The sequence below is a fragment of the Clupea harengus genome, chromosome 8, assembly GCF_900700415.2.
Source record: "Clupea harengus chromosome 8, Ch_v2.0.2, whole genome shotgun sequence".
NCBI lineage: Eukaryota > Metazoa > Chordata > Actinopteri > Clupeiformes > Clupeidae > Clupea > Clupea harengus.
Genome location: NC_045159.1, coordinates 6,021,999 through 6,094,087, shown reverse-complemented (window position 1 = coordinate 6,094,087; position 72,089 = coordinate 6,021,999). Strand labels below are relative to the sequence as shown.

Genomic DNA, 72,089 nt, shown 5'->3' with positions numbered 1-72,089 from the left:
GGCCTTCGAGCCCGCTCCCCCGCTAGAGTAGGGAATTGTGTAATTTAAGTTGTGGTTAGACTTTCCACTGGCTGCACGCAGTGTCACCATATGTATATTGATTATCTTCATACCTAGGGCTCTGTGTTGTAATACTATGTGGTGATCTTACCTGTTGGCTCATTTAGCCTCCAGCTGTTTGCATGTTGCACGTGCTATTGTAGTACCAGATTGTTTGCATCTTTGCACGTACGTTTGCAGTGTCAAATTGTTTACACGTTTGCACATACGGTCACAGTGTTGACTTTACTTGTAATTTGCACATACGGACTGCTGTGTTGTATGGTTTGCGTGTTTTGCACAGATTGATCTCAGTGGGGATCACTGCTTAAACTTTGCACATCTTGACGTTTACCACTATAGGGTTACCACATGGTCGGTTAGATTACTATAGCCCTCTTTACAGGTTTGCATATCATATCCATTTCCACTGTCGGTGCCTAGTCTAGCCACCCTGTTTAAAATGTGAATTGATGAGTTGTCTTTTTTGTGTTTCCTCTGCTAGTATTTTATAGGATGACAAGTTTCCTGTTTTAAACTTTATTAATACCAATAAAAAACGTTTTCTTAAATACATTGTTGGTATTGTTGTGTATTCAAGGGTCTAACGTTCAACCTGTCCGGTTACACGAACACCTGGTCTGGCGAATGACAACTTAAATTATCTTCCCATATATTTTCTACTGACATTGTAGTATTACCAGTTGGATGACAAAATACACTAGCCTAGCCTACTTGCTTAGGTACTTGTCGCAATCTCAGAGCAGAAACCGGGTAATCCAATTTGAATTGTGTTGATGCTTTGTTTCTTGACTTTATTACTTGATCTATTCCCGTTTTAGGTAGTTATTCTGATAAATGAGGCGACCAGAACAGGGTGACTGCTTTTATTGCCAGCTCCAAAAGTAAGGCTACTTTACTGTGTGTCCGAGAAAAGTTGACCCAGAAGACGTCTACAATCAGCTAGCAGCAACGTGGGCGGGTTTTAAATGCGATAAAAACAAAATCCGGGCTTGTCTCCTCGCCGATTTGAACAGCCAACCGAGCAACAACTGTCTAGCATTTTACTACCTAAGTCAGATAATGTTAAAGCGGAGATATTAAATGAAAGGTGATCGGTTCCTGTATAAACTCCAGTGTTAGACAGGTGTGGAATGCTTTTCTTGCCCGCCAGCTGGTCATTCTGACGTCACGTGAAAACTATGTATTGCATAGTAGGCCCCTTTTTCTTTATTTTTGGAACATTTGAGGCAACGATTGACACCATTGCACTTTTATTTTCTCTAATTCTGAACTGATGTTATTTGTTATTGATTTTATCTATTTTTGAACTGATGTTATTCGTTATTGATTTGTTATTGATTCAATAAATTTGACAATTTTAAGCTTGGCCTACCATTTTATTGGAGCGATGAGGGACAGGTGGGGCTTCAAAAAGGCCCCCTTGTTCAAAGTGGGCAATGACAGAAAAAGTTTGAGAACCACTGGGCTAACCTATCCTTAAAAAAGGGCCTTCCGCAATGATAAACACGACCCATACTGATAGAAGATTAAATGCATCTATTTTCAGATTATGGCAGTTAACATTACTAGTGTGAAAAATGCAGTTTCATTACGTTAACCACACTGCATTATGATCATTGTCCTATGCATCTTCAAAATTCTGTGATGGGGAAAATCGCTTGTCGCTAAACTAGGCTAAGGCTACTTGTGTTAGGTGAGCTTGGGGCTGTTCATGTTTGCAATCACATTTGCTAAACTGTCGTTCTTTGAACTCTTTGAAAAGTTCAGTGTCTGTCTGAGAGGTGCTTTGCCATATTAGACGTGTTGCCTCCCTTTGTCTGAGTCGCTTTGAATTTTTTTTTGCAGACAGGTCTCTGTGTGTCGGTGGGCTTTCCTTCACTATCTGCGATGTACCGAAATAATTCTAGATTTCACTTCTGGCATCTTTTTTTATCAACAAGCGGAGGACGGTCGGCAAGAGCTCCTGAACTTGAGACCATGTCTCCCCTGCGATCACTCGCTGTCTGTGAGTGAGGGCTGCCTGCTGCAGCTGGCAGCCACCCACGCATTCAATGCGTGCAGGCAGCCTGACAGGGAGCGGAACAGTGAGTGCCTTCTGATCGCGCACTATTTTAATGAAGAATCGATAGTGAAAATATGCAAAATCGTATCGCTTTTAACGTGAGGGTACCGTGGTACATTTCTAGTATCGATACACCGTGCAACATTAGTGTGGATGAAGGACCACCAGATCAGGACCCTGTCATGGCCAGCCCAATCCCTAGACCTGAATCCCATTGAAAACCTCTGGAATGTGATCAAGAGGAAGATGGATGGTCACAAGCCATCAAACAAAGCCGGGTTGCTTGAATTTTTGTGCCAGGAGTGGCATAAAGTCATGGTGGAGAGCATGCCAAGACACATGGAAGCTGTGATTGTAAATCAAGGTTATTCCACCAAATATTGATTTCTGAACTCTTCCTAAGTTAAAACATTAGTATTGTGTTTGTTAAAAAGGCTGCTTCACCAGTTGCGTCCAGCTGGGCACCCCACGGTGCAGGCCATTCACGGGACCTGGGGTCCATAGAGAGGTCATCCTATCATTTGATCCCAGAGTTCCGTGGGGCTCGTGCACAGTGGAATTTCACTGACCATTTGGTCAAACCCCAACAGTTTCTAAACTGTTTCAAGGTACCCTTTATTTCATGCCTGAATATGCCCCGCTCATCCCCCTCGCACTATATAAGTCCGACCCTCCGATGGCCAAGTTGTCGGGCACAAGAAACTGGAGTTGGAGAGGTCGTGGTCGAGGAGTGCGTTGGACAATTCAGGTTGCATGCATAGCCATTACACTTCATCATTGCAGTGCGTCACTGAGAATGTGAGTGTTTGTGTATATGTGTGTTAGTTATCTAGTCTGTTTCATATCAGTGAATATTATATATGTACTTGTATGTAGTGTGGTAATTATTCACTGTCTTGTCATGTTTCAATCTGTTACCGTTAACCAACAAGTTACGGTTGATATGGATAAATAGAATGTTCACCGTTACCGCACGGCGGCGAGGAACATGTCTTCATCTGATTCATAACATTCATCTTGTATATATTATATTCATTCATTTTGTATATAATGGTTCATCTTTATTGTATTTAATTGTATATATTTGTCATTTGTATTGTTTAATAGAAACCACGGATAACTCAATCACCGTTCAAACACGGATCATTGTTCATTTCACGTCTAGTCAAACACGGATTCATATGTGACAAGAATTCTTTACAAGGATTACTTTCACTTCACCGTCATTCATGTTCGTCAGGCCATTCAAGGCTTGAGTGTGTGTGCAAATAAATACAGTGTTTTCATCATCATTGGGACTTGACATCCATTCATGTTCTGACCGGACAAACCTGTGGCGATTGTCACTTATTCATTATACCAGCATACAGTCCTTTTTGGGTTTCATTCCATTCAAATATCACCCTATTTTATAGTGTTGTTTAAAAATGAATATGAAGTTGTTTTCTTTGCATTATTTGAGATCTGAAAACGCTGCATCTTTTTTGTTATTTTGACCAGTTGTCATTTTTCTGCAAATAAATGCTCTAAATGACAATATTTTTATTTGAAATTTGGTAGAAATGTTGTCAGTAGTTTATAGAATAAAACTAAAATGTTAATTTTACTCAAACACATACCAATAAATAGTAAAACCAGAGAAACTGATAATTTTGAAGAGGTGTCTTAATTTTTTCCGGAGCTGTATATGTGCTTTATCTAATATGTAAATATTTGCACTCAATAATATTAGTGCTTTATCTAATATGTAAATATTTGCACTTTATAATATTAGTGCTAATGTCAATTGCAACATAAATGTAACACAAAATCAAGTTGCAATAGTGAAAAAGTATACTGAATAAGTGTGTTTTGGACTGAGCCGCTTGCAATAAGAGAATGTTGGACGACCTCGTTGAGTGCCCTCAAACACTGATTTAGGCTTACATTATAAATATGCAGACAATGGACTGGTCTTTTCCTGCAGAGTAGGATTGCTGTAATATAAATTGTTCGAATGTCAACCATTTCCACTCGAATTTGAGTTAAAAGTGGTCACAATAAAAATTGCCTGGGGCAACTGAAAGGCTACACAAATCTCATTAAGTAATCTAGTCCAGTTTTTATTTAGTAAAATATCGTCTACACAAATAACTTTTCTACAGTAGGCTATATAGGCAAGTTCTGAAACATTCGTCACATTTTGTCTATGCCATAGCTTTCTGATTCAATGTAATGAAAAAGAAGGAAAACCTGACTGCCAGACTCACCTTGCAACATTCCCCCTCAGTATGAGGATAACGAGGGAGTGAGTGATAGGAAAATAGGGCGGGTACTGAAATCACGTGACATTATTGCCGATTTCACTCCATAGACAGTTAAAGAAGCTTCATATCTTTCCACTAGAAGGTGATGTAGGATTGAAGTATTTGTGAACGGTGAGACACTTGTTTGTTCTCTGTGTGTTCCTTTAATTTCAACACATAGGCATCAGTTAAAGGTGTGAAGCTACTTTTTGGAGTCACTAATTTCGTCCCCACCACATTTCCGGTCAACACGACACCAGCTGACTCATTCAGGCCTATGCAGCTGGTATGCAAAGTGACAGTAGCTAATATTAACAGATAATCTTTTACTTACCAGGTTGCATCCTTTGGAAAAGAAACGACAGACAAGTTCTTGTTATTGCAGCCTGTTGCTGCACAAAGTCTGGGCATTTGTAACAAGAAACAGCTGTGGTAGACATTTAATGCTTGTGCCTCATTTTGCCACTCGTTTTTATCAGCTAGCTTAATATTTAAACCATGCCTGGTTCAGCTCAGCACCAACGTCACCAACAGAGAGAAGAGATACGGTATCAGTGTTATCAGGGTGTTGCTCGTTCTCTTTTCCTACTGGAATGAATAGACACAGGACCTGACACTGGTCCCCTAAAGGGGGAATGGCGAAATCCACACGACAGAGGTACAGGAAGACGGGTGGGAAGGAAATAAGGCTTGCCGGACCCAACAGGACATGTCATCCATTTAGATAAAAGCGAAGCGACATACACACACACACGCACACACACTGCCATCTTTCCCCCTAAGCATCGTTGAGATGGCCTACGTTCTGTGTGAAGGGGGCCGTGGGCAGAGCACCTGGTATAAGGTATCACATATCGTAACGGTGTTAATTATCGGACGGCATGTGTTATCGGCAAACGTTCGCGTTGTCATGTGAATCCATTATTAAACTCTAGATATAGATTGTTAATCCATTATTAAACTCACCATTTTGATTGTTTAACAGAATGGCCGATGTTTGACACTGTCCGATAACCAGTGTTGTGCATGAACGCGTTCAAAAGAACGCGTTCATTGAACACGTTCATTTTTATGAGAACGTTGAACTGAACCCAACTTCATGACAAATAATGAATTTGAACGGTGAACACGTTCATATTATCTGAGGTCCAGCGCCACTGAGGTCTAGCTAAAACATTATGGAATGTTTTCCTTCTACTGAGGAAAGACACTGTCTAAATCGAGTGCTTGTACCATGTCGTTGCTCAGTACATGTTAAAAAGGCCATAGTAATTATTTGTTAAATTGCCCAGACAGACCATGTTTCGGTAAATGACCATATTTGGTAATTGCGTTGGTCATGTGACTCCACTTCTCACGGTGCAATGTTTTGATATCGCTTCACAGCATATTTAGATGGAGGGGCAGTTAACTTCGGGCATATTTTCACATAATTGAACGTTGCACTTGTCCATGTATACGTGAGTTTGACTTTGTAGCCTACCTTGTCATTATGTGTTTTTTATAGTTTAGCTTTCTCAAAATTTGTTACGAGCACTGTCACTTAATTGATCTAGCATGATACACTGTTCGTGAACTCGCTAAGCATAAACTGCTAATGTACAAATACGAGTGTTACAGGGTTTACCTATGCTAACTTTTGAGCGGTCTTTCATTTAGTGTACATGACCTTGTTGGATTTTTACACACTGTCTGATAAAGTTTCCGACAGTAAAAATCTCACCTTTCTGTGCAAATTCTCCTGAAAAATTTGCAATAATTAAAAAAAAAACATGAAAATGAACTGAACTATGAACTAGTTCAGAATTGAAATGGTGAACTATGAACGTGAACGATTCATGTTTACTTGTATGAACTGAACTTTGAACTAGTTCATGAGAGGTGTGAACGTGCACAACACTGCCGATAACTGACATAGGTACGCTACACTCACACACTTGAATTGATTATCTGAAAAAAGGGAAATATTTTACTTTTCTTCAGATAATCAATAATTCAAAACTACTCATGAAATTATATTTAAAAACATCACCAATTTTTCACAAGTGCCTAAAACCTCTAGTACAGTACTGTAATCACATTATTATTTAGGCACTTATCATTAGGGAAATATTCCACCAGACTTATAAGGTGCCAATAAGGTAATTCAATAATAGGTCATTAGTTAAGGTGCCAGTATGGTACTCAGATTCCGTTACGGATGGGCGTGCCGCCGGATAGGACGGATTAATTAGCATTTCTGTTGCCTTTATGGTTCTCCAAAGGCTGGGGGTGCTGAAAACAATTCACCGCCAGAACAGTAGGTGGAGAAGCGGTTTTTTGTCGAAAACACGTTGATTTGTTGCGTTTTTGTAAGTTAGAAATCGTCATTGTTTATCTCCCACCTCTCATCACACGTGTGCCCCCCCTACCAGCTGACAATAGTCAGTCGATAAGGGCAGCAGGTGTAGTCACATGATATTAGATTCAAAAGTGTGTCTAATGCTATATAAACACCTGAAAGGGCAAACTTATCTCTATCATGGTAGGTATTATTTGTGGGGAAAATAGTAGCACTCTATAACAAAATTATATGCTTTTCTTATATACAATATTAAAACTATTAAAAAACGATTCCCTGAAATGAATACGTTCGTATTTTCTTTGGTATTTTTGTCATATTCAGATTTGCAATGATGATTGCTGGGTAATATGTATGTTGTGGTCCAATGTCAAGTCTCTATTTTATCATGTGACGAGACGATGGTAGGCTATAGCTAGTTTAGGCACAGCATCTGAACGTCAAGACCGACAAGCTGACAGTGTTGTACAAGTTCACACCTCTCATGAACCAGTTCAAAGTTCAGTTCAAACAAGTAAACATGAATAGTTCACGTTCATAGTTCACCATTTAAATTATGAACCAGTTCATAGTTCAGTTCATAGTTTTAGAGTGGAAAGTGAGAATGAAAGACTTCACTTGTTTTTTATAGAAAACTTTATCCATCACTACCCTTTGCCTTAAACTAAACTTCATGTGTATCAATTACTAAAATAATAATATTTTTTTTATTATTATTGCAACCACCCTGTCAATTTCCCCCTACCACAGCGTTTCTCGAAGTGTGGGGAGAGCCCAACTGGTGGGTCGCAGAGACGTGACAGGTGGGGGCAAATGGAGATGAGCAGGAGATTTTCCTGTTGCAATGTCTTCCTTTATAGACAGTAACGATAATATACCCCCATCGCACTAAACAACCACACTCAAACAAAGAAATATTGTATTGTTAGAAACAATAGCAGGGCAGAGCACACGGATAATCCATAATCCGCATCTTGGCAAATTGAGAGACATAAAGCATTCCATATTTAAAACATCTTAATAAGTAGTAAAGTCAACTTGTCTGCTTCACATGATGGAGAAGTTCGTTTATTGACACATATTTTAAGGACGGCCACAGCGCTTTAAAACGAAGTGTTTATAAGTTACATTATTCAAAGGTGGAAGGTTGGTCAGTAATCAGTCTATAGAGATAACTGAACAAAACTCTACTCCTTTGCCTCATGGGTGCAATACCATATGCCGTTTAATCATATTTGATAGAATGAAGGACAAATGAGTTGTGAATAATATCACCGAGTTTGAAAGGTATTGGTCCGGTAATAGCGGCGTGACAGCTGTGTGTTTTAAGCAAGTACAATGTGTGTGCGCCGAGTTGCGTAGAGGCCGAGAGCGGTATTGCAGAAAAATTATAACTCGCAGCATACTGAAAAAAAGAACTCCATTTTTTGGAGCTGTGAACTTAGTTCTAAATTTTGAATTATAAACTATGACCTGAACTAGTTCATTCTAAAATTTGTGAACTATGAACTGAACTAGTTCATGTAGAAAGTGAACTTTCCCAACACTGGAACATGTTTGCTTCATATAATACAGAAGTTCGTTTTTGAGAGTAAATTAAATCACTTTGTGCACTTAACGTTTTTTTTTTTTTAAAGAAACTGTCATCTGGAGAGTTTAAAACGACACTTAATGAGGGGAAATGTACTGTATGGAGATATTTCTGTCGGAAGACTTCATAGTCGAAGTGGATTCTAATGAGGCTGTTTGATATGTCCAATGTGAAGCTTTAATGAAATATGATTGATGCCATCTTCTTTCTCCACAACAACATGGATTAAACCTCGATGGTTGGACTATGTAGATAGTTTTATAACGAATGTGGCCATGTACTTAGCCTACATTTTTCAAGAAAAAAACGAATCTTCAATGGTAAGACTTGTTTTATTCGTGCCTCTTCTGGTGTAGCATATAACGTGAGTTTTATTTAGGCATATACAGATGCCTAGCGTGTGTAATGTGTAGGCCATTTCATTCCGATCTTGCAATGTGAATAATTTTATTTCAATATGCTTATCTCCCTCTTGTGCGCGCTTGTGAGTTTAACGGGGCTTGTTTGTGTGAGCGACTAAATATTTTACTTGCTGTCGGGCGTTTTTTGAGAATAAAATAACTTCACATTTAGGAACAGCCTTCTTCCTGTTGCGGGAATTTGTTTGTATCCTAGCTGTCACAACGTGATTACAGGCGGCAAATGCATCATAAAGCAAGTTTAAAAGAAATGAACTGTATGGAGATAGGCTATTTCTGTCAGATGGCATCATTGTCGATGCAGATTCTAATGAGGCTGTTGGATATGTCTCATGATATGATATGAATGAATATGTCCAAAGGTTGTTTGGACAAAATATTTTAATTGCGCTCTGCTCCTGCCGGGCTCTGGCACCTACTCTGTCAGATGCTGGCGCTCATGTGGGTTTTAAATATGGCGGTATTGTGATATATAGGGAATGAAACAGGAAACAGTCGCAGTCTTTAGTGTCCAGCTCTACCGCTGCAGAATTGGCAGTCATTCGCGCATCTTTGTAATCTTTTAGCGATGTGTTATAGAGGTGAGGATATTTCCGGACCTCTTCCGCAATGCGCTCTTCGATGTTCGTGATCATAGACATATATATGTCTATGTTCGTGATCTCCATCTTCTTAAGTTTTTTTGTGGATTTTAAACATGGCGGTATTGTGATATATAGGGAATGAAACAGGAAACGCGAGGTCCAGAAATTAGTTCCGTTCTGCTAGCAACGATAACCCACAATAACCCCAGGAAGTAAAACGAAACGAGGAAGTAAAATGAGTTTGTTGTATCAAATGAAAGGTTTTTACAACAAACAACCCTGTTAATCGACTGGGTAATATAAAAACCTTTTATATGCAACGAGTTTTATTGTTCCATTTGTCCTAATGATCGGGAAAATAGTTAAAAGCGTGTTTGAAAGTTATAGTAGCCTATTTGTCATTATAAAGTCCTAATCTGTCTACTCGCTAGATCAGACTTTATAATGGTATTTTGTTAACTGTGCATTATATTAACTTGCTTTAAAACAAGGTAAGATATAGTGAGTTAATTTTAAGCGTACAGGATACTTTGATAATGACTAAGATGTAGCTGAAAATTGACAATTAATATTACTTTCATAGTAACATCAAAATGGGTTAAAAACGATTCACTGATGTTACAAAAGTATGATTTTCTTGTTTAAATATAGGGAACACTGACTAAACAGGCATCATTGCAAATATTGTAGTAAGAAACAGTAAAACACACAACAATCTGCTGATAAAAGGATTATGTCTTCAATAAAGTTGGTTGAACATGTTCAGAACACTGTAAAGAAAGGGTAAAAAATGTTTAGCAGTAATTAATCTGGCCATTCACTGTGAAAAAACACTTGACACACAGATCACACAGGTGAAAAGGGATTATCTCCAATGCCAGGGTATTGCCATGTGACACGTATCAAACTTTGCTGATGAAACTAAAGATTGTGTCTCAATGAAAGGGGGGTGGAATATGTTCAGGACACTCCAAACATTAAATAAAATGTGTGAAGTAGTTGAGATTTACGTCCCTGAATGCTCCACAATACTCTAAACATAGGTGATCAGACAGGCGATAATGCATTGTCTTCAATGGTAGGGCCATGTGACATGTATCACTCTTTGCTGAAAAAACTAAAGATTGTGTCTCAATGAAAGGGGGGTAGAATATGTTCAGGACACTCCAAACATTAAATAAAATGTGTGAAGTAGTTGAGATTTACGTCCCTGAATGCTCCACAATACTTTAAACATAGGTGATCAGACAGGCGAAAATGCATTATCTTCAATGGCAGGGCCATGTGACATGTATCACTCTTTGCTGAAAAAACTAAAGATTGTGTCTCAATGAAAGGGGGGTGGAATATGTTCAGGACACTCCAAACATTAAATAAAATGTGTGAAGTAGTTGAGATTTACGTCCCTGAATGCTCCACAATACTTTAAACATAGGTTATCAGACAGGCGAAAATGCATTATCTTCAATGGCAGGGCCATGTGACATGTATCACTCTTTGCTGAAAAAACTAAAGATTGTGTCTCAATGAAAGGGGGGTGGAATATGTTCAGGACACTCCAAACATTAAATAAAATGTGTGAAGTAGTTGAGATTTACGTCCTTGAAGGCTCCACAATACTTTAAACATAGGTGATCAGACAGGCGAAAATGCATTATCTTCAATGGCAGGGCCATGTGACATGTATCACTCTTTGCTGAAAAAACTAAAGATTGTGTCTCAATGAAAGGGGGGTGGAATATGTTCAGGACACTCCAAACATTACATAAAATGTGTGAAGTAGTTGAGATTTACGTCCCTGAAGGCTCCACAATACTTTAAACATAGGTGATCAGACAGGCGAAAATGCATTATCTTCAATGGCAGGGCCATGTGACATGTATCGCTCTTTTCTGAAAAAACCAAAGATTGTGTCTCAATGAAAGCGGGGTGGAATATGTTCAGGACACTCCAAACATTAAATAAAATGTGTGAAGTAGTTGAGATTTACGTCCCTGAAGGCTCCACAATACTTTAAACATAGGTGATCAGACAGGCGAAAATGCATTATCTTCAATGGCAGGGCCATGTGACATGTATCACTCTTTGCTGAAAAAACTAAAGATTGTGTCTCAATGAAAGCGGGGTGGAATATGTTCAGGACACTCCAAACATTAAATAAAATGTGTGAAGTAGTTGAGATTTACGTCCCTGAGTGCTCCACAATACTTTAAACGTACGTGTCACATGGCCCTGCCATTGAACATAATGCATTTTCGCCTGTGTGTAGGCCTATGTTTAAAGTATTGTGGACCCTTCAGGGACGTAAATCTCAACTACTTCACACATTTTATTTAATGTTTGGAGTGTCCTGAACATATTCCACCCCGCTTTCATTGAGACACAATCTTTAGTTTTTTCAGCAAAGAGTGATACATGTCACATGGCCCTGCCATTGAAGATAATGCATTTTCGCCTGTGTGTAGGCCTATGTTTAAAGTATTGTGGAGCCTTCACGGACGTAAATCTCAACTACTTCACACATTTTATTTAATGTTTGGAGTGTCCTGAACATATTCCACCCCGCTTTCATTGAGACACAATCTTTAGTTTTTTTCAGAAAAGAGCGATACATGTCACATGGCCCTGCCATTGAAGATAATGCATTTTCGCCTGTGTGTAGGCCTATGTTTAAAGTATTGTGGAGCCTTCAGGGACGTAAATCTCAACTACTTCACACATTTTATTTAATGTTTGGAGTGTCCTGAACATATTCCACCCCGCTTTCATTGAGACACAATCTTTAGTTTTTTCAGCAAAGAGTGATACATGTCACATGGCCCTGCCATTGAAGATAATGCATTTTCGCCTGTCTGATCACCTATGTTTAAAGTATTGTGGAGCCTTCAGGGACGTAAATCTCAACTACTTCACACATTTTATTTAATGTTTGGAGTGTCCTGAACATATTCCACCCCGCTTTCATTGAGACACAATCTTTAGTTTTTTCAGCAAAGAGTGATACATGTCACATGGCCCTGCCATTGAAGATAATGCATTTTCGCCTGTCTGATCACCTATGTTTAAAGTATTGTGGAGCCTTCAGGGACGTAAATCTCAACTACTTCACACATTTTATTTAATGTTTGGAGTGTCCTGAACATATTCCACCCCGCTTTCATTGAGACACAATCTTTAGTTTTTTCAGAAAAGAGCGATACATGTCACATGGCCCTGCCATTGAACATAATGCATTTTCGCCTGTGTGTAGGCCTATGTTTAAAGTATTATGGAGCATCCAGGGACGTAAATCTCAACTACTTCACACATTTTATTTAATGTTTGGAGTGTCCTGAACATATTCCACCCCCCTTTCATTGAGACACAATCTTTAGTTTTTCAGCAAAGAGTGATACATGTCACATGGCCCTGCCATTGAAGATAATGCATTTTCGCCTGTCTGATCACCTATGTTTAAAGTATTGTGGAGCCTTCAGGGACGTAAATCTCAACTACTTCACACATTTTATTTAATGTTTGGAGTGTCCTGAACATATTCCACCCCACTTTTATTGAGACACAATCTTTAGTTTCATCAGCAAAGTGTGATACGTGTCACATGGCAATACCCTGGCATTGGAGATAATCCCTTTTTACCTCTGTGATCTGTGTGTCAAGTGTTTTTTCACAGTGAATGACCAGAATAATGACTGCTAAACATATTTTACCCTTTCTTTACAGTTCTGAACAAGTTCAACCAACTTTAATGAAGGCATAATCCTTTTATCAGCATATTGGGGTGTGTTTTACTTTTTCTTAATACAATATTGTCTGTTTAGTCATTGTTCATTATATTAAAACAAGAAAACCATACTTTTGTAACATCAGTGAATCGTTTTTAACCCATTTTGATGTTACTATGAAATTAATATCTCTGATAGTTTAAGAAAACACGGGGCTAATAAGGGACTTTTATTTTGAAAAATCGTAACCGGAAGTCGCTCAAGCTCATTTGCCTATTCATGAGTACCAAAGACGTCACTTCCGTGAAGCCTGCCGCCATCTTTGTGTCCAACTCTACCGTTATTCCCATTGTATTTGTACCCAATAGTAGCTAGTTAGTCATATATATTAATATATCGTAATAATATAATAATAATAATAATATAAATATAATAATGGTATTGTTTTCTATTGATAGGTTCTTAAAATTTAGACTTTTTAAAAGTAGTATTGTCTAATTCTAGTGGTTAGTTAGTTAGCTTTCATAGTTAGCCAACGAACAGTCATGACTACGAACACAGCACATCTGAATGAAGCAGAAAGACAACGATATTTAGAAAAAACATTGATTATTGGCTGCGATCCATATTTATTATCGGCAAACTTTATTTTGTCCCTTAAAGTCTGCGAAACGTCTGCCCCAACTGTCCTTTCCCGACATATATATTTATCTTGTACACAATCCATCCCCATACACCGGAGATAGCCTGAAGGCTTTCAAAAGTACATCAATATGCAGTTGCAGGATGGGTGAACGACACAAAGATATGGCATCTGGAGACAAAAAATATGTATGTCATCACATGACATCTTAGTAATTCAAACAGCGATTATCAACCGATTTATTTTAGTGGTGGTTAAGAGTGCCAATGTGGGCTAGCTAGGTGTAGCTAAAGCCTTTAATGAAGGGCTAAACAGCTCGCTAACTATTAGCACTCTAGCTTGCTAAGGAGAGTTTAGCTCTGATAAGACACAGCAATTATTCACGATTGTATCAACGTGCTGCATTTCACTTAACATGTCAGTCATTCCCAGGCTCTGAACACAAAATCAACATGTCCGTGGATAGTGGTGCAGGAAGATACAAAGTGTTGACTGCACAATCTGAAGTTAGATGTTGGCTGCCAGTTGTCTCTTCTAATTTGCAGCCAACCATTTATTCCGCCGATCTAAATCTTTTGGTATACAATTAAATTGTTTCTTTGGGTAATTTTCGCGACTATTGTCGCATCCATCAGCACAACATAAGCAGGGCATTTTAACTTTCTGCGGGTTGTGACCGACTATTGTCTGTGTTGTGACCGACGCTCAGCTAGACTTTCGGACACAAAGATGGCGGCGCTTAAACGCAGTGACGTCACGTGGTACTCATGAATAGTTGCTCACTGAACGCTGCTCCAGAAATGTGAGATTCCGGAAATGATGTTGTTTGGAAATCATGTCGTAGCGGACCAATCACGGCCAAGGGGTATCCATCGCTGTACAGCACGGCATGACGGACCGACAGGAATTTCAACGGTGCACGGGAGAGCTCTCCGAGGGCCCCGGAGACGACGGAGAGGGCGTTCCAGGGCGTTCCATCTATGTGTTGGCCCTTCCCATGTGTCCGAAATCGTGAAGTACGGAGTACCATATAACGGCCCTTAGTTAACTAGCTTTTGTAATTTTATCAAAGAAATGTAATTAGTAATTTAATCAATATGGTGCTTCACGAGCATGGAAGAGAGGGGTGTAATTTGATTGGCTGTTGAGGTCAAATATAACAATGGAAGCAAAACCAAATGATCTGCCTTTTAGTAAAAAAAAAAAAGCAGCTAGTTCTTCTCGATGTGAAGGAACCGGCATTTGAGATTTATAGTTAATTAGGATATGCCATAGTCAATCATTCAATATATCTTATACCTATTGTAATTGTTACTTTTATTTGGACTTAAGTTAGAAAGTAATCATTTCTGGTTAGAGAAGAGTTTATCCTGAGGGAGTGTATTGAAAGTGTCAGCAAATCCAATGGCTCAGAGACTTGTTTCTCCAAGACCTCATGAATACTGAGGGTGACGCCCCGAGTTCTCAGAGAGCATTTAACAAGCAAGCCTTCAATTGATAATCAGAGATGGCTTAGGTCAGTGGTTCCCAAACTTTTTACAGTCCCGTACCCCATTCAATCTCCAGCTACGTCCCCCCCCCCCCCCCCCCCCCCGGTTTTCCTTTTTACCTTTTAGGTGAATTCCGTTTTGGCTCATTTTGTTCACCCTGAGGTAGATTGATGGCTTAAAATGATTAAGAGACTGGAGATTTTAAATGAGTGAATTATACGTACCACAAGTGACCCAAACTTTCTAAGGTTGTTGTTTGCCAGCCATCAACACAACAGAAGACTAAAAAAACATTATTTGCAGGCGAGTGGGAAGATGAGCAAATTAATTTAATTTGCGGAGGTGTGCGTGTCAACCGTTGAACAGGGGGGCGTGGCCGGAGCGGAGTTCAGCACAGACGTGACATTTTCTCAGTGGTTTTAATTCATTTTTAATTAATGCTTGTTCATCGTTGCGATCGGTGGTGTGTTTATTAGAAAGAAATACAGCCTTGCAGGGCAAAATACAGGGGAATTTGGGCGATTTTGATGCACAAAATTATGTTTCCGTCTGAAAGTTGCAATTCTGTCCGTTTTCCGTTATCGCGGACATTTTCTCCCCGCGTACCCCCCTGAACCACGTACCCCAGTTTGGGAACCGAGGGCTTAGGTGAAGCGCTGTGAGTGAGTGTGGAACTTCAGGCTGTGTCTCACAATGGTGGCCGCCATTGTTTCAAGATTAAAACCTGTTTCATTTGACTGACCAAATCCAAGACTGGGTCTCATAATATATGGTATAAAATTAAATACTATTAGATGTCAACTGTGCTGTTGTCAGTTTTTGCAAGACTAGTCTGTAGACCATTGGCTACTTAGCTTAGTAGATTTAAGACAAAAACTCCTTACTGTTACTTTAAACACAAACACGCATGTGCTCACTTACCAAGCACAGAACACACACTTGCAGAACACAGACAGTTTGCTAAAGTTTCTGTGCCTCAAAAAACATCAAGCCTGAAAACACCATGCTTAATCTTTAATAGTTAGGCTGGTTAGTGATATAGAGGGTGTTAAACTCCACTTCCCAGCTGTTCCCGGATGCAAAGGAGTCAGACAAGGGGGCTTACACCTGTGTGTGTATCTGGCAGCATGGCAACCACACCTTCAACACCTCCGCATTTAGGAGACTGCAGGAGGTATGTGCACACACGCATACACACACTACCATACACATGCATGCTCACATACACTCAAACACAATCATATTCTGACATCTCTCTCTCTTTAACTCACACACACACACACACACACACACACACACACAGGTTTTGTGATTTTATTTTGTGTCTGATTTGTATTGTGGTTGTTGTATTGTTTGTTGTTGTTGTATTTGTTGTGGTGTGTTTTTCGCTGTTTTGTTGTATTTGTTTTGTTTTTAAATATTGTCATAGAGCCCTCTGCCCATCTTCCACCTACCGTCAGATTTCCCCTCAACGGATCCACAGGCACATGCCAACTGGGTAGGAAACACGAACATACATATACATACACAAACACATACATACTGTACATACATATACACACATTATTTCATAAGTTATAAATATATATAAGTTATACATATATATAAGTTTAGACAGTTGAGTATTTACCACAGTGTAACATCACCGTTTATTTTTATAGCACTAATTAATAATTTGTGCACTGGCCATCATGCACATGTAATCCAGGCAGAAGACTGTTGGCATTGATAGTAATTTTTTATACCATATATATTTGTTGGAGACTCAGTCTGAGATATGATCAGTCCAGGAAACAGGTTTAATCTTGTACAATGGTGCGCACCAAGGGAGACAGACAGAAGTTCACTCAACAGAGCTTCACCTAAGAAGCTTTCTAATCAACCATTGTAACATTTCAGTTATATGCCCTCTGAGTATAATGGGTGTCACCCTGTATTCATGAGGCCCAGGGCCATCAAGGACACCTTGACTTGACCAAGAGGAGGGGAGGATAAGAACTCTTTCACACCTCCCTCAGGTCAGGTCCTCTTAACAGAATACCCACTAGAACAGGGGTGGGCAATTGATTTCCTCAAGGGGCCACATGAGATAGTGGGACTGTTGTGGAGGGCCAGACCAATAGGCTGAACTCAATTCTGCTCAATATAAGTTGTATCATTAAATTGTATGGTTTTGATTAACTGCTACTGGTAAGAGTAGATGTTACATTTAGGCTATCAAAAAAAATTGGTGTAGGCATAGTAAAAACGGCAACATTATTTAATCAACATTCACCAAAACGATTTTGATAATGAGCATGTTTTTGCAGAATTAAAGGTGTTCCCAGACGATCAATACAGATGGCAAACACACACACGAGAGCAAGCTTGCAATAGTATAAGTATACAAATGAATAGTAATATCAATTTTTTCAGCGCAAATGGTCAAAGTTGCGCCCTTGGGCCGCACTTTGCCCAGGTCTGCCATTTAGCACTTACGTGTATGTAAGATCGGGTGTCGCTGCAGGCCCCTGCAAATAAAATGTAAAAAACATGTATTTTATCTTTCTATATTTATGTTACTATTCTTCATTCACAGCTCTCTTTTGTCTGTGGTATATATATTATCAGTATTCAGAAGCAAGTTGCGTCAAAACAATAGAAGACATTTCTCCAAAATACCTCTTTTTAATGATTTTGTTGCCGTTTAGTTCTTCACGCAAATGCGAAGCAACCCACCTTCTGACTTCAAGTTTCAATGACTTTCAGTTACGTTAAATGACCGAACTACAGCACAAAAGCCGTTGCCAATGACAGCAGTCATACATTTTTCGCAGCAGTGAATATAAAGACCTGCGAACATTGGGATGGCCCATTCAAATCAACGGAACTTTTTGAAACATTCTGAAGAGCCTTATAATAAGTACAGGTATTTACGTTTGATTCCTAATTTACAATTGACCTCCGTGGGCCGCATAGGGACAGCCAACGGGCCGTAAATGGCCCTTGGGCCGCACTTTGCCCAGGTCTGCCATTTAGCACGTACGTGTATGTAAGATCGGGTGTCGCTGCAGGCCCCTGCAAATAAAATGTAAAAAACATGTATTTTATCTTTCTATATTTATGTTACTATTCTTCATTCACAGCTCTCTTTTGTCTGTGGTATATATATTATCAGTATTCAGAAGCAAGTGTATAATTAAACTCATTAAAATAATTTGACATTTTAAAATTACATTTATACACTCTCCACATGTACAAACTCAAATAGCATACATTCACAGGCCATGAAAGGCAGCATAGTAGGGTCATGTCCTGCAACATCACATTACTGAACTCAAAATACAACCATCTGAGCTGAGGTGTGTTGGTCTGCCTGATGCCTGGTGAATGGAACATGACATAATTGTGTTTCTTACCAAGTAGTTATTGGAGTGCAACTGCAATGCAGACAGGCTGCAGTTTGGTAAAATGGACCTTTGTCAAATTTGTCACTGGATACTTTGTTATTGACGGTCAGTCTCAAAATATAGTCATTCATATAACCTTGTTAACATTTGACTGGCACAGTGAACATGACCAAAAGAGGATTAATAGTATGATACTTTCTAAAAGCCATGGATTTAAGAATTCCATTTACCTGACAATATGTTAAGAAGGATTGAAACTTTGTCAAGACCAGCCCTCCAGTAACTCCATCCTTTTCTGTGTGAAGCCTCAATTTGGCAAGTGATTCTCACATGGCAAGTGATTCCCAGCCACAGGGGCCCTCTAGTGGACAGAAGATAAACTGCACCAGATGCCAAATAATTCTACCAAAGTACTGACGGATATCATTTGGGCCGCCCTCCCCCTTTCCTTTCTGCCTTCTCTTTTGATGGAATCTCTATAAGCACGCTTAAGTTGAAGAAGGGACCGGAGAGTTGAAGTCAGGTTTCTGGAGTTTATTTTCGGCGTGGAGACCCCCTCTCAGCTTGGTGCTCAGAGCAAGGCCTACCTGATAGCAGAATGTGTAGGCATTTATACATTTCAGTCAGGTAGAATACAATAGAAGAGGGGATGACCACACCCTTCAGGTGAGAGGAAGGGGGAGACAGTGGGGGTGAGGGGTTCACCTATGGGGGGAGGGGGTGATACTATGGCACAAAGGGTCTTAGCAGGAAGGAGCCTATCTGGGGGGGGGAGGGTTCACAAGCCACTTGTTCAGGTCTCAGTGAAACAGACGGAGTACACATCCAAAATGAGTTGCAGATACAACATAAGGAGTTAATGTCTTACAACAACAGAATAGCAATATTTCCAGTTCCATCAGTCCCCTATATGAGCATTTATATGCTCACACAATAACCACCATGCAACAGCCAATCAGAGCAGGAAACATCAATATATGTTAAAGATACAAATGATACAGAACAACAGTAGAATAGCTATTTTGCAGTTCCATCAGTCCCCTATATGAGCATTTATATGCTCACACAAGAACCACCATGCAACAACAAATCAGGCCAGGAAAACATCAATATGCAGTTCCATCAGTCCCCTATATGAGCATTTCTATGCCCACACAAGAATTATCATGTAAACACCCAGAACCCATATGCAGAGTCCTTCTGCCATATATGTGAGTATTCTGGGTGGGTAGTCTCTACGATGACAAGTGCTGAATCAGGAACACCAAGCATGTGGATGGCCGGTTGAAGAGTACAGGTGTCCATTGTGGTCATAGGGTTGTCAATATTCCTTTAGTTTAGGGTGAGTGTGTGTATCTCTGGGGAAAGGTGGACAGTCCATCACCTCAGCCTGAGCCCACCGCTCCAGGAGGCCAAAAAGCCCCAGGACACACAGAGACAGGGAGGTGTTAGATGCGGTGTGTTGGTGGCAGCTGATGCTGTTTCCCCTTGCTCCTGTTGGGCAGGGGAGGGGTAATCTTCTCCTCTGAATAGACGGGAAGTGTTGGGTGATCTCAGGGTCCGAATTCTTGGCTGCGGGTACTTATCAAATCTCACATGAGAAACCAAACACAGTATGAGGGGGGGGGGGGGGGGGACATTCAAGCATTAAAGCATTTGACTGTGAGAGAGGGGGAGGGGGGTGTTTGGTAACAGGAATGTGCAAGAGTACTTGACAACAATCAAGGCACACGGCTTGGGCAAACTTACAGGGATAAGGGTGGAACAAACAAAGACAAAAGGCACAAACTTCGATAAAATAAAATAAAATTGTGTAAGCACTAAAGGCACAAACTTCAACAAAATAAAAGGTTAACATACAATAGTGTAAGCACTGTCAGTAGATAAGTCACAAAGAGCCTTCAACTCCCCCTATATGATAGCTTGGATTCTATCACCATTGAAAAGTATATACAGGGTAAAGCAAGGCATTGTCAGACTTAAATCATACCAGACAATAAACAAAACAAAGTCAGTGGTCAAAAGTATGTCCTGGTATATTCTCACTCAGTCAGTGAGTGGAATTGAGTCGTGTTAAGTCCATTCATACAACGGCTGCCCAGGCAATACACACATACACGCACTCGTTCGCTCAGGACACGCATTGACTGACTCGAGGGGAAACAAAGACAAGGTAAATTAATTTAGGTTACACACGTATGCAACACACAACACAAAGAGTTAGCAGATGTCTGCCTCCTCACTATTCAATGGTGTGATTTGACTATCAGACAGCGGCTGGTCACTTGAACAACGAGCATTGGGATGCTTTTTATTTAAAAGGGGCTTCCCAACCTATCGTGGGCCCAGCTAATGTGAATCATTTCTTTTACGTTTCTCCGAAAAGGCATCTTATTTCCATGTACCTTAAACATATACACCCAGGACGAAGACTTTGTTCCATTAATATGCTTACAATTACTCGTAATTGTAACACAACATACAATAATCTTATCTCGGAGTAATAAATCATGTAGGCCCATCTTATAAGTCTTCACTCCTGCTAACTGGCTAAAGTTTGATCATTTCAACCATGGGCCAGATAGTGCTGTTTGAGCATGCGCAGTCGCTACTGATAGTCAAAGTTGCCCATTTAAGAACACAGGACAACACAGATCGACGCACATAGGCTTACACAATGAACATAAAACACAGAACAGACAAACACATATCACGCCGAAACAAACCTCAGAAACTGACTCTTCCTGGTCCCTTTAATGAACAATAGAGTCAATTGTAGTGAACGGGACTATTCTATGTGCAGAAAGTTTTCAACTGAGCTCTCTAAACTGCGGCCAGCTTGAACTACGAGTTTAAATGCCTTTGACGGCAATTTTAAAAACCCCACGCTATAATCAAGATTACCCTTACCACGCACCTCAACCCAACCCATTGCATTTATTACAGTTTACTCGGATATCGAATCAAACCGCCTCGCTCTGAAAAGCAAATGCCTGCACCGGCACGATGGCTCGGTCAGCTAATATTGCGAATTTGAAAACGTCTTTCACCCTGTAAAAATTCAACACTGGAAGTATGTGCGCTGGACCTCAAGTAATTTATCCAACGTTTGTTCACAGCCTACACCCTTATGTACTTTGGTCAAAACAATTCTGCACATAGAATGAGCGTAAATAGCTTACCTGTCCCGTTCACAATGTATGAAGCGTCGGCTCGAATTCTCTGCTGTTTCGGGGAGATATAGATCTCCTCCGGCATTCGAAGGACCATGATGGAATCTCTATAAGCACGCTTAAGTTGAAGAAGGGACCGGAGAGTTGAAGTCAGGTTTCTGGAGTTTATTTTCGGCGTGGAGACCCCCTCTCAGCTTGGTGCTCAGAGCAAGGCCTACCTGATAGCAGAATGTGTAGGCATTTATACATTTCAGTCAGGTAGAATACAATAGAAGAGGGGATGACCACACCCTTCAGGTGAGAGGAAGGGGGAGACAGTGGGGGTGAGGGGTTCACCTATCGGGGGAGGGGGTGATACTATGGCACAAAGGGTCTTAGCAGGAAGGAGCCTATCTGGGGGGGGAAGGGTTCACAAGCCACTTGTTCAGGTCTCAGTGAAACAGACGGAGTACACATCCAAAATGAGTTGCAGATACAACATAAGGAGTTAATGTCTTACAACAGCAGAATAGCAATATTTCCAGTTCCATCACTTTCATTTCCTTTCTATACAGGGCTTCTGGTTAAGAGCACCATGACAAGCAGAACTCTGAGATAACTGGACAATAAGTAGAAGGACATTTGGATAAGAGTGTCTGAAAACCACTCATCACTTTCACGTCACCAACACAAGTTATTTACATAAGGAATTGTAAGATATGACATCACTCACAGACACAACACAAACACATCACATACAGACACAACACAAACCCGTCAGTCACACACACACAACACAATCACATCACTCACACAATCACACACACACACACAACACAAACACATCACCTACAGACATAACAAAAGGCATTCTCACAAGATTTCATGACTCAAACACACATAAGTATAAGCCATATAGATCAGAGAAGCTTGTGTTTAGGGAGAGCTAGCAGCCAGACAGCTCTGTATTGTGCTGTATTGTAATTCCTTATGTAAATAACTTGTGTTGGTGCATGTCTAGTGTGCCGCACACACACACCTGTGGCTCAGCACACATCTACCCATCCACACAGACACGTGGCTCAGCACACATCTACCCATCCACACACACATCTACCCATTCACACACACACACCTGTGGCTCAGCACACATCTACCCATCCACACACACATCTACCCATTCACACACACACCTGTGGCTCAGCACACATCTACCCATCCACACAGACACACACACACACACGTGGCTCAGCACACATCTACCCATCCACACACACATCTACCCATTCACACACACACCTGTGGCTCAGCACACATCTACCCATCCACACACACATCTACCCATTCACACACACACCTGTGGCTCAGCAGCCACTCAGCTCACCTTTATTCTTACAGAGTAGCAAAGCGGCAGCCAGGCCAGAGTTCATAATGGGCTCCTGTGAGGGACCGGGCGGTCACCCCACGTTGTTTTGGGAGGTTGCGACTGGACTGGGTGGTGTTGGGAAGAAGGGTGCAGGAGATGGTGGCTTGTATATAAAAATATATTCTTATTTATTTACCTGGGGATTCTTTCAGATCAACCCCGAAACAGGTCTATACAATAAAAAAACATACATTCATAAACACACAGATGGCCGCACTCAACGTGCTACAGACAATAGGGAGAACTAGGCATATCATAGAGGCTGCTAGGCACAGACCAACTGTTCACAGGTCACATGGACCATATTCAACGCACAGGTTCAGAAGGAACATATTGATACAATTACACTTCACCTCACAGCAGGTACGTGTTTTCCACGCAAACGCCTTTCACAGTCTCATGCCTGTTCGTTAAGTTCTCCCATGGCCATCTCAAGTGGTAAGAAAAGTCTATTCGCATGATCCTGAGGCGCCCTTTAAATAGGGCCGCCAGCTGAGTTCACTTGAGCCAATTTGGTGTTCCGGGTCCAGCCACTATGGTGGGGGAGCCCGGATCGAACCATTGTGGCGGGGGAGTCCACCCCACACCAGGGCCAAACTCATCCTGAGACAGTGAGAAGGGGAAGAAAAGTTCACCTTCTCACAGCTCCTCATCCAGGATAGTGGTGGAGGCTGTACCAAACTACAGGAGAGGAGGAGACAGGAAGAAAGGATGAGAAAAGAGAGAGAGAGGAGGGGAGGAGAGGAATCATGAGAAAGAGTTAGTTGGGGATTAGAGGGTAAGAGAGAGAATAAGAGTGGCGAGTGGGAGGAGAAAGGTACGAAGAGCCCAGATGAGAGAGAGACAGACAGGAGAAGAGTGAGTGAGGAGAGACAGACAGACAGACAGGAGAAGAGTGAGTGAGGTGAGACAGACAGGAGAAGAGTGAGTGAGGAGAGACAGAAAGGCAGACAGGAGAAAAGAGAGTGAGTGAGGAGAGACAGTCGGGAGAGAAGAGAGAAGTGGAAAAGGAGAGAGGACAGGAGACGAGTCAAAAATGTGTGAATGATTGCTTGTTTTATCAGTTTCAGTGTAGTGTATATCTGTTCATCTTCTCTATTCTACAAGCAAACGCGCCTTAAAACCTTTTTTTATCGGCAGGCCTTCTGTTAAGCCACCTATAGCGGCACTTCCTGGTACACACAGTGCGCACGTTATCTCTCATGACGCTACACCAGGAGAGGTCTTTCACTCACCAGCATCCCGTTATCTGAAACAAGACTCCATCCTCCCATTTGGCCGCCAACATGTAATTGACCATGGGACTGATGACTGCTCCATGTCCATCAATGAGGCTCTTTTTCATTGGAAGAGGGTAGCAGTCTAGGGGGACTTTTTATTAGCTGGATGTCCTAGTCAGTTTGTTCTCAGGGGAAAGGTTCTCTGGAAAAGATGCGTGAATACAACTCTGAATATTTTAACTGGATAATTGAGAACACTACTGAACTGGATCTGCATTTCCACAAGAACATGCAAAGTGTGGTTGCTAAGCAGCAGCAGAGGATTGCTAACTGTAACCACATGGATCAGACATGGGACTAGAAGCAGTGGGTGAAAACTGTGACAGAATTGTGTTGGGGGATGTAGGATGGCCGGCCTCGCGGCGAGGTAAACAGAAATGGAGGCAATGTCTCGGATGTTTTTGGTAGAAAAATGGCAAATGTTTAATATCCGTATGGTCGGCAAACACGCCCGAATGGAGAAAAACAAAAGAAACAAAACTCCAAACAATAACTCACAATAAATAACTTCGGCTCCAAACTGCACCAGAAACTCTCAGTCATAATAAGTCACCTTGACAATTCGTCGCTCTCCAATCTTAACCATTCGTCGTCAAAAGGGGTGGGAAGTTGTGCATTTTATGCAGCCGGCCTGAACCATCGCACATATCGCAATAAATCAATTAATAACAAATATTCACATTCCGACAAATTCTTACTCAACTCCCTACCCACAGACCATAATATTATATAATTACATAGCACTCTTTTTACCACACTGGTTAACACACACACACACCCCTCTTAACCCACTAACTTGGCGTTGGCAAGTTTGACGTTTCATGGCCCCAGAGTTCAAAGTTTCTTCCCGACTTTCTATCGGGTGGTCCCCTTATCCTGTATACGGAAGTAAACAATCCACCGCCCGGCCAGCAGCACTCCGCTATTGTCCAGTCCCGTACAACGCCTGCCACGCGCCGAAAGGGAAGGCTTTTCAGTCACCGTCTGTCTAAGGTGCGTGTCTTCACGGATGCAGCCCTGATCGCAGTGAACTCTGGTAGTGGTGTTTGTCTGTAAATAAACGGTGTGCTCGTACCCTGTGCAGTCCAGTGTGTTTATTTTCTCCTCCGAATATATTACCATTGCGGTAAAGGGCGGCCGCACCGTTACAGGGGAATAGAGTAATTGACATCAGCATACTGATAAAGTCCCTCAACATCGGTCAGCATCTCCTCTGCAGGGACAGCAGTACACATGTATCACGTAAATGTTCTCTGTGCCTCCAAAGCACAGTTACATGTTTTTGTGTTTACAGAGGTCACACTGGACTATTTCACATCTCTCTCAATTATGAATAACATTGCCCCACAAATTCAATTAAATTTTTCACTACATACACTTTTCAGCGGATCATTTGTCTGTTATGTTGATATATCAGTTCACGAGAAATTTGCCAATTCTAACATGGCAGCTCATATTAGCTAGCAATCTTGTTTGTCACAAATGTATCGAATGTATCTACGAATGGTTGTTTTAAACATATCTGTATTAGAATGTGGTAGGGTCACATGAAAAGTATGAGAGCAATGCCACTAATGAAAAGCATCTTTATAATAATCAGACATTATATTTTGGTGCTTTGGTGTTAATCTGCCAGAGTAAAATACCTGATGAATGGATGCATGAAGGGTGCAAAAGATTGTTCTCCCTTATTGTTGGTATTCCAAAGAAGAACTGTTCTAGGGCGACATGTAGGTTCCTGCATCTGTCTACATATGGACTACAAATGCACTCTGGAATTCAGTCAGTGAAATATGTCATTCAACTGTAATAGCAGTGTGTGGCATGTAGTCTAATGATCACATAGGTCAAATTTACATGAAAGGAAGAAATCCTAGGAAATACCTAGGACTTGTATCTGAAAAGGGGATCAATCACAACCCTGTGTCAACATCAGTTTTCCTTTTCCTAGAATAACAGAAATGGGAACTCGTTGCATGATAATGCTAGTGTTTATATATTTGGGTAGGAAAAAAGATGTCCAAAAGAAAGTGGTTTGGATAAAATTATGAGATTTGGTGAGTGACCCAAAAACATTCCACACAAGTGCCCTGTACTCCATTGAAAACATTACATTTAATATATATATATTTTTTAATATACCATTATTGCAAATCTGATTCATCTCAAATCAAAGTTTAGACAGTTGAGTATTTCCCACAGTGTAACATTACCATTTATTTTAAAAGCACTATTTAATCATTTGGGCACTGGCCGTCATGCACATCTACGCTTACTTGGATCAGGACCGCTCGGGTCTCGTCGGCCAATCCTCGTCTTTCAAATCCATTCTCAGTCCAATGTCCTAATCCAATCCAGCCGCGGAACGAGAATGAACCTGGCCAATTGCGGCTCTTCTCTCCATTGTCGAGAACTTTGCTTGAACTTGTGTGACGTTACGTTACCAAGTTACGCAGACGCAAGCTCCTCAAGATGGCTGAAGCTACGACAACTCGTCAAAGTAAGTAACCATGACATGTTTTTATTTTTCTCTTAGACGGACACACGTTTCATTTCCATATTGTATTGATTGACAAGCCTAACTAACGTTAACGCTTTCACTGAAGATACGTGCACCGATGTAACGGTTACATTATGAACTAAGTTATGCTACGTCTTATAACTACAACATTGCTATGAATGGAAACAGCCATGTGTAACTACTATAATGTTACTCTGAGCTGAAACAGCCAAACGGCCGAGTATTGGCAGTGATTAAAGTAGTTGTTGAAAGCTTGTATCAGTTAGCTAACCATCTAGTTAGCTTGCTATCTGTATATGATGCCTGTTAAGCGTCGTTTCTCGTATATCATACAACTACTGTAACTGATCATGCATAATATGATTGCTATTGATAACGGTACAGGAGTGTATGTTTATGTGCTGCAGTGTCTCAGTGTATTGTTCAAAGCATGCTCACGTTCAGTGTTTACTTGTTGACTACTGTACCTGTACTGTACACCAGCGGTGTTAAGCGTCGTTTCTCATATATCATACAACTACTGTAACTGATCATGCATAATATGACTGCTATTGATAACGATACAGGAGTGTATGTTTATGTGCTGCAGTGTCTCAATGTATTGTTCAAAGCATGCTCACATTCAGTGTTTACTTGTTGACTACTGTACCTATTTGCTTATTGTACCTGTTGTATGGTTCTAGTTAGTTAGCTAATAACATTGATTTAAATTATAAGCAGTTATTATAAATGTGTGCTGTGTATTTATACTCCATACACTTACTGCTGTAGGAAAAAAAAGTGTGTAATATTAAACATCACTCATCACAAAGGAGCTGACTGGCCGTGGCAGGGGGACCGCTCTTTGGGTGACCTCCATTGGCAACGAGGTTGGTTAGATCCTGACCAGTGTCGTGACAGTGCAGGAGGGGCTGGGACTGGACAGGATGGAGTGGTACCACCAAGCAGCTGTTCCACCCCCAGTCCTGCTATACGTGGACTGTGGCCGCTGTGTGAGTGAGGGGGCGAGTAAGCTGCAGACCAGGTACACCTGGCACTTCATGAGGATGCGGGCTGTCGGCGGCACCACCACCGATTCTCTACCACACCTTCATGGGCTGCCTGTCTGCATGCACCTTTGAGTGGGATGCAGGGGACCTCGCTCTGTTGCGGCAGATGACGAGGGAGCAGCTCAGGCAGGAAGGTGTGCTAGCCCTTACTGATTGATAGGTGAAAATTCACCCTAGTTACCTCAGGACTCCGGAGCTGCATATAAGTATATTTATTAAACAAACAATATTTGCAATCGGGCTCACTCCCAGCACAAGGCTGAAAGTGAAGCAATGATAAACACATCACACAAGGTTTATATAGACAGAAGTTGAGCATTCAGCAGGGATAATCACGTGGTGGATTTCTCACGTCCGAGGCAAGGATGGAAGTTTTGCAAGGTTGGAAGAAGCACAGTTCGACCCTTCTTATCTCTTCTGGTCTAAACATGCTCTTGTACATATGCAGACTAAGTGGCACCTAATATTCTAAGTTACACACGCACACAGAAACACAGAAAAGCCATGTTTCTGTTTTCATAAGCACATGATTCATACAAGGAATTAATAATACAAGGCACTTGATTATTATATTCTTAAGTCATTAACAGTGTTTGGAAATTATCTCCATCAGTCCCTCCTTTTATCCGTTTCAATGGATAATTCAAAATCACCATCAAAATCACAAATCATCTTTCTTAATTCGTCAATTATCAATTTCAATGGATAACCTCAAAATCATCACTCTGAGCTTCATCACATGGATTTTCGGAACAGAGATCATTACTGAGCATTATTTCATCTCATCATAAGTCAATCATCATTTTTCACATCACACATTTGTATACTTTGCATTTGTAGGCCAACATAGTGGGTGTCGAGTGTGAGTGTGAGTGTGTGTGTGTGTGTGTGTGTCATTAGCTCGCCTAGGCTTCAGATAACATTCAAACAAGGCCTCTTTGCTGTGTCCTTGAAGGCCCTGTTCCCCATCAGGCATTCTGCAGATCACATCGGCTGTTGAATATTACTGGGCAGGAAAATGTAAACAGTCTCTTTGTGGAAAGTGTGTTTGGGCAGTCTGGTTTTCCCATCACCACGGATGATCTTTAGGTAGGCCCCATCGCGGACATTTGACCAAGACCGGTGCCTGTTGTGATCAATATGTTAACAGTACCAAAATGTAGAGCAGTACGGTTATTATCAAATGTTTCACACATTGTTTCATTTTTCCCTTGTAACTCCCCATGACTTCACAGAGATAGGACCTCCCTGCCCTCCCAGTATCCACTAGGCTCTTTTACCCCACTGGACAGTGTAGTTTTCTTCACCAGGTTTGAGACGAAAAATTGCCTAACGCAAAGAATCCCCTTTGTAGCTGGACTTCTGTCACAGTGGCCCGGCCTTGGAAAACTGTAGAGGAAGACAGCTCCTATCCTCTGTCTCTTTCTAAAGAAGGCTTACTCGTTTACAATGTGTTAGATGTATCCAGGTGGCTCTCTTCGCTATTTTGACTGTGGTAGATGTTGACAGTAGCACTTTGTAGGGTCTGTCCCACTTGGGCAAGTGGCAGTGTTTTCTTTGGAGGCTGTTGATTAGGACCCAATCTCCTGGCCCAACCTTGGTTTCAGCTTCACAGGTTCCTGCGGAGCACAGAGAGTTCTGAGAGCATTTTGCTAATTCACATGTTTGCCATATATTCTGCAAATGTATATTCAATCTCTTAGTCTGTTTCAGCAAATGGTTTGAGTGCTGAGGCAGTGTAGATTCTTCCATACATCATTTCAAACAGTGATAACAACATTCATGCTTAATATCACTAATTTCACTCTAAGATTCTCAAATTGCTTTTAACAGTTCGGTTCATTCTTTTCTACCAGTCCTGCTGACTGGGGGTTGTATGAACAGTGATTGTCTATGGCTAGACAATATTTCTTTCTTTCGTTGGGATTTAACTCAATAAAATCAATAATGAATGATTAAACATCTTTCTCATGAAATATAAAGTACAAATATATGCTTACTATCCCCACTTATTGAGGCATGTTTTCACCATGGCTCAATATTGCAGCATATCTTTTAATATTGTGAGATCTAATTCTTCAATTGTGTATGTCAGATGGTTGTTGTAGTTTGGCCTGGTTAGTGGCCTTGTCTGCTTTGTGGTTTCCCAATGAAACCGGGTCTTTTGCATGTGTGTGCGCAATCAGTGCAATTAGTTCCGCTGCCTGTGCGGAATAGTGTGGAAGTAGTGGCTATGCGTTCAAGGTTTATTAGCTTGAACCATCAACAAACAATAGTTAAATCAGCTTCTGGAAAAGGCATATCTTGTAGGTCAGCTCTGGCTGCCATAGTTTTTATCTGTCCTCTGCCGTAAGTAAAAGTGTAACTGGGTTAAATGTCACGCAGCGCTCAATATTGATATGAGGCTGAGTGAGCAAAAAAAAAAAGTACGCATGTGGAACTTTCAGTGTAAGTGTCTCTTTAGTACAATAGGAGCAGAGGCCTGCACCGCCAAGGCTGCAGCCACTACTGCTTGTAAACATTCAGACATTGCTTGGGCTACTGGATCTAGCCAGGTTGACTAGTATGCCACTGATATCAACTTTTAAGTCCCCACTTATGCATTAACACAGATGTTATATAACCTTTTTTACAGTCTACAGTTTGTACGAATGGCTTTGTCATGTCATGGATGTGCTAGGACAGCAGAACTGACCAACAGTTGTTTTATCTGTTCAAATGCCTGCTTTCCATCTTCAGGCCTTTTAATAATATCTCCTGCTGACCTGGGCTGAGAATAAAGTAAACTCTGCAACATTTGTGTTTCTAACGCGTGGTTAGGAATCCATTATCTACAGAAGTTAGTCATTCTCAGAAAATACATCATTTATTTCTTTGTCTGTGGCTGAGGTGCTTTTTAAGATAGCTTTACTTTAGTGGACCACAGCTGCTAATGTTGTGGCCTTGTTTCTGCTAAAAATCTTAACAACGCCAGGGTATGTTGTTTACAGGTCTTCTTATCTGGAGGAACAGCACTAGATGTTCAACAACAATTGACTGTCCCTCGAACTGTAGCTAAGTTTGAGCTCATGGCTTGTGAGAATACAGTCTTTTGAGCCAGCACTCAGCCCCCACCCATCCTGTCTTAGTCCAATGTATCAGTCTAGGTTAATGTAGTTAGTGTGACAGGCTTACATTTCTCTTAAAATCTTTTTTTGGGCTTAACAGTGTATATTCTATACATAATAATATTTTGGGACATCATTGTTTCATTTATTCTAAAACCCATGTATTGTTGGAACAATTCTAATGTCCAACCCACATCACATCTCTTCCTAATAAGTTTGTAGGGCATGTTTTTGAAACATAATCTGTATTTTGAAATATCTCTCCTGTTTCAACTCTGCTTTTAGATGTCTCTTTCTTCTTACAACCTTACTGTTCTGGGCATCTAATTCTCTGATTACTGCTCAGCAGGCACCAAAGTCACATAAAACAAAACAAAACAAAAAATCATTGGCTTTCTTGCCACCATTAACGTTAGCTTTGCTCTGTTTGGTGCAACCAATAATGTAAAAACATTTTCAAATCAGTGTTACAATTTTCTTCTTGTTGTAGACATTTTAAACCACCTCTTATTGCTATTATCATGTGCGTCTTCTGCTTTTGACGCACTTTTTCCCATTTGTAAGTTATTTTATGTATTTCTCTTAATACCTCTAATAATAACTGCTCTTGAAACCTTTTAAACTACCTTTATCTTATTCTTCACACTAGGGTTAGTTATGTTTCTATTTTCAGACTCTCATAGTTTGTTCTTGAGATCGCAATGCTGAGTCAACCCGAGCCCAACCAGAGGTCCTCCGTCTCTCTCGTTTTGTGAGGAGGTTGAGGCCAGGGGATTTCCCTGGGGTGATCAGTCCCCTACTGGTTCTGGGTCAAGGCATCTCAGTAATGCGAAATCAGTCCTTTAATTACATAAATTATGACTATAATTATCTGTGTTTTACCCATTGTAAAAAGTTTGTCTCAATCCCACAGAAAAATAACACAGGAGTATCTCTGACTCTTGCAAAATTCTTTCAGGAATATATCTAAAAACAGTTAGTATCAACCCCACAGGTAAACACAAGGTAAGGGGGAATGGATAGACCTTTAAGAGACTTCTCCGGAGTCGTCTAGAAATAGGTCTAGAGAGTTTGTACCAGGCTTCCAGTGGCCAAGGGGATATATCTCTCATTTACCCCGAAGAGTTTGTACAGACTTCCAGTGGTCAGGGGATATATCTCTCATTTACCCCGAAGAGTTTGCGGAGGACCCCCTACCAACGCAGGTTTATCTCTCATTCACACCCCGAGAGTTTGCGGAGGACCCCCTACCACGCAGGTTTATCTCTCATTTACACCCCGAGAGTTTGCGGAGGACCCCCTACCACGCAGGTTTATCTCTCATTTACAACCTTTTTACACAGCTAGCAAATTCGTTCAACACACGAGGCAAGCAGGAATATCTCTAACAAGTTTGTAACCTTAAAGAATTCCTTCTCTACCCCGCGGAGAACAGGCAACACAGCCCCACTCGAAGACACGTGTACACAAAACCGAAACAAACAATACACCAACAATATACTACCGTGCACTTACAACAAACAAACAATATACTCACAAACAGCTCGGAGTCCACACCCTACAGTCCAATTATTTTCCTTCACTCTCGGCTCTCCCCGCTGGCAGAACCTGGCCTCCTTCCAATTCAAGTTGGAGGTCTTTAGAAAAACAGAGTCTCATACTCCTCCGTATGGTTCAGGTCCTGATGATTAGCCCAGCGTGGAGAGCCGTTGAGGTTGTTGGAATCCCGGTCACGAGCCCCCAAATATGATAGGTGAAAATTCACCCTAGTTACCTCAGGACTCCGGAGCTGCATATAAGTATATTTATTAAACAAACAATATTTGCAATCGGGCTCACTCCCAGCACAAGGCTGAAAGTGAAGCAATGATAAACACATCACACAAGGTTTATATAGACAGAAGTTGAGCATTCAGCAGGGATAATCACGTGGTGGATTTCTCACGTCCGAGGCAAGGATGGAAGTTTTGCAAGGTTGGAAGAAGCACAGTTCGACCCTTCTTATCTCTTCTGGTCTAAACATGCTCTTGTACATATGCAGACTAAGTGGCACCTAATATTCTAAGTTACACACGCACACAGAAAAGCCATGTTTCTGTTTTCATAAGCACATGATTCATACAAGGAATTAATAATACAAGGCACTTGATTATTATATTCTTAAGTCATTAACAGTGTTTGGAAATTATCTCCATCACTGATCTTCTGGTGGACAGGAGAATAAGTAAGAGGGAGTTGAGCCAGTACTGCTGCAGGAGGACATGCGGCGTGGAGGCCGCCATCAGCCTTATTGAGCTGCTGCTGCAGGAACTGGTGGGTGGGGGAACCTGACTGCTGCTGCCTCCAAGCTCCTCCCTGACTGCTTCCACCATGCTGCAGCCAGGTGTCCCAGCCTCTCCTGATGAGTCTGGGTTATGTAAATTCATAATTGTGTGTAAAGAAGTAAAATCACTGTATCTGCATTTTGTCCCACATCTGTTTACAAAATGTGTCACTCGTCAGTTTTTATGTTTTTTTTCTTTCTCAGGCTGTGGATGACTCTGGGGTGCCAGGCATGGACCGAGTTGACAGCATGGTAGAGTATCTGGTGGAGCTGAGGCACCAGCTCTCTCTGGCCCTCACCAACCAGCAGGTCAGGAACATTTATTGTCTTACTACTTTCCCTCTGTGCCCTGTCATACATATTCACACTCATGTTTTTGTCTTTTCTTACAGGCTGCTGTGTTCTCTCTCTGTCCAGATGGGATCTCATCCTGAATGATTACAGGAGGATCAGGCGGCGCATTCTAGACAATAGGGCTGTTATGCAGCAGACCACCCTGCAGCTGGTAGACGTGAGCCACACCACCCACCCTGGTACAGTGGTACAACAAGAGGGTGTAGAGGCAGGGCAACGTGGTGGTGCAAGGACTGGACCTGCCCAGCCACTTGTCTGCGGCGACTGACCCTCTCCTCCCTGCTAATGTGTGCCCACCATCTGCACCCCCCCCCCCCCCCCCCCAACCAGGCCCAGTTCACCAGTACCCCCGGGCTGGCAGCACAGTGGGCCAGGCACAGGTGAAGAGGAAGGTATCGTCCGCCGTTGCTCTGGCGGCTGTGAACTCGTGCCCCCAGCGAGAACTCTTCCCTGCTCCACCCTCGGGCCCTCAGCTGTTCATGCTGGGTCCAGTGACCTCACAGGGGCCTGTAATGGGTGCTGCTCCATAGACTCTGGGTGCCAGCCTCTCCTCTGCCGCTCCTGCTCCAGTCCGAAAACGGACCTGCAGTGTTCTGCGCAACACGTGCAAGAAATGCGGGCAGTTCAGGACAGCGGAGACTGGACACAGCCAGTACAAGGGCATTATTTACTGCCCCTCTGTAGAGGCTGTTCCCAAGGAGCAGTGGTTGGAGGATATAAAAAAATGCATGAAAAATAAATGAATAAATTGTTCCCCCCCTCCCAGAGGCATGGACACGGGCTTTCCCTCCCAGTTTCACACTTTCTGTATATAGTTCTGTATATGTTTTCTGATATATATTATTATATTGTATATATATATATATATATTATGCTATAGTGGTTGTTGTTGAATTTGTTATTGCAAATAAAAGTTTGTTTACAACAAAGATTTATACATTGTTCTTTTGTGAATAGAAGGATGTATTAACTGGAACACAAATATTTAATAGTCATGGCTCATGGTGTGCGAGTGTGCCCCAGCTTTTACGCAGGCCTGACACTGCTTAGCTTCCGAGATCGGACGAGATCGGGTGTGCTCAGTGTGGTATGGCCGTAAGCAATTACTGCTTGACAAAGTCAGGCTCATATAGCTCAAGTGACTCGGGACGTGCAGACAGGCAGGCAGACAGACAGACAGACAGGCTGGCAGAAAAAAAAAAAACACACACACAAAAGAGTGTTCCAAGTTAAACTCGCAGAATTGTGCTGACTGCTGCGGCCAGCAGGGGCGCGCTGGGAGGCAGAGAGAGAAAAGCTTACAGCACCTGGTATTCCCAGGCGGTCTCCCATCCAAGTACTAACCAGGCCCGACACTGCTTAGCTTCCGAGATCGGGCGTGCTCAGTGTGGTATGGCCGTAAGCAATTACTGCTTGACAAAGTCAGCCTCATATAGCTCACGTGACTCGGGACGTGCAGACAGACAGACAGGCAGGCAGACAGACAGACACAGACAGAGAGAGAGGCTGGCAGAAAAAAAAAAACACACAAAAGAGTGTTCCAAGTTAAACTCGCAGATTTGTGCTGACTGCTGCGGCCAGCAGGGGCGCGCTGGGAGGCAGAGAGAGAAAAGCTTACAGCACCTGGTATTCCCAAGCAAATTCCCCTCCAAGTACCTAAGCGATCGTCAGCCATCCAATGGTTGAGCAGAGCTGAGCAGCAATCAGCCAATGGTTGAGCAATGCTGAGCAAAGCTCACGCTCAACAGACCAATCATTGAGCGAGGATCGGAATACGTCATCTAGCTGTGTGAGCTGTTATACAAAAATACTGGTGGCCATTGATGAACGATTGGACTGTTTTCTTTACTCTCAGGTACGTTTGGTATAATTATGTGCTAAGTAATGAATGAAACTCGATATATTTGTGGATAATTTGCCTGATATTCAAGGTTTTACATGATAATATATCTTGTTAGCGCCGTACTGACACTAATTTTCTAGCTCCGCTTGTTGACATTGAAATAGCTAACCGCTAGGGGTTGATCTCTCTGAAATGCGTTTAAAATGCGACCAGACTATTGATTTTACATGTTGAGACCTTGAAGAATGTACTACTACTGTGTGGACTCTAAATGTAAAGCTTAAATATGCTTTAGATGCGTTAGAATATCAACCGCGATTAGCATGCTAAATGCATTGAAAATGAATGAATGAGCTAGCAATCACTGGTGTTATGACCTGACGATCCCTGGAAAACGATCCCTCAAAAACGTGATCTGACACTCTAGCTAACTTCTTAAGACCATAGAGATGGTGTTACAACAGTGTGGAGTTGAAATTCGATGTGTAAATATGCTTTAAAAGTGTAAACATGTCAACCGCGATTTGCATGTTAAAAACAGTGATGAATGAATGGGCTGTTTTTGGTTACTACTTTTACGAGGGCTGCTGGGATTCTAAAAATGTATTTAAGCCCTCATCAGCTTTTAGTTTTACTCATTTATTCATGTTGTACTGTACCAGATGAAACATGGTGAAGACAATCCCTGGAAATTCTTCAAAAACGTGATCAGACACTTTAGCTCACTTCTTAAGACCATAGAGATAGTGTTACAACAGTGTGGAGTTGAAATTTGATGTGTAAATATGCTTTAGAAATTTAAATATGTCAACGCTATTTGCATGTTAAAAACAAAGTGATGAATGAATGGGCTGTTTTTGGTTACTACTTTTACGAGGGCTGCTGGGTCTCTAAAATTTATTTAAGCCCTCATCTGCTTTTCATTTATTCATGTTTTACTCTACCAGATGAGTCATGGAAAGTGCAATCGAAGCCCGACCTCTCTCAGCAGGACCCCAACTACGCCAGCGATGCCGAGTTGTTGACTGCTGCAGGTATAGTAGTATTATGCTGAAATGACTTTGTAGTATGCTGTGGAGCTGCTAGAACTGGTGTTTGTGCCACGTGAAATTCATCAGTATGTATCGAGCAATGCAGTTGATACATCTTTGTGCTGTTCTCCTCTTCAGAGAGTGTCCTGGACAGGTCCGAGGCATCGGTCAGCACGCAGCTGACCACCTGGGGAGACCTCGCCAGCTCTGTGTGCCAGGACGACAGGCCCGGACCCTTGTCCCTCCGAGAGACCTCGGAACCCAATGGCGTCGTGCTGGAGGGCTGGCAGAAGTTCTGGGAGCAGCCGCCTGAATCCGCCCAAGCCCTTGGTATAGCCCCTGCGAACATCAAGTGGCTGAAGACCAATGAGACCTACGGGCTGTTCGAGAGGGCGTCTAAGTATAAGAATGTTAGGGGAGAGATGGCCGAGAGGAAGCTCTTTAAGGAGAAGATGGAGTTCCACCCGCCCCCACCTCCTATGGCCGTCAAGGGAGCTGTGCCCAACACATGCTCTCCTTCTTCACCACCCCTGTCTTCTTCTGGCGCCCGGTCGGCGTGATGAAGGCATTGATCCGCTGCCCCAACACCAACTGCCCCGCACCGCCAGAGTACGGCAGCTACGCCAGGCAAGTGTACGGCTTGAACTTCCTTTACACCCTGCTGACCGAGAGGTTGATGTGCAAACACTGTCTCAAGCTGAGGGAGGAGCCGAGCCAGAAGCAGGCGGACGACGAGGAGGACGGCGCCCACCGTGCCCAGCTGCAGTACACCTGGCTGGCGTACAGTCCGAAAATTCTGATGAACCTTGCCCCGGCCGTCAGAAGCATGTTCCCTGCCATAGTCTGTGGCAAGCGTGCTGTGGACAGGAGTGTCGACATTCATGCCGAACAAGTCCTCGCGGCCATGTGGGGCTTGCCATGTGCCTAATTGTGGTGGACAGCGGAAGAGGTACACGCCTTCCAAGGACAAAGTGGCTGGAAGCACCCAGAAGATATTTTCCTACTGTCCATCCACTAGGAAATCCACCACCTCTGGGTTTGACAATGTGGTGTATGACAGCTTTGAACACTTTAAAAGTGTGGTGGATGTGGAGTTGGAAAAGAGTGTGTAAATAACTGTAAATAACTTATCTCTGTGATGCCACTTCTCCTGTGCCATCTGTAGGAGAGAGAAAGAGGCTTGTTTGTGTTTGTTTGTTTGTGTGTTTGTACTTGCTGAAGCACTTTAAAACACAAACAAAACTATCTATTTATTTATATAGTTCAGAAGTTCAAAAAAATGCACTTTACAGTTTTACTTAAGAATGTTCTTGTGTTTGTTTTTTATTATTATTTATGTTGCTGTTAAAATGCATTTTGTAGTATCTTTTTTTTATAAAAAACATGTTCTGGCCTATGTTTAATATCAAGGCCAATCTAACCTCAATCATTTTAACCTTAATCAGTTCCGATCTAACACAATCAGTTTACATACCCTTTAGTGGTTGTTCATGTCTGATAATGTGTTTTTGTCATGTATGTGTTTGTCTTTGTCAGCTTCATGTCTTTGTAATGTTTGTATGTCTTTGTCTGCTTCATGTTTAACAAAAGTTTGCCAAAGAAAACACACAAAAAAATCGAACAGGCTTGAGCCTTTATTTGTTGATTAGTGACCTGAGTCTTTGGATAATCCTGTTCTTTATTGGGCTTTGGCCTGTACAAACCAATTGTTAATTTTTATCACAAGTACAAGTTTGTGTTTTTAATTAAGTGTTTTTGATTATTATATGTTATTTATGTGCGCGTGTCCTTGTGATGTTTGTTTGTCTGTCAGCTCCATGTTTAACTAAATGTTCACAAATGGTAGTAAATGTTTGTCTCTCGTGTTCTCGCTCGTAGATCTGTACCTTGTCGTGGTGAGTGAGCTTTAAACCAAACAGATCTTGTTTACTTGTGTTTTCATGCATTGCCTTTTAAATGAAACACATTCTGGGTGAAAAATAAAAGTTGTAAAAGTATTTCAAGTATTTTGGAGTCTCTGTATGCTTGGGTTTCAGAAGGGGTGGGATAGTGTAAAAAAAACACATCAAAGCAATTAGAAGTCCTTGTTTCTTCTCCGCCGCTACCACAGGTGTGAATACACCCCACTGTGCGCTGGCTGTACCCCCTGGGTGGTCACGAGTTCTGTGAAAGGCTTTGATGTCTTCCAGACAAAGTGAGAGTGTACTGATACATGACACCTTTTCTTAATTCAGCCCAAAAATGTAACTATGAAAATAATAAACAAAACATTCAGCAGACTAGTATATTTCAATAAACCAGGCCTTGTACATGACAATTTCTGTAAATAACACTGACCACCAGATGGAACCATCCGTTTTGATCATTTTCGATCGATCCCAGGGTTGAGCGATATGTACTTGGGGGGGTCATGAGCGCCAGCTGCCGACTGCAAGGCCAGCTAAATGTTTCAGCTTCAGTCAATCACGTCCGCAGATTCTAAAACAATTGGAGCCAATCACGTTCGCACAGTCGAAAACATTTCACCAATCACGGCAGAAATCCTTGAGAGCGACGTCAGGCACACGGCAGAAATTCTGGAGGGCGACGTTACATTGCTTACGCTAGACCTGAGGGGGCGGGTAATTCAAAGAGTGAAGCTAGCCGGATGCTTAAGGAATCAACCGAGGCAGATTATCGACATGGTGAGTATTTACACATGTAATACACTGCTGTTAGATACTGAACTAATTTCACCTTTTGTGTTTACCCCTGCTCTCTCACCCCTGCACCCCCACCCTCACCCTGCTCTCTCACCCCTGCACCCCACCCTCACCCCTGCTCTCTCACCCCTGCACCCCACCCTCACCCCTGCTCCCCCACCCCTGCACCTCACCCTCCCTGTGGCATAGTCCACTTTCCTGTTGGCACCATGGTCCCAGAATGAACTGATGATAAAATGTGGCCAACAACTGTCCATTACCCCTGCTCTCTCACCCCTGCACCCCACCCTCACCCCTGCACCCCCACCCTCACCCCTGCTCTCTCACCCCTGCACCCCCACCCTCACCCCTGCACCCCCACCCTCACCCCTGCTCCTCAATCCTCACCTCTGCCATATCCATTGTGGAGGTCGTCATGAACATTTTAAAACACTCTGCCTCCGTGTCAAAGGTGATTTTGTTTTTTTAAGTGCACAGATATCACATACCAGTCTATTACAGTCAAAAAGTGTACAACTGTGTTAAGTCGGTCATTATTTTTCTAGAGCAAACTTTTTGATTCAAGAAACCAGTAACCATTTTAGTAAAAAGAGGCAAATTACATTTATGTGGGCATGCACAAACACATGAACAATGACAATTTTTGTCTTTTTCAGACACACTCCCTGTGGCAAAGTCCACTTTGCCAGTCCGCACCATGATCCAAGAATGCCACCCCACCCCTGCATCTCACCTCAAAGGGTGGACTTCATAAGCCCGCCTGGAGGGTCTTGGACAGGAAGGGCTGGTACTTCATGGACACCGAGTGCCTGAAGTGCAGCATCAGCTCACTTCAGCATTGACTCTGCTTCCCCACCCTCACCCCTGCAGCCCCACCCTGCTCCCCCTGCCTCCGTGCCAAAGGTGAACATTTCTTTAAGTACACAGATATCACATATCGGTCTATTACTTTGTGAAGCTACTATAATCAATCTCAAATAGAAGGAAGTTTAGTTTAGATTTTGGGAACATGGTAAATGTCGAACAGTAATTGTGATGTACATTTGTAAATACTGAATTTTGAGGGAAAGTTAGGCTAAATGACAAAAAGTGTGTACAACTGTGTAAAGTCAGTAATTATTTTCAAGAGCAAACTATTTGATTCAAGAAACCAGAAAGATTTATTGTTAGAACACAAACAAACACGCACGCACACAAACACACACTACACACACACACACAAACATGTACACGCACGCACACAAACACACACTACACACACACACAAACATGTACACACACACACACACAGACACACACATGAACATGAACAAATTTTTTTTTTCAAGTAATGTCAGTAATGCTTTAGGGTGTGATATTCTTCAAAGCATGGCGTGACACACAGTGGGATATCACACTGTACGCACATGTACTTGGTGGCCTTCCGCATCTGTTGACGCCTTGTTGTTGTTTGGCAGACCCTACAACGGCGCCTTGTTCGCCCACCCTGCTGATCTGTCTGGGTCACCAGCGTTGGGAAGTGGCGTGCAGAGAGACGGAGTGGGCCGTCCAGCGTGGGCCGTCCACCACATGAGGGCCTTCTGGGAGTGTGGAACTCCTCAATCAACTGGCTCGCCAAGTTTTCCCTGAACCTTTGGTAGGTCAGTTCCTGCCTTGTCAGCTGGCGGTGGACAACAAAGCTATTAAACACCGCCACGTCCAAAACATAGAAGAACAGCTTCCTGTACCACTTCAGGGTTTTCCGCGCACACTCCACAAATGTGTTGCGTCGGTCCAGATTGTCCACTGAGCCCATTTTATGGTTGTATTGGAGCACACAGCAGGGTTTGTTGACCACTCTCCCTGTGGCATAGTCCACTTTTCCTGTTGGCACCATGGTCCCAGAATGAACTGAAGATAAAATGTGGACGTCACGCTTATCGTGCCATTTTGTGGCCAACAACTGTCCATTATTGAAATGCTCCACGTCCCCCTTGGACATTTTTCCCTTGAACCTCGGCATCCCTTTTCTGTTTGGCCTGACTGTGCCACAGGCACCAGTTTGATTTCGAAACAAATAGCGAAAAAGGGTAGGGCTGGTATACCAGTTGTCGACATATAGTATATGACCCTTGCCAATGAAAGGCTTCATCAATGTGCTCACAACTGACCCCGACATCCCCAGTTCGGTGATCATTGAAATGTCAGTGGACTTTCCAGTGTAGACAATAATGTCCTGGACATACCCGGTCTGGACATCGCACAACACAAACAATTTGATGCCAAAACGGTGCCTCTTAGATGGAATGAACTGCTTGAAGGACAGCCTTCCTTTCCACTTAACCATTGACTCATCTATACAAAGGTCTTGGTAAGGGTAAAAAATTTCATTAAAAGATTGAACTATAGGGGTGATAATGGATCGAATTTTTCTGAGGGGGTCGTTTGAGGTGGAGTTAGAAAAATGTAGGCACCTCAAGAGCAGGAGGAAGCGGTCTTGGGAAAAAATTGTTCCAAAGAAAGGAGTGGAAAGGAGGGGATTTGTGGTCCAGTAGTCTCTAATATTGTTTTTTTTTATGAGACCCATGGAAAAAAAAACTGCCAAAAACACATACAGTTCCGCGACAGTTGTGTCTACCCATTTAGCTAGCTTCCCATTGCTAATTTTTTCTCTGAGTGACTGAGCATAGGTGTTGGTCTCAGCCACAATCATGTCCATTACTGAGGTTGTCATAAACATTTTAAAACATTCTGCCTCCTTGTTGTTATTCGGAAGCCTTTTTACACCAGAACAGCCCCTGGCAAAGTTTACTGGCCGTGGGATGAGATTACCCATTTTCCACTCAAATGACACCTCACTGTCTTCCAGGTCCAGCCTCTCGTCCACTTCGTCCAAGGCTGTCAAATTTTCTGGCAGCTCCTCGTCCGACGAGTCGTCCGATTCAGGCACATCTTCTTCGGCATCAACATACATATCTTCAGGATCGTTCGTGAAGATTTCCCTAATCTCCTCATCAGTAAACTGACGCCTCCTCCCTTCAAAATTACTTGCCATGTTTATTTCGTGTTTACGCTACTTGTTTTCGAGAATGAATGAATGAGATGCCGGTATCTGTCAGGCAACACTGTTTTTCAAAGTGTTGCATGTTGTGAATGCGCTGATAATGCGCAAGTAGGATTTGTGATTGTAATGTGAAAAGGTCGTCTGCGCAGTTTGTGTGCATCAATGATGAGACTACAATTCTGCGTATCCTGAGGAGAATATGCCTCTAAGCTAGTCAGCTCTCGTGAAGCATTTCATGTACGGTATATTCCCGCTGCGATGCTGGTTTTCATCTCGAGCTGTCGTTGGCCATGATATTTGACTGAACATCGTGTAATGTACCATACATTTTATTTTCCGTTATGTATATTTAATGTATGTACCATTATTTCCCTACGGGGATTAATAAAAGTTTCATGAAAAAAATCACTTGTTGTGCTTGTCTTGTTGTACCGGAGGTCATGTCTTCCCTATACTTGCCAAAGTTGTAACTTTGTCATGTATAATTGGACGTGGACCACACAAATATCATGAGACTACATATAGTAAACAAAATGATAGTGACAAGACGATTTTAAGAGGCATAATGGGAGAAGGTGGCTGAATGTACAATTTTAGCTCACGTTAGCGAAGTAAGTAGTAAGCCACACACAGGCTAATTGTTACGCTGCTATTGGAACGCTCGTTTTGCCTCATTCTAATCACACTGGTGTGACGGTACGCTTTTAAGGAAAGTTGGGGGCTGTCACACTGGTGTGACGCTACGTTCTGAAAGGTTAAACTAATGAAATACTCAAACTCAGGTTGTTCAATTATCAAATAAAAATATATAGTTTACTGATTTGAATATAAAAATAAATATGAAAATCATCAATGTAATAGATTCTTAATGAAAACAAAACAGAATACACAAATCAAACAATCACAGTTAACTATACAGTCCCTAACAGACATCCATATAAAAGTAGCTAGTAGGCTACTTTAACTAACACTCAGCTAACATTTAACATTACACAGCACATAGCATTAACACAAATCACATACGTGGGCCCACACACACACACGCGCACTCTCACTCTCTCAACAGTGAATCACCCACCCCAGTCCTAGCCGGCAAATTAGCTAGTAGGCTACCTAGCAGCTAACCGTTGCAGTACTGGAGCGTTGCTTGTGTTCGGTGTGGCCAAAAACAAACAGACCCCTTCAGTCCTTTTTGGAGCAAGAAAATAAAACTGACGATACCTTAATCCAACTGTTGTCAAATGTTCTCGAGCTGTCGTCGAATTGCCGTCGAGTTGTTGTCGAGCAACGACAGGGAAGTCTCTCACACGATGACCAGTGTTTTCTCCTCAGGATGGCGAGATGATGAACTTTTGCACAAACGTCCTATCTTACTGTTCAAACTTTGCGTGTTCACTCCGAATACGCTAATAAACATAGACAAAGTCCGGCTGGCAAATATATATATTGTTTATCACTCTATATGTCAAACATTCGCTTAAAATACACGGAGACAGTTCTTAATGTGGCTTCTTCTCTTCAACTCAATCTTCCTCTCCCTTTCGCGGGGTTTGCCACCTTTCACCTAACGTTACTCGGTGCATACAACAGTAATAAAATAAAATACATTTTACATTTAAACATCAAACTATTGAATGTAACACAATACATTTCACTTTACCAATGAAATATTTGAAAACAAAACTCTTAGAACGAATTGAAACATGCATCAGCAAACACTGTTGCTCATCTAACTACAACTCCCATTATCCCTTGCATTCAACCCAAAATGAATAGAAAGAAAATGAGCACTTGTCTTTACCCTAATAGCGATCTCTAATATCTTAGGACTTTATGATTATTTCTTAGTTCTAATGGGTTATTATAACTTAACTGAATCTAAAGTTTCTTAGCACTAATAATATAATATAACTAATGTGTTTTTTAGCACTGCGCTACACACACAAAAGAGTGTTCCAAGTTAAACTCGCAGAATTGTGCTGACTGCTGCGGCCAGCAGGGGCGCGCTGGGAGGCAGAGAGAGAAAAGCTTACAGCACCTGGTATTCCCAGGCGGTCTCCCATCCAAGTACTAACCAGGCCCGACACTGCTTAGTTTCCGAGATCGGACGAGATCGGGCGTGCTCAGTGTGGTATGGCCGTAAGCAACTACTGCTTGACAAAGTCAGCGTCATATAGCTCACGTGACTCGGGACGTGCAGACAGACAGACAGGCAGGCAGGCAGACAGACAGACAGACAGAGAGAGAGAGAGGCTGGCAGAAAAAAAAAAAAAAAAAAACACACACAAAAGAGTGTTCCAAGTTAAACTCGCAGAATTGTGCTGACTGCTGCGGCCAGCAGGGGCGCGCTGGGAGGCAGAGAGAGAAAAGCTTACAGCACCTGGTATTCCCAGGCGGTCTCCCATCCAAGTACTAACCAGGCCCGACACTGCTTAGCTTCCGAGATCGGACGAGATCGGGCGTGCTCAGTGTGGTATGGCCGTAAGCAATTACTCTTTGACAAAGTCAGCCTCATATTGCTCACGTGACTCGGGACGTGCAGGCAGACAGACTGAATGATTCTCTGAAAACCGGCAAAAACGCTGTTTACATATGAACCGGCGAATCGAGCCACAAACATTTACTGCTCTCGTTTCTCTCAGGTAAGTTCAATCTTCTTCATTCTTGGCTCTTTTTGAAGGTAATTCGTCGGTGCATGTAACTAGCTAGGTGTTAGGAATGATTATCTGAAAACCGGCAAAAACGCCATTGTTTACACATGCGGATTTGACATGTTGCTGTGAATGGATCATCTTGCCATTAAATATAAGCTACTTTTTCACTTAGATCGATAATCTGGTCGATTTGCAGCAATATTTAGGTATGAGGTACGTGTTTTGGGGTGTGTGACTTGTCCGCTGTGCAGTTTGAAACGGATTTGTAGCGTGGATTTCGATGTTGTTTATCTACATGTAACTGCTGATTTTGGATAGGGAGAAGTATAACTGAAAACGTTCTATTCCTGTTTCCATGCTGTATAGTGAGGGAGCGGTGCCCAACATGCTGGCCTTTTTCACAACTCATTCCAGACGGCGTCATGCAAGCCAAGATCCGCTGCCCCAACACCGACTGCTGTGCACCGCCAGACGTGCAGGCAGACAGACAGAGCAATCATGGTCATGGTTTTGACAGGAGGTTTACTGATTGTCAGTTCATAGTTGATAGTTGTCAAGTGGACAATGGGGTCTTAACAAATTTAGAGTGGGAAAAAAACTAGCGACGTCGTTAGCCGCTAATGCCAACAGAGGCGAATGCTATTTCGAAATGGAAACATTTTTTTTGTGCAATGCAATACAGTATATAAATCTAGCAAATATGTTTTATCTTTGCACTGTCTGTTATTACTGTGCGCAGGTGTTTTTCTGTACTTCTCTGTCGTTGTCCTCACTTCTCTCGTTCTCCTCATGTCTCTGCTTCCCCTCTTGTCTCTCCCCCCAACCAATAAAAAGCCCTAATAACTGAATTTACTAATTTCTTAACCAATAACCCTAAGGGTTGCTGGCCAACCATAGACATGCACCAAAAACAGCCTGATGTAATGTAGATTACAGTATTTTCACACAATACATTTTCCAGTTATTTTCACAGTTGAAATTATGCACATCATGACAACATATTAATCTTGCATGAGTGGGCACTATTTGTAACACAGCACTTTGGTTTATTTTATACAGTTTATTTGGAAAATACTTATTCTAAATCATTATACTAAATATTATAGATTAAGGGCTAAACTTGGGTAGCACCGTGGTTACATTCATAATACCCAACCAATGGCAAAGTTACACCAATATGCATGGAAAAATGAGTTTAATTAAAATAGCCAGATTTGGGTTGAAAAAAACATAGTACAAAAGACCGAAGAGGATTCACAACACCCTTACAAGATGTTGAGGAGACTGAGCAGTTGTATTCTCAAGAAGAGGAAACAATCATTGGGGATCACCCAGGCAACATTGACCTTCGAATCCTGTCATTGTGTAGCTATGACAACTGGTTGTCATGACAACTAATTTATGCTGTCTTGACGACATGCCTGTTGCTAGCCTATTGTTATGACAACTGTGCAGATTGATATAAAATAGGAGTAGTTTACTGATTGCCAGAACTAATTAATAATGTCTAGACAAGAACATTGGCATAACAGCTGTATTTAAAGGGAACCCCCAGACAAGTTTTCAACAACCAAGGTATTTGGTCAACAACAATTTCGGCAGACACAGTTCTGTTCAGTCAACTTGTTTTCAAATTAATTTATGAGCTAGCACCACAAACTAAAGCCCCATGTCAATGGGACACAAAATAGCTCAATTAAATTACACACACAAAAATGCCAATCTTTTTTTTTCATAAAAATCTACCAACAGGAGATTTAAGCAGAGAGGGACATTTTGTCTCACTTTAACAACACGTTTAAGCCATAAATAGCCAACGTATCTCTAAAACTCTTAAGTCTAATGGTTTTGAAATCAAACTTTTACTTAGGCCTACCTCGTTTCCTTCTGACATTGTGAGGTTGGGAAGACCAGAGTCCGCAAATATGAAATAAAACCTTTAAAATACGAAGCCGGTAGCACTGATGAACTGTAATACTGTGTTGCTCAGTCAATTTTAAGTTCTGTGTGAGAATACTTGGAACATAACCGTGGTAACACTGTGGCTAATGATCTAACAATAACGTCTTGTATGCGTCACAATGCCCTGATCTGATGAGGCAGGAACACTAGCATTTCACGATTTCCAATTTAATAATGAAATAGGCCTAAATGACATGAGATTCGGTAAATAAGTGGGCTATGGGATAACTATCGGAAGTATGGGAACTTGGCTTCATTCCAACAGGACGAACCTTGCTATAAGAATGTGTATCTTGTACTGTACTTCGTCATATTTCGTTTTAAACGCATTGACACGCTGTGTATGAGAACCGTTTAGACTCAGCATACATGTTTCACAGTTTTAAAATCGATCTCAACTAATCTTCGCTGTTTTTCCCTTGCTGTCTCGTCCTGTTTCCATTTGCGTTTTCCAAACCCTCTCTGTGTCAGAAAGTAAATACCCGAAATCCACATTTAAAATGGTGTCTAACTAGTTTGCACGTGATATCTTTAGCCTATATAATTAGGCTACTTAATTAATTAATTGATCACCCGCAGTCCAAAGCAACTGCTCTGGCAATTTTGTATCATGCGAAAACTATTCCTTAATTTACATCTACTGTACGTAGGCCTCGATCAAGGCCTCAGTACGCGTATGCAAGGCAAACTCTAGATAAGCCAGTCATTTTGGAAAGTGCTGTGAACAGACGATGTAATCACTAGAAGCAGGGACGGACCTAGCAAATTTGGTGCCCTAGGCAAGCTTCACCCCACCCCCACAAAACAAAAAAAATCCAAATGAATATTCTGAACAGTTCTACAGTAAAGTACTGCACCTTTATTTATTACAAGAACAAGAGTGCAAAGTGCACACTAAAGAATCAAAACAAATAAACAACTTAGCTAACAAACAATAATAATAACAAACAATACAAGAATATATGCAAATTTACACGTGTTAAATAATCAAAATATAATGTGAAAAAATAAATAAATAAATAAAGAGTACAAATTGCAGTACAGCTGAACTTGCGCTATGTTTTGCTAAAGATAGCCTGATGACAGTTTCGACTGAATGGCAATATCGAACGTCACACCCCTTCACTGTCTAGCTTACGTTAGCTAACTAGCAAGATTACATTATGATCCATTCGCTAAAGTTGACATTACAATCAAAATTGAATACCTTTCTCCTTGGCACGTTTCTCTTTTTCTTCCTTTCTTTTCTTTTTGCCCTGCGCCCCGGATGGCTTTTGCCTCTTCATAGTCTCTTTTTCTCGACGCTCGCTTTGACACACTCAACCAGGGCCGGAGTGGGGCCACTTTTCAGCCCGGGAATTTCAGGCCCAAGACCGGCCCACTTTTTCCATGGTAGTGGAAATTGGATAAATGAAGCAACAGTTCAGCTCTTACTATCCTGTAGTTTTTTTTATTAATACCATGGTTCAACAAATAATGTAAAGGTTAAATAATAATCCACTTAAGCTGAGAAGTTAACACAAAATATTCCACTATTCCACAAGGATAGGTTGATAAATTAACAAAAGCAGAAATAAATAAATAAAGCATTTGAAACTAATGTTTACAGTTCAACTCACAGTACAGTATACAGTTACATTGCGAGTAGCACCAACAGCATCTACAGCATCAGTAACCGCCTAAGCAGTGCACCGGTTTCAGCCACTTTATCTATACACAGATCAAGTTTGAGTTTTGTTATCAATATTTGCATAATATTTGCAGTCTATGGATCGCCATATATTGGGTGATTATAAAAAGGCTAATATTTTAATTAAATTTTATATTTTGCTTGCGAATAGGTTGACAACGCTACAACGATATTAACCAACGCTACAACGTTAGCCGAATAGTTACGTTGCTAATCATTAGGCCTATGTCTCTCTTTACCAGTTGCCACTTGTGTTTTTCCTCTTGAAAATAAATCGGTATGCTTGGCACATTTGGCAGCATCCTCCTCCCATGCCTTTTTTCAACCTGGCTTTTTCAGCCCCTCCTGGCCTCTTCCTCCCATCCATCCTCCCTGAGGCGTATCTTTGCAGTAGGGCCGGCCTAGCTATCGGTAGCCTATCTGAGAAAACTTTTTGAAAAAGACGGGCTATGGACCCAACCAACTCTATTTGGGAGGGGAGAACTTCCTCGCATGGTACAACCTATGCAGAGGCTGCGGTGTCAGAATGCGGAAAGTGTGTAGCCTACTTTAAGAGAAGATGGACTAACGTGACAAATGTCAAAAAATAAAATTCTCGACCGGCCCAGAAGTGAAGCGGCCCACCGGGAACTCTCCCGATTCTCCCGATTACCCACCCCGGGCCTGCACTCAACCCATACCCATTAATGTGCTAGCATGTTCTGACAACACCAGGGTGCTACCCCTACCTCTTTCGATTTTTGGCAAATTTTTCCCTTATGTTAGATTTATTATTTTGATGTCAAAATATTGGTTGGAGATATAGAAGGGGCGCAAAAAACTCTGCCCAGCAAAAAAAATATATATATAATAATAAAAAAATTGTACTTATTATTTTTTTTGCTGGGCACATAGCCTATTTATATCTGCTCCCCGATCCCCGCAAATGCTAAGGGGTAAAACATTTTTTAGAGATATAGGTTGAAAGTTGCTTGGAAAAAAAGAGTATTTTTATCAGTTTTCTGAACAAGCCGAAACAGTCCATTTCCTTTTTAAAGACAGCCACGTCCAGAAAACTGATTTGATGTTTATTGAAAGAACATGTGGATCCGATCCAGTATTATCACAATACTTTTCATTCAATGTCAATAAATCACAACACAAGTATGTTGTATGCTGTTTGTAAGGGACACTCTACTCGCAGCCAGTAACTGTAAAAGGCCTACTGGAATGTCTCCTTCACTGCCAGTTGAAACTGTGTCTCGTGACCATTACCACGTTTGTTAACATCATCTGGCCCGCGGGCCGCCAGTTGAATAGGCTTGCTATAGTGGTTTGATACAGCATTCCACAATGAATTTATACATTCCTCCAAAAAGCCAAATATTTTCATTAGGTTCTTCACGACATGGAGGATTTCAGGGAAAAGGGATTCTTAACAATTGACTGAGAACTTTGTTACCTATTTTTGAGTCTTTTTTTTCGAGAACCTTTGTTAACCTGTTATTGGATACTTTTTGTTGGAACTGCCTAGACTGAGTTTTACTGTCTAGAGCAGGGGTCTTCAACCTTTTTCAGCCCAAGGACCCCTTGGCTGAGAGAGACACTGAGCAGGGACCCCCACCCCCGCTGCCCCAAATTTAGGCCTGATATTCATATCTTTTATTTGGAACTAAGTGTCAGACACACACACTCCCCATACACATGTTTGAACAGAATCACACATCATCTGTAACACACAACTAGTTTAAATTAGGGCTGCCCGCGTTAACGCGTTAATCTATGCGATTAATGCGGCCGCGATTAACGCGATACAATATTTTAACGCAATTAACGCAACTTAAAAAAAGTTTAATGCCTTTATTTGGATAGTTATGAAGTTATGACAGGAAGCGATGCGGAGAAGAGGTGGGGAGAGGATTGGGAAATTACATCAGGCCAGACTTGAACCTGTGTCCCCTCGGGCAAATTAAGTAGGGGGCTTGGCCTACCAAAAGCCCTGGTGACCACTGGACATCAGTCATCAGTCATCAATGACAATTACCTGGGTGTCACAGCTCATTTGATTGACAATGTATGGAAATTGAGATATTTTGGAAGTAAAAAAAAAAAACCAGACAAACAAACTTTTAATCGCGATTAATCTAGATTAATGAATTTCAAAATGTGAGATTAGTAATTTTGTTTTAATCTATTGACAGCCCTAGTTTAAATGTATTCTGTTTATTAATGCATTTTTTTCCTCCCTTACGCTACGGCTACACCAAGCGCGGAAATTCTCCCGTGCGGAAATAGAACGTTCACGGAGCGGATCTTTTATTTAAAGGCCCCGTCACACCATGACGTTCTGGCCAACGTTCTATGATGTTAGAGGAAACGTTGGTAATCGTCCATGGTCGCTGGTATTGCGCCAGAAGAGCTTTGTGTGAAAGCTGGTGAACGCTGTAATCGTCGGTAATCGTCGGTGATCGGAGGAGAACGCTGGTCCAAAAAAAAAGTTTTGAACATGCACAAAAGTTCTCATGGAGATCAGCGTTCATCAACGTTTAATTTAAACGCTGGAGAACTTTCGTGGGACGTTTTATTAACTTTGCACGCGTTTGGCTATCGTAGTCAGTCGTTGGGTAGGGTAGACTGAGTACCTACAGTTGATGCACCCAAAATAACTTATGTGCGCAGCAATCCTGAGACGTGATTTTTAGTTTGGACATGCCTACTAACGTCCTCTTTGATCGAGGGAAATTTGAGCACCTAACCTATCTCTCGTAGGAAGATATTGGCGAAAGTTTTTTCACCAAGGGAAGATCTTACATACAATTAATATGTTATTAACCATACGTGATCAACAAACGCAACTTACATCATTGCAAACGTTATTCTGTGCACTATACACCTACATATCCAATGCTATCATGTCATGCAAGGTCATTGCATAATCTAGCGAAAAGCGGAGTGGAGGGTATTTGCTTGCTTGAGCCAGCATGAAGTAGATGTACTGAACTTGAACATAGCTGAGCACTGTTATAGCTGGTGTTGTTCCATGGCAGATGGATATGATATGAAGACTCTTGTGACATGGACAATGTGTGTGGATGTGTTGATGTTTTCTAATAATAAACATTGAGAAACACAAATTCAGTGTCAAATTTAAATCATTTATTTTAATAACATAAAACCCCAGGAATAACGCCCGTTATTTCGTAAATCACAGTAATAATAACAGTAAATCTTCGTCCGAAGACATTGCTAGTGAAAGAGGCTTTGTATTCTTCTTACTTTCAGCAGCGCTAGTAGCAGAAGCCCCCCTCACACCTTTTCGTGGTCTTGGAGGCATGATGTTCACTGTTCAGATCAACTGAATCCACTATGATTTTCCAGCGTTTTATACCCGTTTGACCATAAAACGCTTTTCTGTCATTATTCACACGTTAATTACACCTTTAACACGCTCTTCTAATGTTGACTTATCGTTTGTCGCGCTGGAGTGACACGTCAGCACACGTTTGTCGCGGACCAGTGACACGTCACTTGGTCGGTGTTACACACTCCTCATGCGTCAGTCCCACGCTAGTCATGTGTCAGTCCTACTCTATTCTTTTGTAAGTAACACGCCAGATGTGTCCACATCGCCCTAGAACGCTCGAAATTGAACGATTAGAAAGTTCAGAGAACGTTGACCAGAACGTCATGGTGTGACGGGGCCTTAACCGGCTACACTGGACGCGTTAAAAATGAACCCCTTATCTTTTTTGATGTCTCTGTTTATATATTTTATAAACCAGAGTTCATCTGCACCCGTTCACCTGGATCACAGTAGCATGGGTAAGTATGAAGTCTACAGTTACCCGTAAATCAAAACAAGTTCTTTGCTTCCCATAAATGGAACACTATTCAAGTGGAGTTGAAATTAACCAAGTATTTGTCTGTCAACCAATTTAAGAGCCTTTTAGATAATAAGGATGTGCCTCAATGTTGTTGTTTTGAATGATTCTCTGATTTAATTTTTTTACTTTATGTTATTTTATTTATTTATTTTTTATGCTTAATTTCTGAGTTGTTTGGTGTGTGTTTTTTTTTTTTTTAAATGTATTTTGTCTGTTTCGTTTTGTTGTGGTTTGTTTATGTATTGTTCTTCTGTACTATGTGGCCTCAATCAGGGCATTGCTGCAAAAGAGCCCTGTGCTCAGTCAATTTCTCCCTGAATAAACAATGATGATGATGATGATGATGAAGATTCGTGTAACGTTACATTTGAGGCAGACATAGTTACCAAGCAACCATCAACGGACATAAACCATTTGATACAAACTTACGCTGGTGTGAGACGACAAACTAACTAATTTGATACAAACTAACTAGTTGCAAATGAAATAGTTAGGGGTTTCAGCTTCCACATCAAAGATCAAGATAATATAGTAGTCCAAGTAGGTCAAATTTTGTTTAATAAGTTTGGATTAAATGATGAACATTTGTAAATATATATTGACTATAGACTGAGCAATCTCTCTCTCTCTGTCTGTCGTGTCCCCCCCACCCCTCTCTTTCTCTCTCTCTCTCTCTCTCTGTCTGTTTCCCTGTCTCTCTCTAGACATTTTTTGATTTTGAATGTATTTTCATTAAAGCTTTTATGTTGACAACATGATTCATTTTAATATCTGTTTCCACTTAAAAAATACATTCTCAGAATAAGCACTAGACTAAGTAACACAATTTTAAAGTAATGCTACACATAATGATTTGATGAAAGTCCACTGTTGGCCAGTTCAATAGCTGCTTATAGTATAGAAGTTACTCACCAGTTATTAACTGCCTCCAAAACAGCCCTCCATCCGGCATCTCTTTGACGTTTGTCCTTATATTTTGGGTCACTGTGGTCGTAAAGCTGTCCTCGTTTTTCAATTTCATTAATTAATATAAAGTCATCCATTCTTGAACACTGTCAACTATCTTACCTGCTATCTATCTACATATACTATATATCTACTTATACTATCTATCTTATCTACACTGTCGTATCTTTAAACAGAAAAGTAACGTTTAAATCGTTAAAACCGTTAAATCTCCATAGTAACAGCTCTCGAGGGTTTGGGAAATAATCAGATGTATTGCTTCCCTCATTATTCACAGCAAAATATATACTAATTTTCATTACATTTCATAGATTTATTACCATACTCTATGTAAAAAGGCCCACGCAAACCTCGCGGAAAATAATAAAAATAGAAGCCAGTCTATTTCTCAATTTTCCGCGCGGAAATTTCGGCGCGTACATTCCGTTTCCGCGTCTGGTGTAGCCACTCTCGTTGCTTTCAACGGATTAGAACTCTGCTGCGTCCACACCGCGTCCGCAAAGCAGAATTTCCGCGCTTGGTGTAGCCACGGCGTTAAGGTTAGCCATCACTCTGTATTAAATTAGGGAGTGACAAATAATTGAGTAGCTTGAGAAGCCTAAGTATGGATGAAATATCTCATACCTAGTGAGAGGCCTGACTCAGTAAGCTTTTCATTTTTGAAACACGGTTGTAAAGGAGATTGCGACGGTGGTTAGACCATAGACATATATGTACATATGTATATATATGGGTTAGACAACGACACTTTCAAGAAACACATCCCTGGTTGCTTGTTTCTCTCGCGAGATCTGGCAACACTGGTGAACACAAAATGTGGTTGTATTGAACAATTCCACTTTGCTGATTTGCACCAAGTTCTCTTGAACATTTCTGTGTGGAAATGGAGCATTTGTCAAATAATTTGATTTCGTTCAACAATTCAAATTTAGCCACGACTTTGCATATCAGGTAAGTCGAGTTTTTTAACAAGACATGTTGATACACAGCTTCATGCATAGTAGGTCTACGACGATAACGTTACCCGGCTAGCTGACGTTACCAGCAATGGATGGAAATAATTTTGTAACTGGTGATTGCGGCTTGTCTTGTAAGATTCCGCCTCATAATGTCGACAATATCAGTTATGATGTAGTTATTGTTAGGCATGATGTAACGGTAACCTAACTAGGATAAAAATACCTCGGTGGTCAGCGTTATATGGCAACGATTGTTGTTACCTATATTACCTTTACTACATTGATCTTGATCATTTGTAAAGAGTTAAACATAGCCCAATGTCAATTAAACAAAAACCTGTGCTGTAAACAATGTGTCTTAAGTTACGTAAACAGAAATCGTTTACAGGCATGTTAGATAGGTCCACCTTCTCCGTTGTTTTCTAAGTATGTAGGATAAAGGCTCTTCTTTCCTCCACGCATGTACAAGGAGAGCTCTCAAATACATTATTGGAGAATTCGTGTTACACGAGAAGTAGCTAACCAGTTAGCTGACGGTACCACCAGTGTCTGTATCCCCTACAAACTTTTGGGATCCCTGATATCTAAGTTGAAGGTGATATAGGCACACCGTTTCGCAATACTGCTCCTTTCCAAAAGCTTGACAGACTTCCCTAACATAGAAACTGTTGCTAAGGATTGGACAAGAACCATTCTGGGGCGGGACTTTGCGAAAGGTCAATTGAACCCACATATATTTGGCACCTGTACACAGGTAATGTACCTATATTAATTGCTGCCCCCGTGAGATGACAAAGACAATGTACTTTCACAGGTATACGAGATGGATCCACCTTCTCTGTTTTCTGAGGGTCTGTTAAAGGCTCCTCTGTCGTCCACCCATGTAGAAATGGAATTGTATGTTGTTTAACCCAGCGTGCAGTTTTTCCATGAACCGTTCAACGTGTCCATTTCCCGTGCGATAGTTTATGAGTGATAGTCCCGCAGGGATAATTACAGTGTCTGTGTTTTTGAGCTTAACTTCAGAGATTTCTTCTCAAATGGTTTGTCACTTGGTCCATTTATCAGTACATTGCCACAATGCTGTTTCCTAAATATAGGCACAGAAGCACTGGAGTAGAGGACCTTGCCTCGCCAACTGTTAACACTGCCAAAATGGTAAGAACCGTAATAATGTTTATTATGTTTATTACATTAATTGGCACAACTGTGTAGAAGCATGTCTGGAATATGCAACACTATAGCTGAAGTGCAAAGGTATTATAGGTTTATCTTGTGTTGACAGTATTATTCCAACAGTATATGTTGCTTTATTTAGTATGGGGGAAATTAACCCTTCAGTATATTTCTTGGGTTAAAAATAGATGTAAGATAGAGATGCAGAGGGCTATGTATTCCATGGTGTCCTCATTTACACAGATTGCTGGCCGGTTTCCATTTTGAAAGGCAGTTTGGTGAGTTTTAAGTATTACTGGAGTATTTAATACTATAAGTGAAGTACAGAAATTCTAGATTTGTATGCTGTGTGGAATTGATAAATCCTGATGGATTAAGCATTCACTTACTGACTGATTAACTCTCCCACAGTATGGCCCATGCATATTTTTAATTTCGCATCAAATGATTCTTTATAAAAAATGTCACCATTGTATTCCTTTGTTTTATGGACGCTTACAATCCTCATGCAATTATTCTTTGGTGTTCTGATTCACAGAGTCCTGGCTGGTTAACACTGTGAGAAAAATATTGGTGAGTGCTAATCTGACTGCAAACTCATTTATTGCATTACCTACCTGTACACAGACTGTAGATTGCCTGTTAACACAGTAGACAGTTTCTGTCCATATTCAACTCTCTTTGAATCTTTTTTACAGATTGCAGTTTGTGTTTATGTTCTGACATCAATCTTTTTTTATCTAAAAGGATTTAACTACAACCCCAATGCCACGAAAGAGCCTGAAATCCCGTACAAAAAAGGAGCAATGGAGATTGCGAAAAGAAGGTGACAAATCTTTTGATACCAGTCAGACGGCTGTCAGTAGTGACTGTACATCCTATGAGAAAACAAACAACACTTCATTGAGAGTCTTACACAGTCAATCAGATCTCAGCTTTTCAGAGTACAGCAGAGAAAGCCAATGTCTTGCCCATTCACTGATGTTTCTTGCCCGCCTGCAAGAGACAGATGAAGTGGTTCGAGGAAATCTTGATGATGTTATCAGAAATGGAGACGTGTTGTACCATCGAATGAGACCCAGATTGGAGGAAAATGAGAGATTCACCAGTAGGCTTTTCAATTTTGATGACCTGCCTGATACAGTTGAGACTGACCAATGCCATTACACTGTGATGAGATCCATTCCATCGAGCGGATTCTTACTGCAAGATGCACCTGAGGGTTGGGAAGACTATGTAAACCTCTCACTTCGGCTTGAAGGTCTTGGAACTGCCTATTCACAGGCCTTGTTGATTGTTGGCAGTTTGTGCATAAGTGTTTTCCAAGACAGACATGGCCAATTTGGATTTTTTCATCCACATTCTCAAAATGCCAGTGGAGCATGCTGTGGGAGGAATGAGAAAGCTGTGGTGGTTACTTCCGACACGGTGACAGACCTGGCAAACCAATTGGTGCAGTTCTTCTACAGTTCATTGCACCTTGATGCAGATAAACAGTATAATCTTTTACCAGTCTTCTTTAACAAAGTAACATCTGAAGACCATATCAAGGCAGTAAGTGCAATAGAGAGTAAACGGAAAAGTGTGCCGCATCGTTCTTCTCAGCCTAAGGTGTCCCTGAAACTTGACAAATTTAGAAGAAAAAGAGTTGCTAGGAGACTGAGGAGGCTACAGATGCAACAGGCACTAAATGAAAAGAAGGAAAGAGGCGAGTTGGAGGGAGCACAGCACATTAGAGATGCTGAAGGAGAAGGATATCTGCTGCATCCATCTGAGAAGATGACTGCCTCCACAGCCCAATACTGGAATGACCCTGCTGGCAGGCAGAGAAAAAAGCGAAGCTGTAGAAATCAGTACAGGGATAATCCTACTTTCCAGGAGACAAAGAAACAGCGCATAAGAGAACGTTACTGGCTTGATCCTGTTTTCAAAGAGAGGCAAAAACAGCGCATGAGAGATCGTTACTGGAATGATCCCGTGTACCGGCAAAAACAAAAACAGCGTGTCAGAGAATGTTACCGGACTGACCCCGCTTTCCGGTTGAGACATAAGGAGTATGCGAGATTGAGAAACCAGTTTAAGGCCACTGAAAATGTTTCTGATCAGATCATCAATGGCCATAGTAACACAGAAGAATGCCACTGACAATGTTACTGGGTTGATCCGTGATGTGTTGGGTCAGTCTCAAAGACAGTGATTTAGTTAGGTTTCATTCAGTTTAAATTTGCCTTCACAGTGCTCTGTTTTAAACCTTTACACACCTACTCTATATAAATAAAGTCTTACTTACTGTTTTTTTATTGAGTCAGAGTTGTGGAGAGATCTGCTAAATGCAATAAAATTCTCCAATTGTTCAACAATGATAATTGTTTTTGTGTGTTGCGAGACTTATTTCACCAGTAGACACTGATATGGAGGATTTCAGAGCAAGTATTCTAAATCAGTGTCATTCTTTATAAACCTTAAAGTGTGGAGGATGGGTACAGTTTGTTAAAGGACCAATATGTCACACTGACAGCAAGTGTTTAAAATGGGTACCGCAGTCCAAATAAAAAATATTGGAGAGATTTTTCTCTCACCGCCCCGTTCCCAAAACTTGAAGCTCATGCAGGTTGCCAGGTTGAGGACACTGAACCTACTAGAACAAGCGCAAGACAAGCTCAACATTAAACTATTCCCAATGGCAAGTGACTAGTCCGAAACTGTAAGTTGACCAGATAATGTATATGTTTGCAATGTTTTTATTGTTTGCAAATTATAAATCAGACTGTGTCGATTTTTGTATAACTCTAAGCTTGTGTTAGCATGACACCGTTAACCAGCATTAGTCAGAATCACTTCACCCGCTGTCTCAAATACCACTGTGTTGAAAAGCCAGCGGCACACAGATACATTATATATCTATTACATATTGTTCCTTTAATGCTTGAATCTGACCTTGAACTTTATGAACAAAGGATGAAAATTCTACCTAGATCTTAGTAAGCAGCTTAAAGTATTGCACACAATGAATGAACTTACTCTGAACATTGACATAATGTTTTAATGTCTTAGTGTGTACTCTCTGCCTATGTGTTTTCCAGAATGTCAGTGGCTAGCACTGCCACATTTGATAGCTTGTAAATGTACCTAAACCAAATTCATAATGAGTGTAACATAGTGAAGGCCAAGTTCATCTCAAAGGTAATAAGAGTGAAGTCTATTTAATGTCCAGTATGTAATGTAGTGATTTGCTGGATGTGTGTTGGCAGTCCTCTACTGTATTACAATCAAGGTAAATATGATTTCTGAAAGCAGCAGCAGTCTGCACTTGTCATCTCTAAAACACAGCATAGGCGACTAAACCAAACAGGACAGGTCCAATCAGGGTTTGGTTTAGTACCTACAGACTGGTTGAAGAATAAAATCACACAGATGTTATGTTTGAGATGACCGCATAGAGAATCCACTTAGGCTGTTTTATTTGGGTGTGTACATGTATGTTGATGACAACGAACTGCAAATCCTTCAATATCTTGAAATTCAAATGAAATGTTGGACCACTGGAAACATAACATTTCTAGACATCTTAAATAATACATATAAAACAAATTACATAATGCCCATATTACCTTAATTTGAAGTTTTTTTTTTTTTTCCTCGGCAGAATCACTTCATTCATTCACACCGAGTGTGAAAGATTATGATCACAGATTCAAGACCACTGAGAATGGTTGGCCATAAAAACAGTCAGGTGACACATAAAACCAGTCACTATGAAAGTTCCTGTATGACATCACAAATGTGGTGTTTGTTTGTTCGAACAGCCCAATTGAATGAGACTGGTTTCAATGATTTTGAAGCCCTGTACTATAGAACATATGTGTGAAAAAAAAAACCCACAAACATTCATATTAAAATGCTCAAATATTCAAATGTTGCATCACCCAACATAAATTATTACAAATGCTGCACCATTCTGAATCAGGAATGTTCAAAGAAATGACAAATGAATTATTAAACACAGTATGTGATAGACACAATTACAACAAAAGTCAAAATGAAGAGGCAGGTGAAATAAAATGGCACAAACAGCAGTACTTCAACACACAGACAACACATTCATTACTAACAGCTACTGTTCGTTGGGGAGGCACAACTGTGAGTACTTCACTGACGGAACTATACTGGGGCTCCACGGAGGTCGGGATTCAGAGGGAATACTTCAACTACTGTGCGTATGCGCGGAACATGACAGCACAAGGGTCAAGAGTGCTGGAAATGCAGAGGAGACACGACAAAAGGCTACAATATCAGGCAGGGTGGAAAGCAGGGCGCTCAGAAACCAGAGGGAGTCAGGACGTTCATGTCGCGGTGCTTCAGCTTGTGAGGCCGGGTCGTCTGTCTCTTTCCGTCCATGGTGGGGATCTCCATCTTGGGAGCTTTGAGGTTGGCAGGGTCCTCTGCCAGCCGAGTGGCCTGAGCCTTCATCACCTCCATAGGGGTCGGCTTCTGGGCTCCCTTATAGGGCTGCAAAGCAAACCCCGCTGGCGGGAAAAAGACAAGGAAGCGGTCAGTCAAGCTATATAGAATATATACAAGAGAACATGTTCCAAAGTACTACCTGGGTACAATGTTTAAATAATGATCACTTTTATTGTTCTTCCAGCAGAAAGCTCTCAAACTCAGAGAAAGTCAGAAACAAACTAAAGGGACAGAATTTGTGTAGGGGATATTTACATTCTCTTACAAAAAATCTAGCTCTTTCCACAAAGCTTTAAGATAATCTACTACATCTACTATGACAACTGTGTAATTGTTTTTCTTTGTCAAAAGGGGCCCAGCAATGGAAAGTTTTGGAACCACTGTCATAGAACAAAGGAAAGGTCCACATCCTGCCATCACCATGACACCTGGTGGCAGGAACTCTGTCAGAGTAGGTCGGTGAGAACCATCCCAGGCAAATGGTCATAGAAACATAATTATCACACTGAGCTATAAAAAAAAAGTCACTAGACCTGTTATTTGCATTACAAGCCGGGATAATATACATTAAGTGTCAACTTAAGCCATATGGCTAGAGTTTTAAAAGGTCGTTGCTCAGACCATCACTGCTGAATCCATAGTAGGTTTCATGGGCTGTCACAGCCTTTTATGAGAATAAAGACTGCTGAGATGAAAGAATAAAGACTGCTGCATCAACCACAACAGCTATCCATTTTTCCCTTACAACTGTCACCAAATCAGCACTGTCCATAAATTATCTTTAATGTTAATATACTACTACTACTATTTGTAGTAGAACTACTGCTGCTACTACAACTACTACTACTACAATGACTTTAACCATACAACCACATAAACACTTTACAAGTCAACTGATCCAGCTCTTGTTTTAAAAGCGTACCACCTAACCAGACCCAATAACTTTCTTAAATTCTACAGTACATTTATCAAATGCTCAGACACACCATCTACTGCCAGTGAAGAGATTCACATGGTGAATCATGGGCATTGTAGTACGTATAATCAAACAACAGCCTTGAGCGTCAGTGTCTTAGGGGTGACAGAAACTACAGCCCACTTTAATATGGACATGTTTTTTTTTTTTGTGTGTTTGGAGTATTGTTTCAAAAATTAACTCTTAACAGTTGAAGAGTGTCATTGCAATGTCAAATTCTTAAAAGGAAGAAGAGAGCGAGAGAGATTGTAAGACAGGGTTGCTGGAGGAGTGAGCTGTAGCATTGATTACATAAAACTGTCCTTACCTGCAGTTGAAGGCTCTGCACCGGGGTCTATGGCTGTTTTCTGCACAGGAGGGCGAGGTCCAAAGAAACTCCAGCGTTCCACAGACCCTCCTTCGCCAGCTCCCAAATCAACACTAGAGCTGGAGCTAGTGCTGAACTCAGAGCTAGTGATGGAACCTGCAGAACTCTGACTGCTGAACCAGCTCCTGTGACACAAACACACACACACACACACACACACACACACACACACACACACACACACACACACACACACACACACAATGAATATATGGCAGTCCAGGCCAGTCATGCTTAGCTTTACAGTCTGTGTCAAATGGTCCGTGGAGCGTACCTGCGTTTCTCTTTGGGTGAGTGTTGTGGAGTAGTGCGAACCTGCGTTTCTCTTTGGGTGAGTGTTGTGGAGTAGTGCGTACCTGCGTTTCTGTTTGGGTGAGTGTTGTGGAGTAGTGCGTACCTGCGTTTCTGTTTGGGTGAGTGTTGTGGAGTAGTGAGCGTACCTGCGTTTCTGTTTGGGTGAGTGTTGTGGAGTAGTGAGCGTACCTGCGTTTCTGTTTGGGTGAGTGTTGTGGAGTAGTTGTTGGAGTAGACTGAGTAGATGAGGTTTGCTTCTCTTCTTTCAGGTCAGTATTATGCATGTGCAGTTTCTACAAGAAAAAATAATAGTATACAAATCTGATAAACAAAGAACAAAAATGCAACATAAATTAGGTTACGTAATCACATAAAGCACAAGAAAGAGTAGCAACAAATAGTAGCTTGCATTACTAAAATAATGACAAGACAATAACCGGTCATCATTAGAAGCACCTTGAGAGACCGTCAAAGTAATAGATGATGCAAAGACCTTTCTTTCAAAAACCATGACCATACGCTGTATAAATCATACTCTTACCTGGTGTGACATTGAAAAATATGAAACTATTTACACAATCACTAAACTTTAGAATACCTGTGTTTCATAATTCTGAGTTCAGTCTCAGATTGAAACCACTATATAAAAACCAATTCATAATGAGATGGATATAACTAATTTATTTAACCCTTACTAAAAACATTTGTCATTTGTGTCCTTCTCGTCTGTTGGTCCACTCACACTGAGCAACCAAAGTCATGAGCACAGGGTTGGTACAGAACTCACATGTATTGAGTCAGCCATACGGTGATAGTGGGTCTCGTCCACCAGGCCTTTATGAGGGCTGTAGCCTGTGTCAGTCAGACCTGCCTGCTTCTCAAACCTGTGTATGTTCTCCTGGGTCTGCTCTGAAAGATTAACAGCAAACACCCATATACGGATTTAGCCACACAGATTTGTATTACTTGAGATCAATTTTCATTGTTACTCGTCGTCCTAAAAATTTAATTTCTGTTTACTTTGGGCAAAAACTATTTAATAAAGACCACCAGCAAATATTCCATTAAAATGGCACAAATAAATGTCATGTTAAAGTCCACAGAGTTCATGGAGGAGTTTCTCTTCTCTTACTAGTAATCAGAGAGTTCATGAGGACTGAGGCTTTGGCCTTCACCACTGGAACCTGCGGTTTGGCAGCCTCAGCGTCAACAGCATGCGTCAGCTCACTTCCTGTTTCATCCTCCTGAATGGGGTCAAAAAGGGTAATTGTTATCACAAGCACACAAACCATTGCAAAGCCTAAAACAAAGGCCATGTTCAAACTATACTCAATCCTTGTTTATTTTTCCCAGCTCCAGAATTGACTATCCACACTGTTGTGTGTAAAGAATCTATTCAAATCTGTGTATTAGTGTGTATGGTATTAAAGTAGGTCAGCATAGTAATGTCAACATGTCCATTCTGTTCAGTTATAATAACTTGGTGAAGCGAATTGGCCGCATAGAAATAGCTGGCAGTATGACAATCTGTCTGTTTCATTTTGCCTCCAATAAAATAAATGTTCAGTGATACAAAGTGATGGTAGTGTTGTTTCAAGTTTCAGGTTGTCATCACCATAACCTGTGGTAAAGACCACGGTCTTATCAGCGACACTAGGGTCATAGCAGCTTCTGTCTTAGACCAAAAAGGGTCAGACTGAAATCTTGTGGAATGTTGGTTGGATCTACTTTAATAAAAAATCTGACTCCATGTGGCTTTTGCTAGTCAGGCATCATAAAAACTATCTGATATTAAACAGATTTGCAAATAAATCAAATCTGAGCTGCCAAAATGAACAACTGCCAAAGATTGCTAAATGTCACTAAGCATTAAATCCAGAATGAACTAAATGCAGGAAAAAATGCACTTCCTTAGTAAAGGAAATCATCAGCAGATTTGTTGTTTCAAGCAATGTAACTCCGATGAGCGGTATTTAGTTATTATAAGTATAGGAGGATGAAGAGGACAGACTTCAGTGAGTCGCTGGAATTTGCGGTCAGGAATGACAGGCCTCCTCCACAGGTTGCTGATGTTGATGTCCGAGGGGAGCGGTGCCATGGGCCCCTCCAGGCTGTCGTCGTAGCTCATGGCGCGACGGGTCATCCCTCTGGGGATGGACATCCCTCCCAACATGCCATCGGAGGGCGCCCCTTCCAGGGCTGGAGGGAGGTAACAAAAAAAACATACAAATGTAACCATCAACCTCTGAAGTGACAAATTATGCCATTCTCTCAGTTACTTTAAGTCAGTTATCAAAACCCTGTCCCTCTTGTGGAAAAGACACAAACAAAACCAACTCAAAACATTAACCACGGTAGTTAGTCACTGAAACACAGTTATCCAATGACAGCACCCTTTCATCAATGTATAACTGCTAAGACAGAAGTTCATACTACTTATAGTACTTATATCAAAGCTATATATAGTATATAGTGTATATAGTTTTGCGGATTGCCCCACATACATTATATTTGAAAATAAAATGATCAAGGAGGTGGGCATAAGTTTTGATCACCATCAAATATGTACAACTAGCGCTTCACACGATAACAAATGGCTTTGGAAAATGATGAACAAACTGGATTTCTCTGGTTTCAAACTTCTTCACACAAACATTCAGTCCACACAAAGACACTTGGGCTAATGTGCAACCATGGCAATGCCTACCTGGAATGTCATTTGACATTGTTCCAGTTGTGAAGTTATGTAATAGGTGGTTGAGACTGAAAAAGGTCGATCAGTGGGACCAGCAGCCCTTAACCTGGAGAAAGAAACGCAGAGTTAACATGACGCACTACAAAACCATCCTTAAACAGCATATTTGCAACAGAACATTAAACAGCTCACTAAATGTGATACAAATTTTATCTAACAGACCTCTAACAGACCACCACCACCACCACCACCACCACCACCACCACCACCACCACCACCACCACCACCACCACCACATTTCTGCGTGGGAACAATCACAAGACATTCAGACTATATAATGGTCATCCTTCCAGGACGTTCTATGATGTAAGCTGTGTGAATTAAAATGTCTAACCCCCTAAAATCGACAAAGGAGTCTTTTGAGATACCCAAATTCAAAATGAAACATAAAAACACATTTAATGATAAAGAACCTGACAGTCTGAGGGGGAGACCGCTGTATATTCCAAAAATGTAGATATTCTGTGTGAAACTGTAACCTGTGCCTGACATTAAGTGTTACTATGAAGCTATGCGAGTTGACAGGTTATGAAGAGAAAAAGGGACATTTTTCTTATGTAAACTGTAAACTGACCTAGTCAATCATGCTTAGCAAATCCCCAATACTCCACCTTTCAAGCCTACAGTGGAGATCTGCAAAACTATATCATCAACTTGCTCTTTCCTGAACTGTGAAAGATAGCTAGTTATTCTGCCCTAACCTTCTGCTGAATAATAATGATTACATTTAATTTGGTTTAATTAACACTTCAATCATAATCATAAGTATTTGAATGGTCATCATTATTATTTAAGTTAGGAAACTTAAGAAAATAAGAAACCCCAATTTCGACCTCTGTGTCTTCATCATGGTGGTAGAAATAATTGTTTTCAGTGGTAGAGTATATAAATCCATTTGGTCATAAACAAGTGTTGACACAGTGTCACTTTAAGCTTAATTACATTTAACATGTTTGTTCAACATGGGAGAATATAAGGAGGTTGACCGTGTTGGCTAAATACCTGATGCAATGCAATTTGAAATGCCAAACTTACTCCCATATGAAGGTAGCATTCTGTCCTGAACTCCCTATTCCAACCTGATGGACCCGATACAAACCTTACAAATATTCTGGCCTATTTCAATGTTAGGCATAGCTACAGTTAGTTAAATCCTTGCCAATGATTGTGAGGACAAGCTGGAGCCAAACCAAGCAGTCAAGAGGAACACATTGTTGTCATCTCAAGCACAAACTGGAAATATCCTGTTACCTTTGTAGAACATGTAAAATAGGAGGGTCTATAAAATGGGAAAAATAAACAGAAAAGTTCCATCCTTTGCGACCTTTGACAGCGAGCAAGTCCAAACTAATGGTGACTCAATACTAAATACACTGTCCACCATTTCATGGAGTATAATTGAATGGGTCCCCTGATATCAGCAAATGGGACTTAAAAAGGGATCAATAGTTTTAGTATGCTGTGAAAGAGGAGGTGAGTGAGCAGACAGTAAGGAGCAAATACACTCATTAGTATAATGTGTCGAATTGTACATACATGACATAACCTACTATTTAGTCGGAAGAATTAACTATGAAAACCAGAAGAGCACTGGGGAAACGCAGACCTCAGCCAAAGTCAATGGTGAAAATAAATGATTGCATCTGCCCCTTGATATGGATCTGCTCCAGAATGTAATGGGTTCTTCTTTGGCCCACGCTCTACCCCTTCACCAAGTTTCCTGACAATTGGCCCAGTAGTTTTTGCGTAACCCTCTGACAGACTGGCAAAATGACAAACTGACAGACTGAACCGAAAACGTAACCTCCTTGGTGGAGGTAATGAACCAAACTGAGATCCAAAGGTCTTACTGTTAACCTTTATAAGTCTGCTGGATGGTGATCCCTGCTCCCTGCCCTACAGTCCATGCTTCCATATCTTTAGCTGACAAAGTGTTAATGGAGTTTTGACTTTTGGAACCATTTTGCACCTTCGCAATGTAAAATAGCATACTATCCTGATTTGCATGCTGTGCAACAGAATTCACCCATCCTCTTCTCGGATTTCAGGCATACCACATGGCAGATAAAGTGAATGCATAATTATAGGTTCTACTTACTGAGAGGATGGCAAAGATGTAATTTCCTCTGCTAAAGTACAGGAATTTCTTGCTGACTCACAGAGAGTGGGGGCTGCAGATGGAGCATTGTGGGAGATCAGGAGGAGCGCTGGCTGGGGGTGAGCTGGAAAAGAACCAAAAAATACAGGGAAGATGAGCCTGAGACACATCCAGTCCCAGAAAACACGTGGTACAGACTAGGGTTGGGTTTCCCAAGGCCTTAACCCTTGGTCATTTGTGAGGTGTACCTCAAGCTGTCCCTTAAAGTTTCAAGGTGTTTCCCAGAACGTACTTGGCTAAGAATAGGTGCAGTCAACTTACTCTGATCCTCATTTTCCTTATTATTGTTACTGTCATTATTCCTTTCTTTCTTTCTTACGTCCTAGCCCCTCCCTCTAAAATAATGTAAAGGAAACAAGGAAGGATGCTCGCTCACTCACACATCACTATTATGAGACGTTAAACACTGAGGACAAAGCAGCGTTACCTCTAGCTAGACTTGACCTGTGACTGTGGTTATAGACAGCATATAGGAAATAATGGCATATGTGATGATAATTCCAGGTATATGAAGATCTTTTCTTGATTGGACTCCTAATGTATTTTCCTTCATAAACCGTTACATCTTATTTTAAATTGTAGGTTGACAGATGTCAAGAAAGTATTGAAAGAAAGGGGAGAGGAATTTTCATCTTGAGCTATACCTCACGCATTCCAAAATATATGCCTATGGGCTCCAAAAGGCCACGTCATGTCTTGTAATCAAACATAAGACTTCCACAAAAGATGCTCTTGTGTTTGCTCACTCGTGGGTCCTCTGTCCTCCCTCCTCTGGCAGTAATGAGACATCCTTCATGACGTCACACTTAGAATCATTTACGGGCACAAGCTGGAGGACTGAAAAACGAGAACCGAGGAAGCTTGCAAATAGCGTTTTGAGATGTTCTTATAGCGATGCACGCTGGACCTAACCCAATGCACATGACATTAAAACGTCACAGGAACAAGGCGTTAGCCGTTTCTGAAGTCAGATGGCAGTTGCTCTCCATCCACTGCACGAGTTAGAACACACCCTCATGAAGTCAGAACACCACCCTTATTGGCTGGAAACTCTGATGACAAACACTTTGTGTGTTCCCTGATGCTTGAATGCGTGAATAGCTTTGAAATATAAGAAATACCAGGTGTCAGTGTCACTGAAAACCTTTCATTATGCTATTATTTTATCCTATGGTATCCTACCGTCATTTCCCGATTATTAACTGTGGTTTATACATTGATTGTGTAACATCATTTGCTGCATAACCTGAAGCAAAGTTTAATTTCTCAAAACGAGCTCACTAATAAAAGGCAGCCTTGGCTTCACATAGACATTAAACAATCTTGAGAGAAATAATGGGACATCAGTGGACCAAGGGCTTACTCTGATACCAATGTAGTGAATGAAGGGGGTGAAGTCACCTCTCCCCCTTGCCCTCCTCACACATGTTAATTCAGTGGTTGCCAGGGGATCCATCAACGATTCAACTTAAACATTTAGCGTCCATTCCTACACAACACCATAACACTAAATAAACGCTTAACACAGGTCTGTTTTATAAAATTACATAAAATACTGTAATGCGGTTTAATACCGTGCGGTTTATATTTGGAGAAATACGGTACAACCCTTCCTAAGCAAAAAAAAGACTATCCCAATAGCAACACTGGTCTGTTTGAAGTAACCAGGCAAAACTGATTATTCTCATGTAACCTGCTGCTGAGTCCTGCTTTCTGGCACAACCCTATATTTACAATGTTTGACAGACAAGACGGCAAATGTCAGTTGAACAAAACATCCAGTTTTCTTATTTCTTGCATTTTGACCGTTTCTGCAAGGGCCACAGCTGTTCACTCAGCCTACTGCATATGAGGGCCTAGTATGATACTGGCTAAATGTGAAATTAGAGGCTTCACTAGTGTACAATTCACCTCGAGGTAACGATATAATTATTCGTGTGTGTGTCACTATTGTAAAAGCTAAGAAAAGGCATAACATCTATATGAATGTAGGCCTGCAATCCTAGCGTAGCTATGTCAGTTATCGGACAGTGTTGACCGATTTAGAACGGGATGTTGTGTTGACATCTCTTAGGATTAAAGTCAGAAGAACATAGATACTGTTACATAATACCTGCCGCTATGGCTGCGCAGTGTACAAACAATGTCTGTACCATTCGTGTACAATAAAAACAATGGTCAAAAACCGAGATCATAGGTATGGCGTTAGTGCACAGCATTCATATAGTTAGTGTAGTCTGATTTTAAATCGTTGACGTTAGCTGGCTATCGGGCAAACTATTCTCCTGTTGACAATGAACGATGCGTACAGCTGTTGCAGCTACCTAGCTAACAGTACATCTGCCAGGCTAGACAACACATAACTACCATAATAATACAAATGTGACCTAGAATTTGTAGACAACTAACACTGTGTGGACCCAACGTTTCTAAATCGACGAACTGAATAGAAGCATCTGATCAGACAGCGTACTGTTAACGGTGAACAGTTAGCTTTTCTGCTAGCGCTAGCTAACTGGCGAGCTATCTAACCTCACAAAAGACAAAAAGCAATGTACAAAAAACTGACTATCTGTATACCTGATATGGTCTTGTTGCTGCTCCACCTGTAAAGTTGCTAACAATCCAACATGCTTGTCAAAGACACTTGTAACAGTTTTCTTGAAAGGCCGAAAAAGATGACAGCATCGTCTTTGCCATGGCTTGAGAGGGAGTTCAATCTCTCAGTGGCCTGTGCCGGCAGGAAGTACAGGCCAATGGCAGGAGGCGGGACAAGGCAGTGGCTAAATTGTCTTTACCCAAGGTTATGGATAAGGAGAGGGCAGAGACTGATGAAATCAAAAGAGAAAGCCAGAAAAATAAATTGACTTATAGGACTATAAACCGCTGATTGCGAAAAAGTGTTGTAAGCTTCCCTGGCAATTACATAAAAATGACCTGTCTAGTTGTTTCCACAAGGTTGTGGTCATCGAATCTTAAAAAAAACCTCCCCTTCATATCTGTAACACAGGAGATCATTTTCAAGTCCAACTTTTCCAAGAAAAAAAAATGTATGAGCATATTGGTAACCTCGACCGGTTAAGCAAAACAGGCAGGAAAGTCATTGGCTAGCCTTGTTAGGTCCTGACTAAGACTGTTTTTTTTTGTTTATCAATATACATGCATAAATACTTTTTTTTTTTTTTTTTAACTGATTCAAGTGTTACAGGCCAAAATAGAAAGAAATAGTAAGAGCATATTGGTAACTTCGACCAGTTCAGCAAAAAAGGCAGGAAAGTCATTGGCTAGCTTTGTTAGGTCCTGACTAAGACTGTAGTTGAGCCATTCAGTGTTTGAAGTGTTAGAGGGCAAAATAGAAAAAAATTGTATGAGCATATTGGTAACTTCGACCGGTTAAGCAAAAAGGCAGGAAAGTCATTGGCTAGCCTTGTTAGGTCCTGACTAAGACTGTTTTTTTTTGTTTATCAATATACATGCATAAATACTTTTTTTTTTTTTTTAACTGATTCAAGTGTTACAGGCCAAAATAGAAAGAAATAGTAAGAGCATATTGGTAACTTTGACCGGTTAAACAAAAAGGCAGGAAAGTCATTGGCTAGCCTTGTTAGGTCCTGACTAAGACTGTAGATGAGCCATTAAGTGTTTGAAGTGTTACAGGCCAAAATAGAAAAAAATTGTATGAGCATATTGGTAACTTCGACCGGTTAAGCAAAAAAGGCAGGAAAGTCATTGGCTAGCCTTGTTAGGTCCTGACTTAGACTGTAGATGAGCCTTTAAGTGTTTGAAGTGTTACAGGCCAAAAGAAAAAAATTGTATGAGCATATTGGTAACTTCAACCGGTTAAGCAAAAAAGGCAGGAAAGTCATTGGCTAGCCTTGTTAGGTCCTGACTAAGACTGTAGTTGAGCCATTAAGTGTTTGAAGTGTTAGAGGGCAAAATAGAAAAAAATTGTATGAGCATATTGGTAACTTCGACCGGTTAAGCAAAAAAGGCAGGAAAGTCATTGGCTAGCCTTGTTAGGTCCTGACTTAGACTGTAGATGAGCCTTTAAGTGTTTGAAGAGTTACAGGCCAAAATAGAAAAAAATAGTATGAGCATATTGGTAACTTCGACAAGTTAAGCAAAAAAGGCAGAAAAGTCATTGGCTAGCCTTGTTAGGTCCTGACTAAGACTGTAGATGAGCCATTAAGTGTTTGAAGTGTTACAGGCCAAAATAGAAAAAAATTGTATGAGCATATTGGTAACTTCGACCAGTTCAGCAAAAAAGGCAGGAAAGTCATTGGCTAGCTTTGTTAGGTCCTGACTAAGACTGTAGTTGAGCCATTCAGTGTTTGAAGTGTTAGAGGGCAAAATAGAAAAAAATTGTATGAGCATATTGGTAACTTCGACCGGTTAAGCAAAAAAGGCTGGAAAGTCATTGGCTAGCCTTGTTAGGTCCTGACTTAGACTGTAGATGAGCCTTTAAGTGTTTGAAGTGTTACAGGCCAAAAGAAAAAAATTGTATGAGCATATTGGTAACCTCGACCGGTTAAGCAAAAAAGGCAGGAAAGTCATTGGCTAGCCTTGTTAGGTGCTGACTAAGACTGTAGATGAGCCATTAAGTGTTTGAAGTGTTACAGGCCAAATTCGAAAAAATAGTAAGAGCATATTGGTAACTTTGACCGGTTAAGCAAAAAAGGCAGGCAAGTCATTGGCTAGCCTTGTTAGGTCCTGACTAAGACTGCAGTTGAGCCATTAAGTGTTTGAAGTGTTACAAGCCAAAATAGGAAAAAAAAAGTATCAGCATATTGGTAAGTTTGACCGGTTAAGCAAAAAAGGCAGGAAAGTCATTGGCTAGCCTTGTTAGGTCCAGACTAAGACTGTAGTTGAGCCATTCAGTGTTTGAAGTGTTACAGGCCAAAATAGTATGACCATATTGGTAACTTCACACCTTTAAGCAAAAAAAGCGGGTAAGTCATTGGCTAGCCTTGTTAGGTGCTGACTAAGACTGTACATGAGCCATTAAGTGTTTGAAGTGTTACAGGCCAAATTCGAAAAAATAGTAAGAGCATATTGGTAACTTTGACCGGTTAAGCAAAAAAGGCAGGCAAGTCATTGGCTAGCCTTGTTAGGTCCTGACTAAGACTGCAGTTGAGCCATTAAGTGTTTGAAGTGTTACAAGCCAAAATAGGAAAAAAAAAGTGTGAGCATTTTGGTAAGTTTGACCGGTTAAGCAAAAAAGGCAGGAAAGTCATTGGCTAGCCTTGTTAGGTCCTGACTAAGACTGTAGTTGAGCCATTCAGTGTTTGAAGTGTTACAGGCCAAAATAGAAAAAAATAGTATGACCATATTGGTAACTTCACACCTTTAAGCAAAAAAAAGCGGGTAAGTCATTTGCTAGCCTTG

General features: G+C 41.2%; 2 protein-coding genes, 2 non-coding genes and 1 pseudogene across 6 annotated transcripts; 1 reads left to right on the top strand and 4 right to left on the bottom strand.

Annotated features, from left to right (window-relative positions):
- Positions 1-35,096: 35,096 nt before the first annotated feature.
- LOC116221611 lies at positions 35,097-35,205 on the bottom strand (annotated as a pseudogene).
- Positions 35,206-44,446: 9,241 nt separating this feature from the next.
- LOC116221610 lies at positions 44,447-44,565 on the bottom strand. Its single transcript, XR_004164214.1, has one exon. It is a non-coding gene; the product is annotated as a 5S ribosomal RNA (ribosomal RNA).
- Positions 44,566-44,788: 223 nt separating this feature from the next.
- On the bottom strand, positions 44,789-44,907 carry LOC116221605. Its single transcript, XR_004164209.1, has one exon. It is a non-coding gene; the product is annotated as a 5S ribosomal RNA (ribosomal RNA).
- Positions 44,908-53,860: 8,953 nt separating this feature from the next.
- Positions 53,861-58,628, top strand: LOC116221442. Of its 3 annotated transcripts, none has more exons than XM_031571620.2 (5): positions 53,861-54,506; positions 55,615-55,672; positions 55,934-55,968; positions 56,229-56,263; positions 56,438-58,628. In XM_031571620.2, the coding sequence occupies exon 5, from the start codon at positions 56,456-56,458 to the stop codon at positions 57,833-57,835; it is 1,380 nt and encodes a 459-aa protein (XP_031427480.1). In that variant the 5' UTR covers positions 53,861-54,506; positions 55,615-55,672; positions 55,934-55,968; positions 56,229-56,263; positions 56,438-56,455; the 3' UTR covers positions 57,836-58,628. The 3 variants fall into 3 exon arrangements, with proteins under 3 accessions (XP_031427480.1, XP_042564363.1, XP_031427481.1); XM_042708429.1 differs by having other exon boundaries at positions 55,879-55,968; XM_031571621.2 differs by lacking the exon at positions 55,934-55,968.
- A 479-nt stretch (positions 58,629-59,107) lies between these two features.
- LOC105895991 (putative monooxygenase p33MONOX) lies at positions 59,108-69,468 on the bottom strand. Its single transcript, XM_012822704.3, has 9 exons — positions 69,285-69,468; positions 66,645-66,768; positions 64,499-64,592; positions 63,803-63,990; positions 62,924-63,035; positions 62,579-62,700; positions 61,981-62,084; positions 61,438-61,622; positions 59,108-60,216 (listed from the first exon to the last, which is right to left on the bottom strand). Exons 3-9 carry the CDS (start codon positions 64,515-64,517, stop codon positions 60,008-60,010), a joined length of 939 nt encoding a protein of 312 aa, XP_012678158.1. The 5' UTR covers positions 64,518-64,592; positions 66,645-66,768; positions 69,285-69,468; the 3' UTR covers positions 59,108-60,007.
- Between the last annotated feature and the right edge of the window lie 2,621 nt (positions 69,469-72,089).

Excerpts from the sequence above, each read along its gene's own strand:
- LOC116221442 (XM_031571621.2), top strand. The coding sequence starts at position 56,456 with ATGCCACGAAAGAGCCTGAAATCCCGTACAAAAAAGGAGCAATGGAGA.
- LOC105895991 (XM_012822704.3), bottom strand. Across the intron at positions 63,036-63,802 it reads AATTCCAGCGACTCACTGAA|GAGGATGAAACAGGAAGTGA; the intron begins GTCTGTCCTCTT and ends GACCCCATTCAG. Across the intron at positions 61,623-61,980 it reads TCACCCAAACAGAAACGCAG|GAGCTGGTTCAGCAGTCAGA; the intron begins GTACGCTCACTA and ends TTTGTGTCACAG.